This window comes from Oxyura jamaicensis, assembly GCF_011077185.1.
Source record: "Oxyura jamaicensis isolate SHBP4307 breed ruddy duck chromosome 3 unlocalized genomic scaffold, BPBGC_Ojam_1.0 oxy3_random_OJ106475, whole genome shotgun sequence".
Lineage (NCBI taxonomy): Eukaryota > Metazoa > Chordata > Aves > Anseriformes > Anatidae > Oxyura > Oxyura jamaicensis.
In genome coordinates this window covers 1-70705 of record NW_023303761.1, presented here as the reverse complement: position 1 = coordinate 70705, position 70705 = coordinate 1, and the positions used below count along the sequence as shown (strand labels likewise).

The following is a 70705-nucleotide window of genomic DNA, read 5'->3' as shown; positions in this document are numbered from 1 at the left end:
GGAGATGTCCTGGGAGAGCTTAAACAAATACCTGCCATGGAGAGGGCTGGAGGAGATGACCTCCTGAGGTCTTTTTTCTGTCAGGTTTTTCTAGTTGAACGGTTCACTAGTTAGCCTGTTCCCTGGCACAGTCAGTGCCAGGCTGTCCTGTCCTAGCTTTCTGTCCCAAAACGCACAGGAATGATTCAAAGGACAACATGGGCCAGAGGCTGTCCCCAGACAGCAGCCTAAGGTGCCTTGCTTTGCAGGGAAAGGGAGAGTTCAGGCATATGGAGATAAACCGTGTCCTGACATGATCGGGGAACAACTCCAGTCTCTCATGCTGTGCTGTTGCTGTTGCATGTGTTTCTCCTAATTCTAGCATGGCCTAAGGCAAAATGCGGATATTTTGGGATTAGGAATATTCAGCACCTCTGCCCTCAGTGGGAAGAGGCTGGTGCTTTGCCGTATCCCATGGTAAATCTACAGAAGCACCTGTTTCTCTTCACTGACCATACAGGCAATCTAAGTCAAAGCACCCTCAAAAGCATCTGCATTTACATTAGGGACAGAGGAACCCTCCATTAACTGCTGTCAGATGGATTAGGTCTACACCAGGTTTTGTAATGTAGTGCTGAAACTGTGCTGATGCCACTGTTGCAAGGTTCGCTGGAAATAAGACATTCAGGAAGAGAGCAGGAAGCTTTTGGGACGGATTTTTGTTAGTAGCACAAAACATCTTGAGTGTCCTTAGCTAAGGACCTGCAGTTACAAAGAGCAACTGGACTTTTTAAGCTGTGAGCTTGAAACAAGACAGTGAACGGAAGGAAGTATCCTCAGTCTTGTTTTACAGCTGGACAGACTTAAGGCATGCACAGGTTTATCCAGGATTTCAGCAGTTGGGTCAGGAAACCAAGATTTTAAAGACCCCATGTGAGAATTTCAAGACTTTCTTCCTCCAGAAGGAAGAGCAAAGCCATTTGGGGATCAGGGCCATGCTGTGAAAGCCTGTCATAAGGCACGTAGGGGTGGCTTTGGAATGAAGATGGTTTTTACACACTCAACCTGACGGTTGTCAAAGGCCAAGTTTGTGGTCACAGGAGTGAGCTGAAGCAGGAACTCTAGTACAGCTTTTCCCCTGTGCATGAACAATGAAGGGAAGCTCTGCCTTTTTTGAAGAATTTCTGAGAACAGTAAATTGCATACTAGATCACAGCCCTATTATGTTTTTGGGGAAGTCATTTGGAAATTAATGTTTCGCATTAAGATTTAAATGGGGAATCTATACAGCTCTGCTACTCACAGGCATCCTCAGACCCAGCCTGCCACAGCATTCTCTCCTGCTGACGTGGGTTTAAGCAGAGCCTGGGCTGACAGCAGCCAACAATGCAGACACTTGCTGTCCCTGTGCCAAACTAAGATGATCTGAGCTCTCCCTGCTTCATGGGGCATTTAGAGAGAAGCTGGGGTAGTAATAACCCATCAGTGCCTGGGCTATCAGCTCGATAAAGTGTAAGCTGTGGAAATACCTAGAAGGCAAATGAGGCCAGGAGGAAGGATTTCAATGCCAGGAGCAGTCAATTTTAGGTGACCTTTGAGTTCTTCCTAAAAAGAACGTGACTTTGTGTAAGTCAGCTGACTGAGATCACACAGAGGAGCAAATGGGTTGTTCCGGGCTGGTAAAAACCTTGCTTATTCAAAAGTGGTCCATTAGAGGGTCTCTGAAAGGTGAGTTAAATATGCTGCTGGGGGGGGGGGGGTTGATCCTGGCCTACAGCTCGCTTGCTCCCCACATGCTAATGGGATGGGGGAGAGAATAGAAAGATGAAAAGTGAGAAAACTAATGGGTTGAGAGACCAGTAAGTGATGTAAAGACAATCACTCACCACTTCCCACAAGCAGACTGATGCCCAGGCAGGCTCCAAGCAATGGCCACTTTGCAATATAACCCTGCCTGCTGCCCTCTGCTCACCACCACTGCCATTTTTTTTTATCACTTAATATGTCGTTATATGGTATGAAAGAGCCCTTTTGACAGTTTGGGGAAGCTTTCCCAGCCCTGTCCCCTCCCAGCCTGCAGCTGGGAAAAGTCTTGATATTATGCATCACTGTTGAGCAATAACAGTGCTCCACGCTGCTGCTGTGCACATAACAACACAAAAACACCGGTGTGCTATCAACACTGTTTTAGCAACAAATCCAAACTGCAGCACTTTAAGGTGATGAAAAAGGAAAGTTAACTCCTTCCCAGCCAGACTGTGTACACCCATCTTACTTGGTTTGCTCTGAAGTTTGGAGACAAGTTATGGGCTGGGTGCAGAAATAAGATATTAAGGTTACATAGCATGGTCATCAGCATGAAACCTGTCTTACAGGCCACCACCTTAAGTGGACATACTTCAGAATAGGCTGATGTAGAAAAAATGTAGTCAAAAATCCCTTAACAGTGTCCACCAATGTAGCACTGTAACATGCACGTAAAGTCCTGTAATTAGTGGACACCCTGTTGCTCTGCAGGAACTGCTCACCAAAAAGCAGAGAGGATCATTCCTCTCTCAGAGAGAAACAACCCATTGCAAATCATTTTTCTCAAGCTCTTCCACATGCTCCCTGCTCCCAAACGTCCACCTTGTGTCTTCCATCTAACCTACTTTCCTAATGCAACATCTCCAGCCCACTGTAGGACCGTGGCACTGTGCTCCCTGCTTTTCTCATCCCAGCCCTCCAGCTTCTGCCTTCACCCAGTGCTGGCTCAGCCCATGGGCAGGATGCTGCCGAGCACAGATAAGGGGACAAGCAGGTCTGATCCCACACACGGTAGGTGCTGGATCAGATTAGCTGATGGGTGGGAACTGCCCATAGGCAGACAAAGCAATGTGCAAGATCATTTGAGAAATAAACTCTACATAACCGTGTGGTTACTGTGGATCAGCTCATGAATGGCAATTGGACCCATCTTTGAGGTGACTGTCCTAAGAGACTGCCTCATGCAAAACTGCAGGTGGTTTTCTTCTGAAAGGAGTTTGGTTTTGCTGTAAAGTGATCCCAGTCAGCCTTAAAAAGCCACGATTCTCAAACAAGACTGAGATTTATTCCAGCAGCAAATCATTTCAGCTGTCATTCATATAGCCCCAAGGCTAATGATGCCCTCACCAATGATGCAATTCACATCCGTACTTTCTTACTGTAATCCCTCGTTCCTTCTTGCAAACCAGGAACCACTGCCATGCACAGCAGCATCACGGAGACCTTCTTGATCACCGTGAATGGGTTAAAAAAAGGAAATCTAGTAAAGGCTGTGCTGGCCTTTTGTGTTTTAACAATGAGAGGAAGCTCTGCCTAGTTTGAGGAATTTCCCACGTCTCCAATTCAGACTTGGAAAAGTGCTTTATTAAGCCTGTCTAAGAGGTGTTAAAAAAATAAAAATAATCAAGGAGATTAGGACAAAGATATCTTCCTAGAGCCTACGCATGTTCTCTGTTTGTTTGTTTTTTAAACCTGGATCACCGGAGGTAAACTCAGAGAAGTTCTAGGGAAGTCAAATAATGCCAAATGCTCACACCAGGCTCCTGCTAGGCTGGCCGAGCCATTACTGAATTCAGTCAAGTGTCATTGCTACTCAGATGGTAGAGATTTGTCCCCAAATGTCTTTGCATAGGATTTTGTTCCACAATTTTGCCAGACATTGCAAAGCAGGTTGAGTGAGAGAAGCAGATAAGGAATTTTCTGGATGTGAGTAAGATCTGTGGGCTGAGAAATTCAGCTTTCACCACTCAGCAGCAAGTGACCAAGCAGAAATGGAGCCTCAGGCTGTCAGATTCCCAGCATCCTTTCCCTTGCTATTCCCTTGCCTGCTACAATCTTAGTGCTTCCCATAAAACTGTCACTGGAAGTGAGTTACAGCATTCAAACCAGACCTTTCTCCCCCAGATCTGTGCTTCTTAAGCACATCGGTGAGCATCGCTTTCCCACTGATGGGGAGAGGGAGACAAGGTTGCAGAAGGTCACGCTGTGTCTGCCTTTTCACTGAATCCCAGTCACTTAAGAAACTGGTAGGTGCTGCTGCACCAGAAGGGTTCGGATGAAGGAGGACTGCTGGGGTTATAACATACTGATGAGGGTGAAAGCAGCAGAAAGTCCCCCTGCATCCCCCTGACTCTGAACACTGGGAACAGCACTTCAGCACCCCAGCATGACACCACAAAATTGGGTTTAGTTTTAACAGCTCAAAACACAGGTAGAAAAGAATAGAAACAAGATAAATGCAAGATTCATAGCACACAGCGGCGTCTTGCTCTGTGACCCTGGGTGCCCCAAATCCCTCCTGCCTGTCAGCAAACATCATCTAATATGAGACCAAAGGTTGCACTAAAAAGAAACAAATCCACCATTTCATACAGCTGACAAAAATACTGTGCATTGCAAATCCCATCTGCATTGCAAATCCCAGCCACAGCCCACTGCAAGCATAAAAAACCTCCCCAAAATCTGTTATTGCAGTCAATTTTTGTTGTTGTTGTTGGTTTGATTTTTTTGTTTGTTTGTTTTTCCTGAAAGCATGTAGCATGCCGTAGGACATAAGTGCAGACCAGATTAGCACAGTATAACCGTGCATATCCCTCTTTACCCTGAGTTTAGTCTAAATCAGTTGCAGTCACAATTTCCTTAGCCAGGCTGACAATAGCACTTTGTCAGAATCTCGAATGATTTAATTCTTACACCGAGAAGCCAAAAGCATCCTATGGGAACCTATCACCCAATCACCACAAAACAAGAAGTGCTCTGACCGCAGCTCCCCCGGCAGACACCTGCAGCAGGTTTACCGGGCATGCAAAGAATCTGGCCCTGAGCATCCCTCCAAGCCACCCTCACCAGCCCCAAGCTGCTGACGCACACAGGGAAACCCAGTGCATCACCGCGTACCTGCAGGATGAGGAGTGCTGGTCCTGTCCGAGTCCTTTCCACACTTGTCCTCTTCTGCTGGGCAGGAAGCTTCCCATCCAAGTGTCAGCTCCCGCCCCGGTCTCTGCCCTTTGTTTTCCCCAGAGCTCAAAACACACCTCGTGTGCGTGCTGTTGGTTGGAGGGTTGGTTTGGCTGTTTTCTTTTTTTCGTTTTTACTTTTCTTTTTGCAGCAAACCAGCCTGTGATAAATTCTCGGTGAGCTGGAGAGCGAAGCGTGTAGCTGGCGGTGACTTCACCCAGTGAACCCCACAACCTCCCTTTCCTGCGATCAGTGGGATCCGATCCCTTCTCCACTGGCGTGGGGTGGAGTTGCAGCTGAAAAACACGAGCCCGAAAGCACTAAATGGGCAGGGCAGATCTTCCTTCTCCGTTTGTTGTGTCAGAGAACATAGCGGTTCCTGCTGGCCCCAAGCACGGAGATGACCTCTGGCCAGGAAGGAACCTGGGAAATATTTTCTAAGTGATTTCCTGATGCGGGGGGGAAAGTGGATGGAAGGGACACTTGGGTGGGGGTACTCGCAGGAGAGTGTAATTTCAAGATGGGAAATCATTTTGGGAGCCAGTAGGGGGTTGGAAGTGAAATAAATTATGTTTTCTTATAGGGGAAACTGTTCTAGGAGCCTCAGTTGCTGCTATACAGAGTGATCTGGAGTCCAAGCCCTGTAGGTGTTTTCAGGCTTTCAGCTAAGGTGCCTTTCTTGCCTCCAAGGTGCTGAGATACTCTGTGAATCAGCATGGGAGAGCCTTGCCCCATGGAGCTGGTGTCCAGCTGGCTCCTGGGGGCTATTTTCATGCCCTAACGAGAGTGCTCCCCAGGAAGGTTTGGGATGGAACCTCAGGGCTCAGACCTGGAGCAGAGGATATGTTGATGAAATGAAGGATGCTGTGATGGCTGCTTTGCTTTTGGCTCTCCCAGCTTTGCACCATCTCTGATATTCTTGGAAGATAACACACCACAGCACCAGGGTCCCACATCAACCCATCGGGTGGCCTGGGGCACGTGCCACCCATCCGTACTGCTATCTGGAGATTTCAACTTCTCCCTCCTGACTGCAGAAGCAGCTGAGGACTGCTGCTCTCCTTATTTGTGTTCAGGGTCGGAGTGGGGTAGATCTGGACAGCCCCTTCTGAGGACGTCTTGAGATGGAAAAATGAATATAGGACTCCAGTCTCTACAGCTACCAGCACCCTTCTTTCATCACACAACAAGAATTTATTTCAGCATTTTGTGGTCTCCACTCCGGATTGCTTATTTATGACTATAAGAGCAAGCACGAACAATAGGACATTTCACTGCCAAATGCACTTTGCTCATGTGCTCAGTGACATCACTTTTTTTTTTTTTTTTGCATAAAAAGGGGAAAAAAGACATGGAGAGGGAGCCTGGGCTGTGCACCCAACCTTTAAGTGCTTTCCATTAACAAGTGTGTTCCAAATTTCCTTATATTAACAGTAACCTCTGTATGTGCATAAATGCAAGCTTCACCTGGGTTTGGATAATTTGCTTGAGAGACCAGGGAAGTCTTGCAGGACCTCAGGCGAGTCTTTTTATTTATTTATTTATTTATTTTCCTACCTCCAGTTCTCTTCCATTGCATGGCAAAGTTTAATCAGCTGGTACAGCACCAAGCCTTATGGAGCCCTGAAGATGGCTGGAGCATCTCATGGACAGCTCTAACCACCATAAATCACGAGCTGCCACGGCTCCCTAGCGTGACCCAGCAGGTATCCCACGTACCTGTCCTGTCCCCAAGGGGTGCCATGACCATGAAGTGAGCTGCAGTGCCCTGACATGCACGGGGACAGCAAAGGGCTATTTCAGTTGTGCTGGCGATTCTGGCAGAGAGCAAATATTTAACCTTTGCTCATGCTGGGGACAGCAAATCCCGACTCACTTTGCTCTAATCTGCTGTGAAGGAAGGAAGTAATGAAATGTCTTATTATATATCCGACTAGAGAAATATATTTAGAACTGAGAGTGGTGCTGAAGGTGGCAAGGTTTCATACCAACAGGAATGACGTGCTCTGGTCTGCCCTCCCATGCAGCCAGTGGTCAGCTGAAACTATTTATCTGGATGAATAAGGCCCCCAGGGAGTGCTTTTCTTCCAAAGGAAGAAAAACAGAAACTCATCACAGTGATGGAACAATTAATTTGGGTGTTTGGAGCACCTCAGATGTACGCTGCCATTGCTCAGCCCTGTGGGTTTCTTTCAGGTTTAAATGACGCGAGTTTGTCTTTAGGCTAATTAACCACACTTGTTTGAGACGCTTCATCACAGGAGAATGACAAGCACAGTAACGTGCAATGTAATCATCATGCTGAGAAGGCACAAAATGCTAAATGGCCGTTTAATCTCCTACAGAAAAGCACAGAAAGAGCAAATGTGGGAAAACGAAGCTGGACAGATTTAATTGAAAAGCAAAGCCTACGTTTGGGATAATCCCAGCAATCAACCATCCGTGCAAACTGCCATGGGAATCACTAATATTTGACACGTGTGCATCACAGCAGGCTGTCTTTCTGCGTGAGGTGCTTCATTTGTCTTCACTACTGGGCTCAGCACAGATACACACCTCTCTGGCGCAGTTAAAGCAGGATTTACTCTTGGAGCCTTCGGCCTTGCTGGAGCTCCTTAACTATTAAATTAGGGCTGTGGCTTTAACACCGTGTTTTGGCTAGGGTTATATAAAGCCTCATGCGCTAAAAGCAGTATTGACAATAGGCAAACAAGGGCCTTCGTCGCTGATAGGAAATCCCAGCGCAGAGACATGGGCCAAATAAGGAACTTCTGCAGGATGATGGAGAACTCATTGAGCACTTGTGAAAACCAATCGAGGAAGTAGAAAACGCCTGGAACTGGGAGCCTTTGTGTTCGTGCGATTGTTGGATTTCCCCCAGCAGAAAGCACACTGTAATTCCTTCAGGGATTTTTTGAGTCTCTATCCACAAAGCGCAACCCACCCATCTCTTTCTGAAACCTCAGGCGACTTCCTCTGGGTTAGCAGGACCCTGTTTGAAATGGACGGTTCCAGAAAATCGCCTATTTTCCCATCCTTTCCCCTGACAATGGACAATGAAGGAAATGTCTTTTAATGGTACAGTTTCAAACAGAAATGGTCACCTGAGGGTTATGGGTGTGCAGAGCTCTGCAAAGCTGTATCCTGCACATCATGGGACTCGAGGACTCCATACAATGCAGTCTACTGTGGAATGCTCAATTTTTATTGCAATTATCAGCAAATAAGAGTTGTTAATAGAAGTAATTGTGCCATAACACAGAGAAGCCCAGCAGTCAGGAGGATACCTTCACAGGGCTGATGTGCAGACCCAGAGCTTCTGCTCCAAAAAAGCAGGACAAGTAGTAGCTAAAGGTACACAGATGGGACAGGACAAGGACAAAAGTAATGTTAATATCTCACCTGCTGCGTCAAAAGGACAAGGTAGGACAACCCTTAGGCTAGACATAATACGTGCAAGAGCAAACACCATGTGCAAGAAGAAGGAGGAAGAAGAATGTTGTTGTCATCAAAGTGGTGCCATCAGCTAGAGCCCAGGTAGGAAAGAAGATGTCTCCTAGAGTTGGAAGCGAGCAGAACCTGCAGGATTTAGGCAGAGCCTGAACAGGAGCTCATGAAGAGTTAAAGAGCTCGTGGTGCACAGACTTTGGCATGGGGGTGACTGCATGCACAGGAAGAACCCAGCTGGGAGTGCTTCTAGGACCAAGTTTTTTCTTTTTAAGTCTGGCACGAAGTCCAACATGGTTGGACAGTTAATACATTAGGTTATGATCAAACAAATGGTGTTCTCCTGGGGCAAAGTGAGGGTGTAGAGAAAGAGCTTCTCTCCCTGTCTCATCCCCATGGCAGGCACAATAGTGGAGAGAGAGGTTATGTGTGTACTGCCTTTTCTTAGGTTCTCATGTCCCTTTCACTTACTATGCTATTTATCTAGTGCTTGATTTATTTACAAGAGAGAGGAAGCCTTACGTATGTAGGTGTTATGATAATAAACTTGTCTAGGAAGACACAGATTTAGAAACCTTGCTCTGACAGCAGATGTCTGGTGTGGTTTAGCCCAGCAGGCAGCTGAGCCCCACACAGCTGCTCGCTCGCTTTCCCCAGGTGGGATGGGGGAGAGGATCAAATAGGTAACAGTGCAGGAACTGTTGGGCTGAGATAAAGGCATTCACTAGGTAAAGCAAAGCAAAACCAGGAATTTATTCACTACTTCCCATTGTCAAGCCATTTCCAGGAAAGCAAGGCTCATTATGGTTACTTGGAAAGACAAACTCCATATTGCCAAACATCTCCCTTCCTCCTCCTTTCCCCCAGCTTTTATTGCAATTTATTCCCAGTCAGAAACAGGACAATGTCCCATATGACCCTAAGGCAGGACAGTTGGAGCAGGTCCTCCAAATTATTTCCCATGCTGAATGTCTTACAGAGGAGAAGAGGAAGGGAATAGAAATCTGCCATTTGTAAGAGGCTCCAAGGTGAAAGACTTTGGGTTGTACACACAGTACTGATGCACGTTTAACATGTACCAAAGTACACTTCAGTGGGTTACAACTAAATTTAGTTCATAGATTTGCATATCTCTTCCAGTGGAAAGAGACCTTTTGACCCTTCCTGAATATGCTTATGCATCGTGCTGTCAAAGATCATTCTGCTCGTACTGCTTCCCACTCACCTTTGTGCCCTAAATGTCAATCAGCTCACTGCAAAACCCACGTGGCCATGAGACAGCAAAGACCAGGTCCCTCCATGAGAACCACAGAGTCATCACACGGGTGATTAGAGGTAACTGAGCCCAAAGAAAGGCAAATACAAATTAATTCCAGCGGGCAGAGGGCATTCATTCAGAAAGCCATTTCCTCGTTTGCATTGAAAATGATAGGCAAAACAGAAAACCTCCATACAGAGAAACCTTTACATTCGGTACAGTGCCCTCTGCAAAACACTTTTTCTGTGTGAATTAGATCTCTTTCCTCCTTTACAGACATCAATGAGATGTCTTCACAATCACGTACCCCCTCTGACCCAATGGTCTAAGACCCAGACCTATTTGTTTTATTAAATAAAACTTATTTTTTATTAAATAAAACTTATTAAATAAAACTTATTTTTTATTAAATAAAACTTAATAAATAAAACTTATTTTTGTTTTCTAAGTTTTGTGGCTCTGGGACAAGGAGCACTCTTCCCACTGCTGCTGAAAAGAAGATGGTGTTGACTCAAAGGTTTCCTGTGGCACTTTTAAGGTCACCCAAAAGAAACTACACCATTTGGTGGAAGAGGCAAACTAATTTGAGGAAATTGTTTTTGTTGTTGTTTTTAGCCACACGACCTTTGTGTGTTGCAGCACTTGTAAATTCCTTCCCTAATACCTTTTAGACTGATCACACAGTTTCTCAGAAGGACAGAAATGCTTCCATTTCTCATCTTCCCAATGGTAATAAATACCTACACATATCCCAAATGTCAGAGGCTGAGCAGAGAAGACCCACGGACCATCCTTAAGAACAGGTATGTTTTCTTCAGCTGCTCAGTAGCTGGAAAAGATGTCCAGCTAGTCAAACACCAGGTACTTAAGGGTTTAAGGTGAAGCCTTTTGTCAAGCCAACAGCCAAGTTTGAGTTGGGCAACAGATACATGAGTTGGCTGATGGTATTAGAAAGCTCCTCTAGCTCCTGGCTCTTGTGGAGGAGGATTTAAGCAAGCTATTGCCAATGTTACTGGGAAGAGAGAGATGGTTTACTGGAACTACCTACACATGCTGTTTGCTATGGGTCTTTGAGCTATGACTGGAATTCCCATCTCCTAACAGAGGTTTCCTTGTTTGTTCATAGCTCTGTGAAATGGGGCATCCCTATCTGGTATCAGCACCAAGGAAGGGTGCGGTTCCTTTTCTTGGTAGAGTAGAAGGAATCTGGCACAACCTAGTTGCTTACTGGGGAAAGGCTGATAAGCACCACCACCCCTCTCGTCCACCACCCGACAGGAGCTCCCACTAGCATAGTCTTACGGTGGTTTGCTGACTTTGCTTTGGGCCTGATCTATGGTGCTGCTTTTGACGCAAGGTACACGGGGCCATAAGAAATGGAATACTCTTGAAAATTGGAGCCACCTGCTGGATATCCCAAATTGTGGATAAAATTCCACCCTGAAAGTTCTACCCTGCTCCTTCTTGCACCTCAGCTGTTTTCCCAGCAGCCTGATTCCAGGTAACACAGCAGAGATGACCTTGGACAGGGACAAACAAAACCCAAGGAATGGAGGAAATAGATCGCAGAGCCTGTTGGTGCTCTCAGGGCCATCACACCTGCTCTAGACATCTGAATATGTAGGGAGTGACTACTGGGAGTATTTAGGTGCATAGATATGCAGTTGTACTGCAGAACTCAGATGCCTGCAACCAACATGAAGAGGAAACACTTATGGTCATCAGCTCCTACCATAATACTCTGCCCTCAATTCAGTGTTTGGGCTTGCTGTCACATACAAAGAAAACTATTCACCTTGGGGCTCAGATCCAACAGAGTCAAGAGTGAAATGCAGGAGAACAGAGAGGCACTTGGGTAAAATATTTTGGGAAATTTTGGGGTGGAGGAGCAGGAAGGACTAACAGAGAAAGACATATCTAAGCAACCAAGAAAAAATTTAACATGGAAAACACTCACCTCAGTGTCTGAAGCCAAAAGGATAGATTCAAATGCTAAATCTGCAGTGGAGTTCCCTGATGCAAGACCACAGTTTGGCTTCTGTTGGACCCTGAGCTTTCTCATTTGCCAACACCAAAGACACCTCTGTGGTATGCAGTTATACTGGTCTGATCCTTTAGGCTAAGCTTGGCATCTCTGCCACCCAAGCATAAATGATGTAGGTGTTGCTGAGTAACAGTGAACTGAACCTGAAAAAGTTTGGGTGAGATAAGCATAGTGACACTTATTATTAACATTTCCTGGATGTGCTGAGACTACATACCACTAGTATTTCTGAAGCAAAACAGCTCTGCGTATGAAGCGCTGGGTTGAACAAAAAGTTTTTGCTGGAAAGTCTCCTGCTTTTCAAAGTATGCAAATCCCTAGCCAAAACTTATCACCCACAGGGATGTAAGTACTTAATTGCCTTTCAGGTGCCAAGTTTCCTGTCCATTATCCATTTCCTTGCTAAAAATGCTGAAAGCCCTGACCAGGCATTGCAGAAGCCTATAGGTACCTCTACCTCCTCATTACTTATTTGGGTAGGTCCCTGTTCACATTTGAAGGTTTCTGAGAGTTCCTTCCTAAGGAGCTTGGCCTGGGCCATGTCCAGACATCATCGATGTACGGAGGCATGGCTGAGGTTTTCAGGCTGTTCCTGGCCTAGCTGAATCTCTTGGGCTGAGTGTGCATGTTGTGATTTCACTCAACTTGTTTTCTCCCGCTAGACATTCAGATCTCTCCTCTAGAAATAACCAAAAAGGCTGTAGGATTGTGGCCCACTACAGAAATATCACTTGTAGGACAGATATGGAGAGAAATTCTTGCTACAGATCCCAAAAGTCTTCCAAGAGAAAAAGGAGAACATGGGACAAGGTAATACCAAACCATCAGGTTAACACAACCTGAAGGTGCCATTACGGATGAAATAGGGTTGTCTGTTTATTAACCACCATGCTTGGACCTTTTATTACTGCAGCACAAATGGGGCTTTTTCTTCAGGGCTAGAACAAAAATGGAGAAGAAATATCAACAGTGGACTGTGTACATGAAAATAATACCTGATCTTAGGTTAGGCGGAGCATTCAGTATGCTCAGCTGACATTGGGCATGGCTTTGACCTCCTCACTGAACAGAAAGGACGGTAAATGCTCACCTTGCCATTCCTCTCACACCACTTTTATGCCTACATGGTTTCATCAGCACCAGCCTAATCCTTTAGTTTACAAGATGGATGGAGAAGGGGACTGGACCTGTGGGCTGGCAGGGCAGTGTGCTGCGGTGGAGCCATCTCCTCTGGGACTCTTCTTCCCCAGGCCCCAGACCACTGAGCATGTTGATCCTTATAGGTGGGCTGATGCTCTTCCCCTGTCCAATATTTGGAATGTCCAATCTTTCTGAGGGTCTGGAGAATGGAGGCTGAAGCTAGTTGAGACTAGAGGTGGCTGACAGCTGTTTTTTCCCTCCAGCTGAAAATCATGACATGCTATAAAAATTATATCCTCCTCTGGGACCTCTAAGGCAAATCTGTAAAAGCATTTCTAATAGAAGGAAATATAGGAAAAAGATATTTTGAAATAAGCAAAATACATTGTTTTAATTATCTGATAAATGATACAGGGATTTAAACAGGGGGCTAGCTGTGCTTATTGGTGGTTTCTCCCACCTTAGCTAGCTGCCAGCCAAACCAGTTAAGACTTGGGTTTTTACAGAATTACAGAATTTACAGGTTTTTACAGATCATTGGAAACAAATTGCCCTGGGCTAAGGGTTTTCACAGGTGTTGCATGCCTTCCACTGAGCTTGGAAGTAGTTCTTTTTGCTTGCTGAGGATCGCTTGGACACCAGATCCCTGGTGTATGTGGATCACAGGGGTTTAAGATGCCTGGTATGAGATACCCTGGGACTCCCTGTGTGGGAGAGAGGACTCTGTTGGGCAGAGCCACCACCATAGGTGACCAGGGCTCAGGCAGGGAGAAATCCAGCTGACTTCCAGCACCCATAACAGTGTGGGTGTTCATGTGTAGTTTTGTGAAGTCAGACACCTCCATTGGACTTCCTTTTGTGACAAAACAGTGTTTCCCAGTTAAAAAAGAAAATAAGTCCATGTAGAAGATCCACAAGCTTTCATTGCTGTCTTTTCTTCTTGTTCCCATCTGCACACAAAGCTGATCCAGAGCAAACTTTCTACCTTTGCCTGGGTCAGTTGTACATTTCCTACAATTATTATTTGCTGGGTATACTTCCTGTTATGAAAGGGAAGTTGGCAAGATAAATTTCTTGTGACTAGTTTATACTTGAAAGCGGTGGCCCTGTCCTCACCCCAGAAAGGAATGTGGGGGGAGATGTGCTGTCACCCCACAGACCTCAGAGGGGTCTCCTGAGGGGTGACATGGTGCTGCTGGAAGTGGGGAAACAGGACGTGGTGCAGGTGGGCTGTGTTGTATGGAGGTGACATTTCCTATATTCTCTCCTTTCCCTAGATCCCCAGCATAGTACTTGGCTCAGCACGTTGCTGTCTCATCCAAATTCGCCATTCTTATGGCTCCAGCACGATGCAGCAGGAGCTATAGTGATGTGGCACTGCTGATGCATGTGGCAGAGGATGCTCCCACATGGACATCACCTTGGGAGGCAAGTACCTTTTAAGGAGGCTGGTCTGGTGTACTGCATGAGCAGCCAGCTTGCCACAGTCCTCCTGTGCTTCCCAGCAGTAAGGATGGGTTGCTCACAGCCCATCCCTGTCACCTGGGGTGGTTTCATCTGGTGACACCACATGATATGAGGAATGTGGTCCAGGAGCTCCATTTTTTTTGCCTGGTGTTATGAGACAACCTCACCAAGAAGCACTGGGACCATCTGCTGTCAGCCCTAGCCCCAGGCATTTCCTTTGCTCAGGCAAAGATGTGGTGTTTAAGCAGAGGGAGCAGTGCAGAATCACTGGTTATTCACATCCAACAGCAAAAAGATCTGTATGCACAGCCACAGTGTCCATTTCCATGGGAAAAAAAAAAAAAAGCTCAGATGGGACAGGCGCCATTCCCCATTGCTTTCTGGGAAGAAGAGCTTTTGCTTTCTCCTGCTTCAAAGCTTTAAAGTTGGCCAGATGCTCCCTGTGGAGCACAGCCCAGCTTTTGCATTGGTTCTGCTTAAAAACACACATTGATCTGGCTCAAAACACCAGCAAATCTGACAAGCCTGAGCCGTGCACTTGCAGGGCTGTAGGTTGCCGGTTGTCCGGTTCCGACTACAAAGGATGTTCGCTGGGTGTCTCTAAGAGGCCTCAGATGAGCAAACTCTGCTTGCCTTATCTTGGGTAAACAGGTGATAATTTCTGATAAACAGACATGATAGAAGCAGGAAGGAAAACCTGAGGTATGGTTGTCCACCAGCCTTGCTTAGCTGAGAAAGAAAATAAATCTTGGCTTATGATGTGGCTGAGAGAGCCAGGGAAGCCTTTCATCCAGCCTGCTCCTTTCAAAGGGAAATGGCTCCGGGAATGCAATATTTATTTAGCATTAAATGAAGTCTGTGCCAAGTATTGCAAAAGACAGGTCTAGCTTTTGCTGGGGCTTGTCTGTCAACTGGCATTTCAGAATTACTACAGTAACCCTGAAAGTTTTGTACCAGCCTCAAAGTTTGCCCAGGCAACTCCAACCAGCTTTTGGCTTCCTTTCTAATGGGGGAAAATGATGGATGGAGCTCTAAACTATCTGCAGCACTGAGTGTTTGGGGGACACAGCTCTTCTGAAGAGCGCGATCCCCACTCAGTGCTTCTCAGGCTCCCTCCCCGGTTATAAGAATAAATTTTAGCTGGCAAAATGCTCCAGCAGGACCACAGGGCATGCCCTAGCAGCTCACCCCATCCTTGGGCTGGCCCTGGCAGAAGCCCTGCAGGGCTGATTCAGCTCACTGAGCTAGCAGAAAACCTCATGGCTATCTGTGGGGCTGGTTTGCAGCCAGCACAGTGGGGTGAAGCAAAGTGGCACATGGAGGAACCGCCTGAGGACTTGAGGGGACATGGCTGAGAAAGGGAAAGTAAGAGACCATCAGTTCTGTTCAAGCACTCACATCAGGTACAGGAGGTGGAGAAAAGTGAGGCAAACCCAAATCCAAGGCATTTCCCTGCTTGAAAGCTTTCAGCAGAAAATGTGTATTCTCTCTACACGCCCACCCCCCTTCAAAAATATTTTATTTAGAGAGGATTTTTTGTGAGTCCTACCAATGAGTCCATGTTTTACACAAACAAGCAGGCACAAACAAAAGGCTTCCACAGACACTTTTAATGTGATCTCAGCCACAGCACCTGATTACCTTCTTAAGAAGTGGAAGATGAATCTATTTAAATCACTGAATTCCTCCCTTTTTGTTCTGTGCATTTCCATTTTTCTCCTTGAGCAAATGAGAAAATGCTCTGCCGCCGCTCCAAGGGACTGCTTCCTAGTGGAAATGAGTCTTCCTTCAGGAAGGAGCCCCTGACGCTGCTAACTCCCCATGTGCATGAGAAGAGTTCAGGGAGTAATAAACACCGTATTTGCTCTTGCTGGGTGGTGCAATGAAGCAGTGGCTCTGGCTGTGTCTCAGGGCCCTATCCTGCCCTATGGACGTAGCTCCTGGGGTCCTAGAAAAGCCCAGTGCAGCTCTTCTGCTCCCCATGTGAGCAAGAACTGGAGCTGTGCTGGTGCTGCAGGTCTGTGTGCACCCTCAGGCACAGAGGAACCCCAGGGACAGACAAGGTCCCCATGGGAGCTGTGCGAGCTGGCCTGTGTTTATGCAGCAGCACAGCTGTGCCTTGTGTTCAGGGAGCAGGTTTCTCGTTAATTTTCCTAGCAAGGCAGCTTTTTGCATGTCAGAGCTAAAATTCCCCTTGCACTCACAAGGGTGAGTTCTCCCAGGCTTTAGGGTAGCCCTCCTGCCGTCAGTTAATGGGATTTAATAGGTAGCCACAGGAGGTGGGCTCAAATGTGGGGATCACTAAGAAAACCACCCATCTAGAGTCCCCCTGGCCAGAAACCTTAGGGAAATAAAGCAAACTGGGCACTGCTCATCCAGCATGTTGGCAAAGGATGAATCGCTTTATTTAACAAACAACATTTTCTCAAAGGAAGAGGAGAAAATGATAACAGGAAGATAATAAGTAACACAGGATACCTAATCACTTCTGAAAGCTTGATCATAAATGGTGACTGTCCTTATCTGAGAGTCCCCAGGGAGGCAACTGTGAGATCAAAAGCTCCTGAAGTGAGAAGGTGCATTTCTAGTGTGAAGAACCATGCAGGTCTTGAAAGACTTGTGATATAGCAGCGTGTGGTGGCTGGGGCCATTAGGAAGCTGTGGAGGAAGGACAGATCCAGAGCAGCCAAAATCTGTAAGATCTTCTTGTTGTCTGTGGGGTTGTGTGAAGAAAACAACTCCTGGGAGCAGGTACGCAGCAGTGGGTGAGGGACGATTCTGCCTTCTCTGCTGCCCACCCCAGCTCCAAACTGGCAGTTGGAATTGGGCTTCGTCCAGCATGTTTGTTCCAGTGTGCTTAAAACAACCCTTGGTATTTATGGCAGATTCAGAGGTTAAAAAAAAAAAAAAAAAAAAAAAAAAAAAAAAAAAAAAGCCCAACACCTAGTCAGCTGGCTTTTCTCTGAGCTACACAAATCAAATCAGCCCCTAATTGAATTCCCCTCTGTTGCAACAAACTGGGGCTTGAGCACTGGGATTTCCTTTGATTGTTCCCACTGGTGAAGCTTTCATCCAGTTGCACTCATGTCTGGCACTTCTTAATGACTTCATATAGATCTGTATGTAAATCAGCTTAATGAACTGAGGATGCTCTCAGCTGGGTGAGGTGCACTCACTAGTGCAGCGTAGTGCAGCACAGGAGCACGTCCAGTCTCTGACACCAGTGCCTAAGGTAGCACCTCACCTAGTGCCAGCATCCACCAAAAATGTGAGATTTGATGGGTTCGACTGCTCTTTGTACTGTCCTACAGGGCAGAGCTTGCTTAGCCATTATTTCCAGAATAATCTCCATTTTCCGATGAATAATCTTCAGGGCAAGGAGCCACATTACCCATGAGAAGCAACTGTTTTACAGGAAGCTTCACAATCATTGTGGGTGCTGAGTTCTTCCAGAAAACGTTCATCAGTCGGTGGTGTGAGCCATGGATGCTGATAGATACCCCCAATAAGTTCCCCATAGGGCTGTGAAGCCGTGGAGCAATCCTGGGCAAGTCCACAGTAACTTAATGAGAATCAAATATTGACCCAAATTATGTGTGTGGTTGGCTTTGAAAAACCAGAAAGGTCATTTTTCTTATTTTTTATATTTTTTTTTCCAGACTGGAAAGTCCCTGTGTGGCTGGTATCAGCTACCCCTTTCTGGGACAACATCCAGGCATGGTTTATGGTCTAGCATGGCCCAAAGCCTGTTCATCCTGTGCAGCCCAGGTGGGTGGGAGGGTTTGCTCGAGAGCCAAAGCGCAGTTCCTGCCTGCTTTTATGTCCTAGGACAAGACGTAGCCCAAGCAGCCGGTAAACGACAGCAGCCTGTTGGCCCGGGGAGCTCTGGGTGCTGCCAACTAAAACAAAGGACATTGCAGCAGGGAGAGCAGCTCCCAGTGGCGCGGGACTGCCGGGAGTCTCCAGAGATAAAGCACGGCCAGAGGCCTTCACAGGCACTTCCCTGGCTCTTGCTTCTCTGCTATGAAAACCTCTGGTGTGGGCAGACTGCCTGAGGCCGAGACTCAGCCCTCAGCAGCAGAGCTGGGGCTCATAGGCCACAGCCTGTCCCACCACCCAGGCCATGGAGGAGGACAGGCCTGGGGATGGTGGCCAGGTTCAGCCAAGGGTCCAGGTCCTCAGGCAGGTTGAATGGATGTGGCAGGTCCATGGTTAAGGTGGGAAGTCAGCTTAGCAGGTCAGGGTCAGGCATGGTGAGGGTAACCAGATTCAGACGCAGTCCTGTGGCCACCAGATATGACAATGTGGTTGAGATAGGTCCAAGGCTGGGCTGGGAAGTAAACCCATGGGTTAAGTCCCAAATCAATAGGTCCATGGTCCAGGGGGGCAGCCCTCAGCTGTCCCTTCTCCAATCTGGCCCCAGTCCTGGTAGACAAACCAGGAGGGGATGTGCTCAGGGCCCTGCCAGTACCTAATTTCCAGGTAGGGGGGACACAGCCACAGCAGCATCCTACCATCACCACAACCAGACTGTGGGTGTCCCTTGGCCACCTACCATACTGGTAGGTTGTTTGGCCAAAAGCTCAGGCTCAGATAAAGCCTTTCAGAGCAACGAGCCCTCATTCACCATGGTACGTCTCTCCCCATTTCACTGCAAGCCCCACAGAAACCTTGTGTCCTTCATCTCCCCCTCTAAGTAGGGACAATGAGTAGTTTTTCCTTATACCATGACAAAAGATCTTATCTGGTCACTTCAGAGGACCTGGCAGTTCTCCACCTTGGGGGCAGCCTGCCACCTTGTGTTGAAAGCTGAGGATTATCTGGTGGTTTTGCTGAGGACATTCAAAATGCTTTACTTACAGCTTTGTATTTCAGACACCCAGAAGAAATGACGAAGACCTCTGTGTCCCCGGCCGCGGCTTTGGTGGGACATTTGATTTCAGGTGTCACTCTCTGCAAGCAAGGGTAAACTTTACCTGGGTCCCTAGCAGCTGTTAAGGACTTTCCCTTCTACAGTGAAGGTTTTTGGTCCATTCAAGTTGTGTCATTGCCCCCGAAACTGGATGTGACCTTGCTTACCCTTGAGACAGACCCACAGTTTTCAGCACCCACACCAAAAAGCTCATGGAAGCTCCATTGCTTTACTTCACTGAAAGCCCCAAGCACCACAGAGGTGCTCCTTGGTTTCAGAGACATAGGCATGGGTTCCAGGTGCAACATGTGGGACACCAACAGCCACTGACTGGTGGCTGGATGCCAGGCCAGATGCTCAGGTCATCTTGTACAGCCCTAAACACCAGGTCCTCACATGCCTTGGGGGTTTCATCTCAGGCTGAACCCTACTTGACTTCCACTTGGCTCCTTTTACTGCCTCCAATCTTAAAAAGCATAAAGTGTTCATTAGAAAGAATAGATGTTTATAGGGTGTAAGATTCTTTCCAGATTATTTTTTCATTTTCCTAAATGCTCCTAAGAGTGTGACAAATTCTTCTCATAAAAGCTATTAGTGGTTAATGAGCCCAGAGGGACATGTGCCACTGTCTTGCTGAGCTCTGCTGTAGTTTTCTACAGGGGTTTCCTTCTATTTCTCCTCTGTCATTCATAGTTCATAGACAACCTTTTTTTTTTTTTTTTTTTTTTTTTTTTAATTTTATTTTCTTTTTCACCATCAGACTTTCTTCCTTCCTTACACTGTTGTTCTCCTTTCCGTGTTCTTGCTGGAAGAGGTGTTACGTATCACACATCCCATGTTCACAGGACAGGCAAGCAATATGCACACACGATGTGCAGATGCTATGCAGGACATTAGGTAAGGGTAAAACCTTTACAAAAACCATCAGCACAGCTGTATTGACTCTTGTAGCTCCCAGCCAAGAGGGGATGGCAGCAGGGTTTGCCATGGTGCCCAGCAGAGGTGAAGGCAGCTGCCTTCACACCCTGGCAGCTTTCACAGTGGACAGGTAGGGACTCAGCTGGAAAATGGTGAAGATTCAGAACCAGCTTAGAAATGGGGAAAATTAGTTTCTTCTTCCTGGTTTTCACTTCTCCAACAAACCTGATTCCCCTTATCCTCACACAGGGGAAGAACTGCCCAGCTGAGAAAGACAGGGTTTTGATTTACTAACTCACAAGGAATGGTTGAATTCAGATTTACCTATATGCTTACCCAGCGGGTGATGACTTGACCAGCCCAACAAAGTGCTCAGGATGAGCATGTTTTCCTCCAAAAACCAAAAGCAGGTCTGGGGGACTAACCGTTGGATCCATGGCAAACCCGAATGATACCCATGTGGAACTACCAGTTGCTTTCTGAAATGTGTTGGACGTTGTGTGGCACTTCTGCATCGCTGGCATAACCCCTTCAGGTCACAGGAGATGGTGCAACTCAGCCTCGTGACAGATCATGGGCAGAGCAAGGCAAAGTAGGGCTGCTTCTTCTAAAACAACATCCCCTTCTTCCTGTTGTGTCTGGGCCAACTGCAAATTTGTCTGCAGGATTAGCTCGCCACTGTAGGCTGAGATGAACCAAAGCAGAGCTCAGCTGTGATGATTTCTTCTTATTAGCGGCTGGCTGCAGACACAGTCTGGCAGCGTGGCACCTATTGAATTCCACCCGGGTATTGAAGAGCCTCTTGGCAGCCCAGCTGGGGAGTGACTTATGGGCTTGTTTACTTGTTAGGGCTACGACTCATGTTCAGCACAGGCCAAGCTGAGTCAATTTTTCATGTTTTGCTACATGGTGTGTGCACATCAGACATGAGGAAACACGCTAGAGCTGCAGAGGCTCAGCCATGTGTTTGCACTCCTTTGTGTCCTTGTTCCTGCACATCAACACCGGTGGAGGCTGAAGGTAGGGCTACAGCAGACCCTATTGCCAGTTCAGTTCCTGGTTGCTGACCTGCTTATCCAAGTGCAAAATGATGCATAAGATTAAGTCATTTTCTAAAGGAGGTCTGAAATCCTTGCTTTTCCAGTAAACATGCAGGTAACTATTTACTGGCACACTGAGACCCTGCCAAGGGATTGGAACGAGTGCTAGCACCACAGAGAAATGAATCCACGTGTCCTCATAGCAGCAGGACTTTTAATAAGATGAGTAACAGGTACAAGGCGAGTTTCCAAATACATTAACATGCATAAAAAATTAGGTTGTGCCTGGTCATAGCTTTGCAATCTTTCAGTGGAATTGCTGTTAAGTACTGATTTGCTTTTGCATTTTTATTGCTTATTTAAAATGTGGCTCTACTTGGACTGGGTTCCCGTAACAGGGCACTTTGGGCTCCCACATCTATTGCCTCAGAAAACCTCACATTAAAACCTGGTCAGCTGTACAAATCCCAGCCCCATCCACACCTGACTGAAGTCAAAAATTGCCAGAGTTTTCCTGGCACTTGATAACACTTGATAACACTGACCCCAAATCTGCAGTAATGCTCTCATACCCTTTGCCTGTGGCCCCTGATGCTCTCTAATAAGCCTGAAAAAGGAGGTAAATCTCTTTTCCCAGCCCTCACCCTCAACTAGTGCCATGCAGGGAGCCGTCCTTCCAAAATCACCACCCCCAAAGCCCCAAATGGGAATAAGGGCAGAGCAACCTGCTCCCACCTCCAGATGGCCACCACACATGTGCCTTCCCACAGCCCTTTATATCAAGAATTGCTGGGAGCAAACCCAGCTAAGCAGCATGTTTTCCTCACACCAAATAGTTGCCCACGCACCAAAAGAGGTCCCTGGAGGAGCCACCTGCCACCACCATCTGGCTATGATTGCTGTGAGCTTCCCTAAAGTCTCATGCACACACGTGGTTCTCCAGTAGTGGAAATGGTCTGGATATTTATTATTATTATTGTTGTTATTGCCATTTTTAATTGGGATAGATGGAGCCACAAGGGAATTTTTTTTTTTTTTTTTTTTTTTTTCCTTTTGGTTAGCTTTTTTAAAGGCTCTTTCCTAAGTTCAGACCTATCCAAGTGTGGGAAGAGTCACTCTGAAGGTAAATGGAAAGAGGAGTGATGAGGAGGTAAAAAAAAAGGCCAAGTGTGTGATGCAAAAGCAAATGCCTGGGAGCTTTTTAGGAAGGGAAGTCAGAGTGATCCTGCTAGTTTTTGTCTCCTAGTGAGTTAAAGACACAAGAGAGGGTTCGTAATGACATTTAGATTGGAGTCGCAGAGCTCCTCAGATCCAGCTGCACTGTCACCATCCCACTGATGTTTAACAAAAAGGCAATACACCATCCAATACTACAAACCAGGATTGCTTGCCCTCTGGCTCAGGAGCTGCTCCTTGCTCAATTCTTTGTGCATTGGTGAGTGACTGCCCTAAAGGGAAGGGTCCTGTCCATCCCAAGGAGCCCAGCAGCCCAGCTGCTCCTTGTCCTACAGCAGCAGCCTGGCTCTGTGGCTCCAGATTTGCACCACAGGTCAAGACAAGCAATGGATGCATAAAGCCATGGAGAAGGAGAGAGGCCATTTTTGTGTCTGCTTAAGGAGGAAGAAGAATGTCATACTCAACAGGTAAGGTCCTCAACATCCATCCTGACAGCTCTAAGGGTCACCCTGCTCAGACACATTGGTCATCTGAGACTTGCTCAAAGGTGGCTGCATCTCCTCAGGTCCTGTGTGGTGGTTCAGGATGCTGAACTCACAGCTATGGGTTCAGGGGCCAAGAAACATCAAACCTTGTTGAGCTGAGTTCTTCACAGACTTTCTGGTGTTGGCACTGCAGAACCATGGTGGCTGGTGGTGGCCCTGGACAGCTGCTGAGCTATTGGCCTGGAGAAGTGGATAGCTGAGTGCAACCTGTGGGCCCTGCACTGGTAGCAGAGTGGGACCTCAATAAGCTCAGGGGTGGGAAGTCAAATCAGCCCTACAGAGAAGCTAAAGGCCAACCCAGCAGTAGACTGGAGGACTTGACAGATGTCACTGGGTAAAAAATAGGGCCAAGAACCAAGAGCATGGCCAAACGCATCTAGGTTTCCCTTATCATCTCTTTCCCATCAGAAATTTGATTCCAGAATCTCTGGTTTTCCCCTTGGCAAAGGTGTGTGCCTTTCCTTCGAGCAGTCCTGTGGGATGGAGCTGACCCCACACAGAAACACTGAATGCCTTGAGGTGGAGGTGGACATCTCATTGTGACCTGGAACGATGCTGGACAAGGGGAGTGGGGCAGTTGGCTGCTGCATGGTGTTACATATCTCCTTGTCCAACCCCAAGCGGTGGTGTAGACCACCAGATGGGGCAATACAGGAGTTTTTTGAGCTCTTGAAGTGTGCAGGTCACAGTTGGGCAGCTCCCTCTTACAGATGAGCAGGCAGGTGGGTGTAAAAAGCAGTGGGGGAGGTTTCGAGGATATGGAAATCTAATCATCCTTGGTGGCCTTCACATCTGTTATACGCTTTGGGTTCTGCAAACAAAGTTTGTTTCCCCAAAGGCATTTAGGCGCATCGTTTGTGTATAGACTTCTAGTTCTGTGTCAGCATTGTCATCCTGGCAGACATGCAGGGACCTGGCCTGGCTGGAAGAGAGCAAGCACAAAACCCGGGGAGTCCTGCGGGGGAGCGGCGGGCAGCAGCGGACGTTCTGCATCTCTGCCTCCAGCTCACTGAGTCACATCACCCACGCCTGGAAAACGGCCTTCATCGGGCATGTTCTTGGCATTGCGCCTCCAGGCACAGCACTTTTTGTGTTCTTGCTGAGGCTCGTGAGGCTGGGCTGGATGTCAGAGAGAAAGAGGATGTACTAGGAACTGGCAAGAAAATTCCAGAGTAATGGGAGGACCCAGTAGGCTCCTGGGGTCTCCAGGGAACTGGCACCGAGTCACAGCAGAAAGACACAGGGAAGTAAAATCAGAGGTGAACGGAGATGTTACTAGACCAAGCCCAGTGCACACCGAGCCTGATCCAATGTTTTCAGCATGGGGTCATAATTTTTCCTTCGGTATAGTCCATCAAGGAAAACAAACAAACAAACAAAAAAACCAACCTACTGATTTTTGACCCTGTTTCTATTTCCAAGCAAGTGAAAGGTGCTGCATCCGTTGAGGACAAACTATGTGGATTTCAAGTGATTTCCAAACTTTTCATTCTGAAAATTTATAAATGTCCATTTAAGACTTTGTGTATGCCTTTAGAATGCACAAGATAAGGCAAAGATGGAGGAGGAAAAAAAAGGGGGGGAGGAGGGAGGGGAATAAAATTATTGTGTAATGAACCAAATGAGAGGGTCTTGTCTGAAACTACCAAAGTGATTCAATTTTATGTGGATTTTTTTTTATTATTTTATTTTTTTGGTGTTTGCAGGAGCAATGGGAATGTTGAGGATGAGCACAGTGCTTTTTGCATCCCACCAAGGCTTTCTGCATCATGGGAGGGTTTTCCTTGCTCATTTTTTGGAGGAGCATTTTGAAGCCCACCAGCTCCTAGGCATTGGAATGGGCTGCCCAGGGAGGTGGTGGAGCCACCACCCCTGGGGGTGTTCAAGGAGAGGTTGGACGTGGTGCTTAGGGACATGGTTCAGTGGGTGACAGTGGTGGTAGGGGGATGGTTGGACCAGATGAGCTTGGAGGGCTTTTCCAACCTGAATGATTTTATGATTCGATGATTCTTTGCAGGCTTGTTCTCTTGGGGGCTGCATTTCTGCAAATGTGAAGTGTGAGCTGGTCAAAGGACGCAGCATCTGCCTCTGCCCCTCAGCTCCTGTTTTTTTCTCTTGTATCTGCTATCATAGTTTTAGCCTCCAGATGGCGAAAACCCTTCAAAAGACGCTGCAGAGAGCTCTAGGGAAGCTGGCGGTGATCTGCTTACAAAACCGCAGCAGAAAGACCCGCAATGAAGAATTCCCCTCAATCGTGCGTTTTCCAGCTCATTTCTGTGATGACGTCCGCGTCCCCCGGGCTTGGGCACCGCTTCGGAGCTGGGGGCAATGGGTCTGGGAAGAGAAGGGGAAAATATGCTCCTGAGTCAGGGTTTCCTGGAAAGCTGCTGGGATGATGAAATCGGCTGGTGCCTTACGTCAGGTGGAAGTTTTCCACCAGGCTGCCCCAGGAGCCGGTTTGCAAGGCAGAAACCTTGGGTGCGATGCTGGAAATTCCTAAATCCCACCTGTGTGGACTTTATACTCCTTTTTCAGTGTGATACATGAGCAGTTTCCTTGCAAAAAGTCTTGAGAAACCCCAATTCCTAGGAAAGGCTGAGTGTCTCCTCTGAAAAGCAGGTCCTTTGTGTAAGTCTGCAAATGAACCAAGAAAATGAGAGGTGATGGGAAGATCAGACCGTAGGCAGAAAGGGGATTTCTGGCTCCCAGATGGAAAAATATGGTTGAGTGATTCCGGTTTGAGTGATTGCCTGGATTCTGTCAAAATGATGCCAAGTGCCCCGTCCCAGGTGATGCCCCTGGCTGTAGCCTCAGAGGGGACGTTTGGTGGTGGCACTTTCTCCCGGTCGGGATGCGGGGCTGCCTCGCCTAGCATCACAGCTCACCATGGGCAGAACAATGCAAATAAATAAGGGCATGGAGTGAAGATGCCGAGCCCAGAATGAGCAAACAAGCTGGTGTTTGGTGCGAGGGCTGGTTCAGCTGCCAAACTGCTTGCTGGGGAAGGTTTGGGTGGCATGGGCTGGCTCTGCTCTCCCTGCAGGAGCCAGAGCAGGCATGGGAGGGAAACCCACGGAGGGTACCACCAGGCAGAAACCCTGGCAGGGTCAGGCAGTCCCCAGGACACTGAGGTTGGAGGCAGGGGGGTTTCAGAGGAGGCACTACCTTTTCTCATGCCTTTTTCCAGGGCATCTGCTCCTGCTGAGTGCCAAGCAGGGCAGCGGGTGGCAGGGACACGCAGGTGACCGCAGGCGTGGGTGGCTTGTGCCAGCGCAGGCGATGTCTTTATGCTGATTCAGTTGGAGAAACGCACGGAATTAGAGCCCTTGCGTCCATCCGTGTACCTCGTGCCAGGCTAAGGAGCCTTTCTTCTGCCTCAGCTGCCTCTGGCATCCGATAAATCCTGACCTGTTTTTTGCGCGGTCCAGCATTAACAGCACAGATGGAGCAACTTTACTGGAATATGCATGGCTTTCAGTCAAGGAATAAATTACATTGGTTCACAGATGCTTTCTCCTAGGGCTAGGATAGGCAGAAATATATCTTACAAAAAAGACCTCCTTCTATCCTGTCTTCTTTCCCATCCTGAATAACCACCCTGGCTTGGGCTTGCCAAAGGGTTTTTAAAAGCTCTGTCTTTCAATTTGTCTGCATCTGACATGGAAACAGATAAGCACGAGCACCACAAGAGTTTCTGTCTGTTTTTCACAGCCATTTTTCAGCTTATTTCTGTGCTTTGAAGTGGTTTGTACTGAAGAAAAATGAGTGACAAATATCAGAGAGAAGAAACAAGAGCCTTGTCAGAGCAAACTCACCTTCACAGCATTTCCCAAAAGCTTTGGCTTTTTTTTCATTTCATGTGAACATTCAACTTGCTCTTTTTTTTTTTTTTTTTTTTTTTTTTTCTCTCTCTCTTCTTTCATAGAAAAGTAAAGCAGACAAGGTTTGAAAGCAGAAAACACGATGAGTGCTTCAGAGAGTTTTGCTCGTGAGGCTTCATCTGGAGCTGCTTGGCTTGACAGCCTGCAAACTCAAATTTCCTTAACCAGAGCCCTGAAAACATGGTATTCTGCTTAAACTGCTCCAACCCTTTAAACTACTCTAACCCTTTAGAGCTGTGTAAGCTGCTTAAGGTTCAGCTACAGTTCGGATCAATCCAGATGCTAAAGCGTTGCAGAGTAGCCGAACACTGTGAACTCCCCCTGGCTTTGAAATGATCTCCAAATTGAAAATGTTTCAACTGGTAGCATTTAAATATTCATTGCTCTAAATCTAAGAAACTTGTTTCTAAATAGGATTGAATTATGAGTTTCAAAGAGATTTGCAGCATAAAGCCACATTTGCAGGGAGCCTGAGTAGCAGTTTTAAAGTTATTAACTTCTGCTGTTAGGAAATTCCTCCTTAAGTGGCATCTTTAACAAAAGCTTCACGAAATTGCCTGTACCGATCAAACAATACAGATGCAATTATTTTGTCTTGAACTTTAAAGCTCACTGACATCCACAAAACCAGATGTATTGTGTCTCCCTGACTCCCAGTACCCAAGTAACATATGATGAGTACTTCTTGATGTCTTGTGCTCGTTTGCTCAGGTTCATTAACCCCATGGTGATGGGGACATGCAATTACACATGTAGGCAGGCACAAACTCCCCGCAAAGCCAAGCCATGGCTGAGCCCAGATGCAAGGGGGGGCGGGGGGTGGGTTTAAGTCACAAGCACCACTTGGTCCTCCCTTTAAAACAGCCAGCAGCCTGGGCAGTTACGTGCATTAATATAGTATCACACAATCATTAAGGTTGGAAAAGCCCTCCAAGATCACCTGGTCCAACCATCCCCCTGCCACCAATGTCACCCACTGAACCATGTCCCCAAGCACCGTGTCCAACCTCTCCTTGAACACCCCCAGGGGTGGTGGCTCCACCACCTCCCTGGGCAACCCGTCCCAGTGCCTGACTGCTCTTTCTGAGAAGAAATGTCTCCTAATTTCTAACCTACGAAGCTATGCCAGCAGGTTAGTGCCAGTTTTTAGCCTGTCATTGTAGGGTTGAGAGGTGGCAACACCAGTCCAGGTGAGATGCCTGCAATGTACAACGTTTGTGGCCAAGTTCTTTCCACCTGAAAGAACAGGATGTGTTTTTCCGGGTTGAAATAGGGTGAGACCTTACTCGGTCACCTCTTCTACCTCTTCCTGGCAGTGGAAATGAGTTAAACATCAAACTCTTCACTGATTAACCAGCCCAAATACTGGGGTGGGAGCGGTGGGCAATGCACAGCTGTGGGGTGTGATGTGGAGTTGTGCCAGGCATCAGGCTCAGCAAAAATCTTGGGGGGCTGAGTCTGCAAGCCAGGGGATGGCTGGGAGCTCGCTGAGGGGATGGACAACCTCAATGACCAAGGAAAGCCTTGTGGGGCCTGAAGCTGTTCCCCTCATGCTGAAAACACACATCAGTCCCTGTGGGGGGGGGACTTGGGCACCTTCATCCAGTGAAGAGATGCTGAAAGTCCTGCTGAGCCCATCCAGGGTTATTTGGATGTTTAATTCAGTGACCATTTCATGGAAAAACATCACCTGGGAGGCTGCTGGGTTGGGGCATGGGGACCGGTCCTGACCTTTAATGGGGAATTTCCAGTGCTTTAATGGTGCTGGTCGTGGAGGGTGCCCAGAACTTGGAGCGTGAAGGTCTTTGAGACATTGCAGTGAGGATTCCGTTAAATAGGATTTTATTGTGGGAAGAGCTTGCCTAACACTCCAAAGGCACAGGAAAATCAATGGCAACTCTTGCCAGAATATTTCTTTTTATCTTCAGCAAAATTTATCCTCTGGAAGGAGATATTTGCATGTTTTGGTACAGGTGATAGTAAGACACCGGCAGCTCAGTGATGAAAATCACACCTGGTGTTCCTGTAATAGCTGCAAGCCTCAGGGTCACACTCAGGCAGTTTCCTTCCCTCCTGGTGGAGCTGCAGCTGTTGGGGACAATTCCATGTCAGCCAGTGGGAAGCTCCTTGCCTTCTTCCCAAAACCACGTGCTCCAAAACTACAGGCTGGACTCTGCACCCAAGCAGCAATCCCGAAGCACCAGGATGTAAATCCGAGCGGGATTGCATTCCCCTGCCATCACAGGGCAGGTCCAGGTGGGCATCTTCAGCCTGGAGGACATCTGGGACATCCCTGCGCATCCCTTAGACCTGTTTTAAGCTCCCCAGAGCACAGCAGCACACGCATCTGAGAGCCTTGCCTAAGAAATGCTAACAGTGCGGTGCTTCCTTGAGCCCCGGCTCTATAATTAGCAGTGCTGTGTCAGCGAGCGTTTCTGCCGCAGCGCTAATTGTGAAACTTGTTTTCCAGGAGTTGCTCGGAGGGGTTATTTTGGGTGACTCGGCCATCGTGCAGAGTCCCCTTTGCCGCTCGGATAAGGCTTCCTTGATGGCTGCGGGGGAGTGGGGCTGGGAGGACTTGGCATCTGGTGGGACACCAAGACCCCAAAACTCCTTCCTTGGCCCCACATCCATCCATCTGTGTGCTGGGATGAGGGTTTCCCCACCATATAATGGCAGTGATGGATTTGTTAGAGGGAACAACCAGTTAGTCTGACTGGGGAAGGCTCAGGGTGGCCTTGTAGGATGTGAACCACGGGGTCTGTGGTGGGAGGTGGGTGTCCCTGGGGAAGGGAGCAGGGACCTGGGGTGGCTGAGCCCCGGAGGTTCCTGGTTCCACTGCCTTTGGGGTGGAACCAGGAAAACACCCCACATCCTCACACAGGGGGGTTCTCTGGGGATGCAGCTATGGGACATGGCGCAGGGGAAAGCAGAGCGAAACGGTGGGGTGGTTTCACACCGAAGGGCAGCTCAGCTCCACCATGCTGCTCATTCATTCACCCTCCTCAGTGGAGCAGAGGGAGAAAATAAAATGAAGAAAAAAAAATCTCAAGGGTTGAGATAAGGACAGGGAGATCACTCAACCATTACCATCACGGCCAAAACAGACTCAGCACAGGGAGATTAATGTGATTTATTGCCCATTGCTAATAACAGAGTAGAGCAGTGAGAACTGAAAGCAAACTAAAACCCTCCACGTGGGGTCCCTCTCACGGGATGCCGTCCTTCCCGAACAGATCCAGGGGGGGGCTGCCCACAGGCAGCAGCTCTTCAAGAACTGCTCCCACACGGGTCCTTACTGCAGGCACATCACCCCCAGTTTATGTCACTGTAGGAGGGAGAAGGGCCAGGACGATTACGTGTTTATTAGATTAGTGGCCCTATTTCTAGCAGAGCGGTAAGACCAAGAGGTGTTTTGCAGAAGCCTGCATGCTTTATCCCAGGCAGCAAATCCTGACTCAGCCTGTTACATAAATTATTTATTGCAGTTGTCGAGAGCCAGAGGAGCTAAAGGCTGAATTAGCCCAGAGAAGGAGGGCCACGCAAGTGAAATAAAAGCGTAGGCAAGCATAGCTCAGCAATGGAGGATCCTGAAGGCACAAGGACAAACCTCACCAAGTGAGCTTCACCTGCCATCGCCTCTTCCCTGGGGGAATTTGGATGGGGCCTCCTGGTGCAAAAGGATGAGCATTAATATTTTGGATGGGGGGTCGCACCATACCCACTGGTCCCGGCTCTGTCGAGTGTATTATGCTCCAATTTTATCCGTAGCCACCAGAAATGAGTGAATTTTCTGGAGTGAACTGCTAGAGGAAGCCTGAAAGCTTTTCAAATCGAATGCGTTGAAAGGATCAGGAATCTGCCAACAGCTAACATCTTGCAGGGAAGGCGTTTTGGATCACACGAGATGGCTCACCAGCTCGAGGATTTTAGGAATAAACAGCACGTCTGCGAAGCGTTGAAGTAATTCTCCCTTGTCCACAATGGGAAGGGAAAGAGGAGCAGCCAGAAGTCAGCTTCATTGAAACAGAGAACAAAGAGCTACAAGGAGGAATATCTCCTCTTCTGGAGGGGAGAGCAGGTGCTTGGGGGTGGGGACCCCTAAATGGCCACAGCTCGTGAGTCAAAGCACTGGAAAAACTTGGATTCCTGAGCCCAGCAATAGAAAGAAAAATTGGAAGGAATGGGATGAAGGCCTTTAAACACCTGCAGGAGGATGCTGAGGGTCAGACAGGGAAGAATCAATGTCAGACAGGGAAAATATTTGATTTAGCTAAAGGACTATTCTGACACAAGAGCAAAACAGGGTTGTTACATGTTCGTGGATGCATTTAATTAGGGGAAACTTCCTGGCTATTGAAGCAGAAGCAAGCAAAAGGAGGAAAAAGTGGCAAAATCTCTTGTGATAACAAAGGTGTTGGGGGCCATGTGGCAGCAGCGGAGCTGGGTTTTCCTCCTGGGTGACGTGGGTGAGAGCATGGGGAAGGGTCCCACCAGGGATGCTCCTTGGGAGATAAGGTTATTGCCAGCTCCACACCTGGTTTAATGAGGAAATTAATTAAGGGAAAGCAAGATTTAGGTAGACCACTGGCCGGGCTCAGCAATTTAGACCCCAGATCTCACCCAGAGGCTGCTCCAGGGCAGCTGGGCAGTGGCTTACTGCTCTGATGGGCCAAGACTTTTCTCCAAATGTCACCCTGAGGTTCTCTGCTGCCCAGTTATCTGTTGTGGAGCATCCTCACCATGGTTTGGTTCCTCCAGCTGAGAAATGGCAACAGTGCTATGAGCCTCCTCTGTGCCATACAGGAGCCCCACTCGCCAGAATAAACCAGTAAGTATCGCATCATATTAATATTAGTAGTAAAAGAGAAGAATCGGTTGCTACAAAGAGCTCTCTTCATCCCATGCAGGTACCCTGGGAGACCAATGATTTAATCAATCTCCTCCTCGCGAAGCATTAACCCAGAGAGACCTGAGCTGCCAGAATGAAATGCGGGCAGATTAATGCCCTGACCACACGTTCCTGATTTGCTGTGGAGTCTGACACCTCCTGGCAAAAGCGCCTGTGCCCTGAGATTTATTTTGAGACAAGGAAGGATGCTTGTGGAATGACTCCTTCTCCTTCGAGCTGAGTTAAAGGCAGGTTGAGCTTGTGCAGAGAGGGCAGAGCTGAAGCTGATGTTCCACCAGGGGGGCCCTGCATGCTGGTGAACCAAGGGGTCCAAAGGAAACCCCAAATAGGGCCAGGATCCGTCCCCGACTTTGAAGCCGACTGGCATGGTCTGCCCATGTGTCGTTTGACCCTCTCAGTCACCCTGGATGGGGTGGCCACATCCAGGCTGCTGTCAGGAACGGTCTATGGCCAGAGCAATCTCTGGCACCGTGGCTGGGACAGCTTCAACACCGAGTTTCATGCAGGGGACCCTTTCCTGAGACCATTTAATGTGCTGTGATACATAATCTTTGTTCTCTCATAGTAAAAAATGGGAATATATAATACACTGCCTTTCCCGTGGATGGATGCCCAGGGCAGATGTGGGATCTCCATCCCTGGAGATAGTCAAAACTCAATCCAACACAGCCCTGAGCAGCCTGATCTGAGAGCAGATTTAATGCTGAAACAATTCTTGCATCAAAAAGGGGACTGGATCCAGTGATTTTGAGAGGTTTCGCCCAGTTAAGTTAATCTGTTGGTTCTGAATTATCCAACTATGCTAAAATAGAGGGAAATTTCTGGAAGTATCCTGAGATTCTACAGAGTTATTCTCCTGGTTATTTGTGCTGTTTCACCATACCTTGGCCTGAGAGATGGAGCCGATTTTTGGATTTAAACTGGCTTTAAACTGTCTTTATCCCTGCTGCGCATCCCCCCCCAGCCTCGTGGACTAGCCCAGGTTGTCCCAGGGGCCCCATCCAGCTTGTCCCACACCGTGGAGGTGAACTACACCACGGGGGTGGTGAGGTGCACCCAGGAGCAGGATGGTTTTACCACCCCATGCCATGTTGTGAAACTATTGCTTCAGAAAATGCCTTCCAGAAACACCTCTCAGACACAGCTGCTTATCTCTTCCTAAATCCCAAATTCCTAAATTTTACTGTTTTTATTTTACATGAGGTTTGTGCCCACACTCTGCCCAAGGTGCACAGCCCTTTTGCAGCCCAGAGGCCCCAGACAGTGCTGGGGAAATCCAAAAGGCTGCACCTTTTGCACTGTTGGGTTCCCAGAAAAATAAGTCCCAGATTTTTAGCAGAGCACTCTGGATGACAATGCATCGTACCGTGAAGCCCTTCCAAAGAAACACAAGCTCACTGCTCCTTTCCAAGCAGACAGGAGTCCACAGTAAGCTCTTCAAAGCAGGTGCAAATGCTTTCTGCTTCCTCGTGGTAACAGATAAGAGTTAAACAATCTTAAAATTAAAAAATAATAAAATAAAATAAAATAAAATAAAATAAAATAAAATAAAATAAAATAAAATAAAATAATAAAGCTTCACCATTTTGCATTGAAACTTACAGGACCAGAGATTGTAGGGACAGGAAAGTTCAGGGCTCAGTCAAGGTGGCTCAGATGAAGTCTTTATCTGGTCATGTCTTGAAATCTTCCAAGGATGGAGATGGCCCGATCTCTGGGCAACCTTCTCTGCTGTACTCAGGGTGGAAATTTTTCTCCTCATGCCCACCAGGGACATCTCTTGTTCCAGCTTATGGCCTCCATACAGTTGAATAAAGGCTTCAGAATCCCAAAGGACAACTTCGACACCTACAGTATTGAAAAGAAAAACAAACAAACAAAAACCAAGAGAACATGGCTGATTTTTAGAGCAATACAGAAGTCTGTCATCTTGGACGCAAGGTGTTTTGAGGTTAGGGATGAGGTGAGCTGAGGAATGATGATGTTTCCAACAATAAAAAGGGAATTTTCCCCTCCTGGCACTGCAGCCAGGTCTGCAGACTTGCAAGGGTGGAAGGTTTCCAGAGGAGAACCAGAAACAGGCTGGCTCCTGTCGAGTCATGCCCCTCGGGCTAAGGAGGACCTAAATGTACACCTCCCGCTTCCTCCAGCGTGGTCTAACAACCACTTCTCAGGCAAAAAATGGGCAGGAGCTCAGCTCATCCCCCACCAGGACCTGCTGCTGCCAATCGAGGAGCTCCTGCAGGGCAATTTATTCCCAGCGTTAGGAGAGAGATAAATGAAAAGAAAAATTAAAACTTGCAGGGTCACACAATTTTACTAACTTGGAGGTTGAGCTATAGCAGGGATAGCTTTATTCTTCACCCCAGCCCTATCTCCACCTCTACCACCACCGTTTTGCCTCTTCCTGGATGCATTTTGTTCCCTTTAAAACAAGACCCCATTAGGTATGCTTGGCTGCCTTGCGCTTTTCTATTTTGGAGAAGATTTGGGAAGAGGGCTGCTGAGAACGTTTTTAAACAGATTATGTGATAACAGTCCCAGCAAATCTGCTGCATGGAGGAGGATCCAAATTTAGTTGCATCAGTCACTGCAGAGGACATTTTTGCAGGGCGGACATGGGACGGGGTCAGCCCAGGTTGGCTTCACCTTCAGACGGCTCCTGAGACACGCTTGCCTGGCTCCTGCAGCTGCAATTCCCTCCAGTTACCCATTTTTTATGATGCTGATTGAGAAATTGGCCGAGAGGCAATGAAATTGCTCTGCAGGTTGCCAAAACCCACATCCAACTATTTGGTGAATATAGAGCTTGTCACTGGCTCAGTCTCAACCTTGTGCTCCAGGAGGCTGAAGCCCCACAAATAGCAAAGCAACATCAAAAACATGTCCCCGTGGACATATCCATCCCCATGGAGATATCCATCCCTGTGGCTGCTCCTCAGGCTGGAAGAAGCCAAGGCATGTTGGGGTGGTTCAGCTGCTCCTCCCTGGGTGGGGATTGATGAGCATCCAGGGCCCAAAAAAAGCTGCTGTGGGTTGGGATGAGCAGCTGGAGGAGGGGAAACCCACGAGCAGTGATATTGGAGGTATGGCATCCATAGCAGAGGATTTTAGCTTGGCATTCCCAAGCTGATGAGCCCTGGCTGGAGGCCACCAGGAAGTCACTGCCTGTCCAGCCAGCCTGTGCACTGAAACCTGGTGACCTTCTAAAAGCCTCCCAAAATACCAACACATACGAGCTGGGACGACAAAACAAGGTCAGACGCCAAGGACTGAGCCCTACAATGCCTCTTTCATCCATGAGAAACCCAAACCGAGGGGAATCCAGAGCCACCAGATGCAAAATCATCTGCTGAATGACCCATGGGTCTTAACTGAATGAAATTAATGAGAAGCTGATGTCCCCAAAAGCTCAAACAGTATTTGTGAACAAGGGCTGAATTTTGGAAAAATAAGACAGCAGCAGCTGTGGTGGGTTTTACACCAGGCTCTGGCTCCTCGTAGGACACTCGCAAATACCAGGTGAATATTTGCTGGCCCACGCTTGTGCTTTCACGGGTGCATCCTGAGGAGGTGGGGGCAGAGGAGTTTTAATGCAGGGAACACCAGGACAAGGCAAAGCAGAGAAAGGGGCAGATCCTGATGCTAACAGTGACGCTGTGCCCCCCCCAAAACCTCACAGCTCTTCTCCCCACCAAATACACTCAGGCATAGACCCGCTGCAGGCTCACATGTAGGGGCTTTGCTCCTGCAGTTTTGCTTGAAAATTGCCACTGCCCTTGGTGCGGGCTCTCGTGACCAGGAGGAAACCCGGTTTGGGGTGACTCAGCCCTGGCTGCATTGCCACAGACCTCTCAGCTCAGCGTTTCCCAAGCCCTGGGAAGCATCTTGGTTGGGCCTGGTGCAAAGCTGTTCCTTTGTAATTCCTTGGGCAAACACGTGCAACCTCAGCAGGGTGGTGAAAGGATTGAGCAAAGGGCTGATTTCTCTGGAACAAACCTTGCAGAGCAGCTTATTTAGAGCTGATTTAAAAAAAAAAAAAAAAAAAAAAAAAAAAGAGATAAAAAATATCTGTTGTCTTGCAGGGCACACAAACGTCTCCAGAACAAGTTTCCCGAGTTTATTTTTTTCCTGCTCACAGATAACCTTGCCCCCCACCACTCGTCCACACTGTGAATCAGTGAAGGAAATAGTGATAAAAACATATTTTTACCCCCTCAGCGTCACTGAAAGTGCTTGGGAAATCATTTCTGGTGGGGAGAACATCATGTGCTGTTCTTGTCGGGGCGCTGCCCCGTGCAGTGAGTGCCCCACAGGAAGGACTGGCTTCTCATTTGGAGTTAGATCCTTGCTAGGGGTTCATTATGTGGCAAAAGCAAATCCAAAAAGCATGGAGAGGAAGATTGCTGGCTTTGGTGCCAAAATACTCAAAGAATGTTTTTAGGCTCCTCCAGAGCCCTGCCACGGGTTGCCCAGAGTGGTGGTGGAGTCTCCTCCTTGGAGATTTTCAAATCCAACCTGGCTGCAACCTGCTGCAGGTGGCCCAGAGGTCCCTTCCCCACCCCAGATCTTCTGGGATTCAGTGAAAGGCAGGCAGCAAGAACCATGCCAGGCACCTAAAGCTGCAGAGAGCTTTGGGCAAGCCTGTTGGGAAACCCCACAAAGTCCCTGCCCCAACTGCTGGCCAGCATCTTCATCACTAGCTTAGCTGGAGGCTTCTGATTTCTTTTTTTTCTTTCTTCCTCCTGGATTTTATAGATTAAGGAAAGGCAGGAGGCCGGGCAGGCAAAATTGAATTACAGCAGTCAGAAGGAAACTGCAAACCTTAAATGATAGTGTGGTGAACGGGAAGCTTCATCCTAAAGGCTGGCCTGATAAAAGAGCCAGGATGTCGCCACCACCACCCACCCCGGATGAAAACACACACGGTGACTTATTTCTCCTTCATTTTCCCGTTTCCAGTTGCCCTGGAAACTTCCTCCTCGCGCTACTCAGGGGAGCAAAGCCCATCAGGAAAAAAACCCTGCGGCAAGGGCTCGGGGTGCCAGGGCTGCTCAGCAGCACCCGTCCCCGTGCCCCCTTGCCCCCTACCCACCCGTGGTGGCAGTGTCCTTGGGGTGGCATCGCCCACCTCAGCTGTGCACACAAAGGCTGCTCAGAGCCCTCCTCCTACACACAGGCTGTGCTGCAAGTCCCTGGCAATTAGCTGACGCAGAGGGAGCTGCGGGGCGGAATAACCTCGCGCCAGACCCCGGCTGCGCCAATTTGTCCGTGTCGCAATTAATTCCCCATCGGGCCGAGCTGGAGGTGGGCTGGGATAGGAGGAAACTGCACAGGGTGCCTTGATCTTCTGTGTGGACCTCCTGCGAGTCACAAAGAAAAAGGTAATTTAAAAAAAAAATCTCCAGACTTCACTTGCAATGGAGGCTTTGAGTACGGTGAGAAAAGCAGAGCCCTCCATTCCCAAGGATGCTGGAGGCACCTCCGGTGGGTTTTGATCCTTGTTTTCTGTTCCCTCTGGCCGTGACTGCCACCCCAGCACCCAAGTTTCTCCTCCTGGCTGTCCCCACGTTTAGGATGGCGTGCAGGGGCACAGACACTGCAACCACGACTGAGGTCCAAACCTTTCCAAACCTGCACCAACCCTGTCCAAACATCTCAAGCCTGCACCCCTCTCCTACTGGTGCAGTCTGGAGAGCGTGCTTTGAATGTATACTCTACCAAAAAAAAAGCAAAATGAGGTTTATTTTATATTATTTTATTTTATATTATTTTATATGTTTTTATAGTCATAGCTTCGCCTTACTAAACCCTTGCTCTCAAGAGCTTCACCTTTTCCAGTCACACTGCGTGCAGGTCTGAGCATTGCCCTTGGTGCTCCAAGCCATGCACAAGGATGTTATTTTTCTGGGTCACAAACCCACAAGGACGTTATTTCTCTGGGTCACAAGCCCACAAGAACAAAGACATTATTTCTCTGGGTCACAAGCCCAGCCATCCCACCCAGGGGATATTTTTTTAAGGCATGAGAGCCGGCGCAGAGGAAGGGTGCAGGCACCGGGCTCGCGGCTCCTCGCACCTCCCACGCCCGAAGCGCCAGGAAATACCGTGTGCACCAGGGCTCAGCTGCTCTCAGACATTTCCCCCACACACCCCCAGATATGTAAAGTATTTCTCATGCGTGTGTCTGCTTATATACTGCAGAAAAATGCTTACGCAGGCAGCAGAGGAAGTCACAGCTAGGAAATTGGAAGGGATGGAGCCAGGGACAGCATCAAGGGCCAGGCGCAAGCAAAGGAGGGAGCAATGCTGGAAATGTGCACAGATGGGGCCAGGGGTCACCCAAAGCCTGTTTTGTCCCACAGTGCCCTACGAGGCCAGGTTAGATGGGATGGTGGTGCTCCAGGAGGGAGGCACTGCTGATTCATCTACAACCTGTGGGACCATCAGAAAAGGACAAATCCCCACTTTCTCAGCTGGACCAAGCCCTCACTCCAGGAACCTTGTAAGGATTACCTACAGCAGGTGGTTTGTGCTTACATAAAGCTATCGATGGAGCACACTAGTGCACGCCTTTCCATATGCTTGGCTGCTCCTCCCTCATTGATTCTCGCCCAGGCAACCCAAAACCACTCCCAACACAGAGATAAATACCAAACAAACGTGCTTGCCAACAGGGTGGCACTCGGCTCCACCTCAAAATACCACTTTCCAGCATAGCCAGGCGCACAAACCACGCTCAGTATTTCTTTGCAATGCTCTGAGCACACACTGCAGCCACCGAGAGCTCAACGCCTCCTTCCCAGCAAGGGGGAATCCCATCCTAGTGCTCCCATTAAAGGCTCTTTCTATTTTGCACTGTATTTCTTTCCGTCGGAGGTATTTCATCCAGCTTTGCGGTCAAAGGTTCATCCTTTCACCCTTAGCAGGGATTTTCGATGCCAGGCAGAGGGAGCACAGAGCAGAAAACACCCTGTGTGGCTAAGTATACAAAATGACAGTATTATAAAACAGAAGCTTGCGTCCCACTAAGGTTTCCATTTGTAGAGCAGAGCGAGGGCTGTGTTATTTGGGGATGGGAAGGATGTTGCTAACACAACAGGGCAACAGAAACGCCGCAGCTACGGGACCTTCGCTTCGCAGGGCATCAGCTCAGCAGCTGCATCCCGGGAAACTGATACTTTGCACACCCCCAGCTGCCCTCCAGGCAGCGTTTGCAGTAGAAAGCCAACTGCATTTCGGCCTCAAAGCTTTGCACTGCCTGAAGAAGCGCCCCCCCCCGAACCCCCAAACCTCTCTCTTCACCCCCCATCACACCCTGCAGCCCCTGCTCCAAGCAAGGTGCCCCCGAGCAGGGTGTTAAGGAGGTTAACACAGAGGCAGGTCAAGTAACAAACACCTAGTATTTATTAATAAATTAGTACACTGGAAGGCAATTTTTTCAGTTCATTCCCCTCTTCCCCCACACCCACCCCGTCCCACAAGGCAGCACATGCCACCCTAGTATCATAATTTCTTCAAATTGAGCATATTACAGACTGTTCATTACGGGAGCATAATAGTTGCAAATATAATCAGACAGACTTTTTATAACGATGCAGCTTTTTTTTATTATTATTTTCCTCCCCCCCATCCCCTCCCCCCTTTTTCTTATTGATAAAAAGTGAAGTGTGATTTGAAGAGACTATTTTAAGGCCGGGTAGGATCTCGGGAGAACCTCCCCTTATCGGCCACGTCTGTATAAAAAACAAGAGACACGAGTGTAAAAGCGTAGCTCGGTAAGTCTTACACCACAAGGAGAGCAGAACCAGCAGCCTTCGCCTCCCCGGCTCCAGCACCGGCACCGCCGTGACCTGCTGTCCTCTTCAGCGGCCAGGCAGGATGCTCCTCGCTTGGGTTCCCTTCCACCACAGGCAAAGGACTGGTTTAGGACTGTTTTTTTTCTTAAATCAGTAAGGTCAGTGGAACCGAACCTTTCCATTCAACCGCTTCTGCTTTAGCTTATAGGAGCACAATGCATTATTGTCCAGGTGAAAACCATACAATAAATAACCGTGCTAGTAAAACCGCAGCGATGGGCGTGAGCTATACGATAGTACATGAAAACAGTCAGCCTTGGGGGGGGGGGAAGCTTAAGATGCATTAAGAGAAGGTAACCAGCAACAACCAGCTTTGTGTGTTTCACCGTTCACCACTCTGAGGCAGAAGGGAGGTAGCAGGAGACGTCGTTCAGAGGAACAGCTTTGAGAGAATTGAACCAGGCTACAGAGCAACCCCAAGGCTCAACGCCTAAGTGACACCGGCTTCGTGGTCTTTTAGTTCATTAACTGTGTTTTAAAGTGCATCGACTGATTTGATTGGAATGAGAACAAGAAAAAAAATACAGAGACAGACTCCGAAGGGGGCAGAGGGTGCAAAGACTTTAACTGAGCGACAGAGTTAAGGTGGAGAGGCACGATGCTGGCAAGTTGCCCCCCTCCAGAAACCAAGGACACCTCAAGGAAATACTGGCCATGTATTCTACAGCAAAACCCGCCTGCGCGTTGTCTGTCGTCTTAACAAGTGCCAAGCTAGTTCTAGCAGATATTCAGAGAGTGCATGGTGACCAGTGCCTACAGTAAATCGGGAAGGTGGCTATAGACGGAGTCCAGGAGGGTTTGGCTGGCTTCTTGGCTCTTGACGCCGGCGATCTCAAATAGCCTGTCCAGCTTGTCCTCTGCCTGCGGGATCTCCTCTATCACGTGGAGCTCCTCGGGGTTGAGGATGTGCAGCATGTCGTCGAAGATGGGCTGCAGGTCGCAAGGGTCCAAGCGCACCTGGCGCAAGACTGTGTCCTTCTTTTCTGCAGGAGGAAGGAGCAGGTGGTTAAGAAACGCCCCCAAGAAATCTCCACTCGGGTTTCTCCAAGGAGAAAAGATCCTTGCAGACCCGGCCCATCCCCTGCTGCCCTCTTGGGGGAAAAAAGGGTTGAAGAAGGTGGCATTATGCATGGATGAAGGGAGAAGACGGAGGAAATTCGAGCTGCAGAAACGCTGCAGAGGCACCTAATGCAGGATCCTGCTCGATCAAATACAGCAGTTATAAATACTGAATGGCCAGCACTGAGAAGCGAATGTGGAAGGGAGCCAGAAAAGCTGAATTCTGCTATTTTGAGTTGTTTTCACTGGGTCAGCTTCATTTCTGCACCCGAGTATAAATTTGTGAGTTTGCCTGAGCTCGGTGCTTCACCTTTGCGAGAAGTTAAAGACGACTAAATGCAGTAAATTAAATGCAGTAAATTAAACCCCCTCAAAAAGCAGTGGGTGACTAACGGTGATTTACATCTCAAGTCGCACGCCGCAGCAAGCGGGACCAAGGGTGAGAGAAGAACAGGAAAAAATATTTTTTTCATCTCATGCACTAACCCACCCCAAGGACCAAAAGCCTCAACAGACGCCCAAGGATGCTACACCTCTGACAGCACTACAAAGGGGTTAAAAACTTTTAAAGGAGTTTTCCTTCCCCGATCTTTGCTAACAGGATATACCTGGTCTTGAATTGGCATGTGATGAAGATATTCTGGAAATCCCGTTCTTTAGTGACAATGCATCCCCATGCTGATGGTGGGGAACATGCCGTGGTCACCCTTTGGGTATCACACATGGCACTTTGGTCCTCCTGCTACCCTCCCACATCCCCAGGAGGGCTTTGGTACCTTTGGTAATAAAGGAGCCCGTCCGGCTGAGCGCAGAGGAGCCGCTGGAGGTGGAGTCGCACCGCAGGAGGGGCTCCGACTCGTCGACGAAGAAGCATTTCTTCTCCGAAGGAGAGGGCTCCACGGTGAGGACAGCAGCCTCGGGGGGTTTCGGGCTGGGGCTGGGCGCAGGGCTGAGAGGGCTGGGGTTCACCGGCAGCGCCAGCTTGTCACCTTCCAGCTTCAAGGGAAAGGGAATGGGGAAAAAAAAAAAAAAAAAAAAAAATGAGCCATGAGGATGCTAGGTGATGAGCTTGTCCAAACAACCACAGCACCAGGGTGGCACACACAAAAAGCCTTCCCAGGAATTTACTTGCTTTAGCTTGCTTTTCCTTTGCACACTCAAGAAAAGGTGTGTGCAACGCCCAAAGTACAGCTCTTGGGGGATAAGTGCCATGATGCCCAAACAGGTAATCCAACCCCATCCCCCCCAAAAAAAAAACTATTCCACAGCTCTCATTTCCTAAGAACAAGGCATAGCACTTCCAACCAAGAGCTGCTACACCCCTCGTTGAGGTCCATGAACCATGTACGCTTGGCCAGGGTAGCAATGCTGAACTGCTTCTGGTGGCCTCAGATGCCAGTTCCTCACGTATCGCTGGGATTTCAGCTTCTGGGGACACAATGTTCCCGATTTACACCTGCCCTGCCTTCCAGTGGGGATGCTGAGCCACATTCCAAGTTAATTATTTGTATGCCCCGTCTGGCCCCTGCTCCCGTGAGCACCCCATTAACATGTTATGGAGAAATCCATCCCCACCTGACTTGGGGTCAGAAAGGACAAGCATGGCCTCGTGTTGACCACGCCATCACCTTAGCACCTTTACTTTTGCCCTGTGACCCTGAAGCAAGCCAGCAGCCTGTGTTTGGCTCTCTTTGACATGGAGAGCCCAAAGCGCCACGTGGACCTGCAGAGATGCAACCCTCCAACTCAGCCCATGCCTCGCATCCCTCTTCCCGTTCTTCAGCAGCCAACATTTGATGCCCTCAGCATCTCGACGTCCCCTTGGGGTGGGGAGCCTCAAGCAGAGCATTTTTGGTTTCCACTCCCACAGGATGGAGAGCTTCAGGGCTGTGTCCCCACATCCCTGCCCAGCAGCTCCGCCCCTGCTGCTCTGAGGACCACAGGTTATTTAACATCATCCCAGACCGTGTCCTTGCTCAACACACCAAAGAGCAGAATTCTCCTCCAGCAGAGGCCAGACCTGGCCATTCCTCCCTGTATCCCTTCACATGCTGCCCAGAGATTAAGAAAAAACACACAAAATTTGGAGGAAAGGCAGGGCGCTGCAGAGCCACCTCTGTGCTGGGGAGGGACAGATCCAGCAGCAAAGCGCCTGCACGTTCCTCATCTGTGTCGAGGAATTCACCACCCACAAATCACATGTCCACCGAGACGCCTGTTAGCTCACATCAAATTAACATTTCAGTCTGTTTGTGGAGGAATAAGAAGGGTTGTGTGTGTGGATGTTTTCTTTTTTTCTTTCTTTCCCCTTTTCCCCCCATTGAAAATAAACAGGGAGGAATTGTTCTGGCTCAGCGCGTTACGCAATAGGCGTGTTATAAATAAAAGTCAGCTTTAATTTTTAATTAAAAGAGACTGCATTCTGCTCTCAGACTCCCTCCCCGAAGCAGCGCGCTGACGAGCTGCAGCCCGCTGCCACCAGCGGGGGAGAAGCAGCGCCTGGCTGCCCTCCAAGTGCGGTGCGCTCCCGTTTCCCCTATAAATCCAAACAGGGTTCATTTCTCCCTTCTACAACCCCATCTAGCACCCAGCCCTGATTTCCAAACCATACCCGGCTGCCCAGGACCCCTGAAATGGAAGGCATGGAGAAACCACCCGCCCCAGCCCTGCCTTCCCAGCAGAGGGGAAAACACTTCCCAGAAGCGTGTGAGTTATTTGGAGTTTAATTAAACAGCTGCTAAAGCATGCTAGAAAAAAAAATCACCCGGGGTTATTTGACTGTAGGCGTTCTCGGATCCTGTACCCTTGCAAATAGCTGAGCGTTCGTCAGCTTATTAGGCAAAGCAAACAGGATGCTCGGATGAGCGTTAATATTTAAACCGCGGGAGGAAAGCAAGTGGGAATGAGGGCTTTGAAAGGGCAGGGAAAGTAAAAGGTTGCTCTGAGGTGAAGCCTGTGGAATAGGTGTAAAAACACCATTCATAGCCTGTGACTCATCTGCTTGAAACCAGCGCCGCAATTCCTATTTCAAGCGAAACCACAGCAGCCGTGCCCCTGCGGGGGCTGGAAAAAAAAAATTAAAAAACCCTCTGCAGTGCTTTTGCCCTTCCAGAGCAAATGTATTTCTCACCTTTCCATCATCGTTAGAGCAGTCCTGCATTTGCCACTGAGGCTGCATTTGCACCTGCACAGACAGACAGACAGAGCCGTTAGATGCATGGTCCCGCGAGGCGTGGTGAGAAGCTGATGGCTTTTAGCAAAAAACCAAGCCCGGCTTTGACGCATCAGCAACCTCCTGCAACCAAGCGCAGGTCCATCCTGCCGGGATGCTGAGCCATTTTTTTTTTTTGAGCACTGCAGCAAAAAGTTTGCAATGGCAAAAAAAAAAAAAAGTCCTGAAGGCTCCTGTATGCTCAGAGCTCTTTAGGATGCGGCTCAAACATGCTGCAGCATCCCCTTGGATCTTGAACTGGCTGGGAGGATGCTCTATGCAGGGGAGGATTTCTGCAGGCTGTTCCCAAATGCCTTTTGGGGAGGGAGGAGGAGGACAGAAGCAGAAGGAAGGTGTAAGCCTGGCCTTGCTTTCATTTTATGTAACATTTATGGAACTGCCCGGTGCTGGCACTGCGATCCTGCTATTCCTGGCGGCTCTGCTTGAACTGCTTGGTCCCATTTTTTGGCTATAAAATGTTTGCCTTCATTTTACTGTACCGCAATAAAAGATCAGCTACGACAAACAAACTGCAACCGCTGCTATTTTTATTTTAAAAATCAAATCAAAATCCCCCTGAGCTGGTACCTCCTAGCGAGGCAGCAACCAGCCAGTTATGAAAGCCCTGGGGACACAAAAAGCAGCCCAGACCCCAAACCACCCAGCCTGAGCACCGGCAGGTCTCAAGCTGGGACTGAATCAGCTCAAAACAACCCTTGCAAGCTGGTTATCAAGCTGCTGATCCGATCTTTAGAAGAAATGCTGAGGAGGAGGAATGCATTTGTGTTTGCTCACTCCAGGCAGCTCCTCCAGGGCTTGCCATTGCTGTCTCTGAGTGGCACTGGTCTCAGGAGCTCGGCAGCCTCAACTGTGGGAGGACCGAGCCTCAAACGCTGCCGGGAGCCGGGAAATGCTCCTTCTCGGCCAAACCCCAAGCCCCAAAAAGCCACGTTTGGGGTTGGGTCAGCCCGGCTCTGGGCACGCAGCCCACAGCAGCTGCCGCCTTTGTTGGGGTCAGGTCGGGTTTTTCCTGCCCGATGCAAACACGGATGAAACAGCCGCTGCTTTTAGAAAACAAGCATAACTCCCAAGGAGGGGAAACCTCCTCAGAGGGAGACGGTGGGGTGATCGGGTCAGGTGGCCACGTGTCATCCCGGAGGGGATAAATTTAGAGTTGAGGTCACGGCTTCCCGGCTTGCCAGCCGACAGACGACACCGGGCAGACACTAGGCCCGGGCCACAGGCCTCGCTGCGGCGCTTGTGGAGAAGACAGGAGGAGAAATACCAGTCTGCAGGAGCCCTTAAACCTAAACACTACAGGACACCCTCAGGAGACCACCATTTGGATTAAGAGCTGGATAAAGAGCTTCTAAACTCAACTATAGGCCAAAGAAGTCACTGTCTCCTTTGTGTTTTTCTGTGATCCCACCATCTTCCCGTTTCTCCTCACACTCCTGAGCCCAACACACTGCAAACCAACAGGAGATGGGGCTACAAAAGCCATGAAACCTCAAATACAGCTGCATCTACTATGAAGTTATATTTGTGCTTATCTCCAGTTCTCCAGCCTGGTTCAAACCCAGCCTCGGTTCACTGAGAACTGACCCATGCTTTACAGCAAACCAGCCAAAAACCGGCGATGCCCAGTCCTGCCACCACTGCGAACCCAACCAGCCCTACTCCTGGCTCCTGGCCACTTCATACTGCAGCTTCGTGCCAACACACAGTCAAATTACTGGCCCCTGCCCAGTTCTGCTTTGACAAAAGAGGAAACGAAGCAAATCCACAGGAGCCTGAAACCGCCTGAAGCTGGGGCTGGATGCAAACATTGTTGCGCCAGCCTTCTGACCCCAAGGTTTTGGCCTGCAAAAGAGGAAGAAAAGGCCCCCAAAAGTGCTGCCACTGCCTCACCCAAGGCTTTCACATCCTTCTTCTGCCCAGCAACCCCAAAAACTGCACGGCTTAACTTCGCACAGTGCCAGCACCAGGCTTTTCCTCTGCCATATGTGCTGATTCACAGGATTATCTGCAATGGACCTAAATCTCACTGAGCTCAGGGCTGCAGTCTTCCTCTCTGTTTTCAAGTCCCCCCCAGGTCTCCCCTATTAGCTTTTTTTTTTTTTTTTTTTTTTGCTGCTGAATGCCCCAAGCAAGGCTGCCTGCTTCCCTTCATCAGCTCCCCAAAAGATCTGGGGAGCCAGCAAAGCCACAAATGCAAAATGCAAAGAGCTTGGAGCCATGCTCATGGTAGCAAACACAGCATCACTTATGGTCACCACTCAGGATTCACCTGAAAATGCTCTTATTCCCCAAAATCCTGCTCAGCATCCGTGCCACATTGAACTTTTCCACTTCTAACCCCCAAACCGCAATCTGCAGGGGCCGCAGTGAATTCTCCCTCTTCCCTGCCCTTCGCCTTCTTTTTTCTGCTGCTGTCTGCATCACTAACCTGGGGTGTGCCTGGGCTCGCACGCTGCCCTCACAGCCACCCGTCTGCACCAGCAAGCATGCCTGGAAGGGTAGAGATTTTGCAAAGCCTTCCCTACGAGTTGGAAAAAGAAAGCAGTTGTCGCCAGCACTGAACGGGAGCCGTGCGAGCTCAACATGCCCCAAACACCTTCCCGCAGCCACCGTGCTCTTCCTTATTTTCTAGATCAGCGACTGCTGCAAAAACTTGTGAAGTGATTCAGGGGGCTAATCCAGTTTTAACCTAAATTCATGCAGCGTGGTGTAAAACCAGTATAATCTTTTGTTGCTAAAAAAGCTGTCAAGCGTTCAGTGGAGCTCTTCTTTACGCAAAGGAAAGTCTTGATGCCATATACCACAATGCTCCAGAGGCTAGCATTAATTCCCTTTTCCTACGTTATCAGCAGTTGTAAATATTTATATTTTGGAGCCCCAGAGGCTCTTGTGGGCATGGGGCACTATGAGAGAGCAGCTCTGCTTCTGTAGGTTGCATAGGCTGAAGATGGAAGCTGGATACAGGATCTGGAACAAGGATGCAATGGAGAATGGGATGGCGAAGGGAAGCTGGATTTAGGGTACTGATTTGCTCTCTGAGAGCTATGTCATTTTAAAAAAATCTCCCACTTTTTCTGTAGGGAAGGGGGATTTCCAAGCATTTCCCCATACCGGCACGTGCTTGCTGCTCACTCCTGTGTGCGCGCTGCTGGCACTGCATCGCCCCATTAGCTGCTGTGTGCATTTATTTGCGTTGCTTATGGGAGCCCTCGCTCCCTCCACAACATAGAAAGCTCTTTTTATTTTATTTTTATTTTTATTTTTTTTTGGCAAAACTGCTCCTGCATGGCTTGTTGCTGGAGGGATGTAACGCAGAACTGACTTCTGCCACAACTCCTTCGGATCAAACCAGTTGGGTGCAGAGAGAAACTGCCTCAACCCGGGCTGCGTTTGGACAGACAACTTGTCGAGAGCCAAACAGATTAGCGCTAATTAAAGGCTTTCATACCAGAGCAATTAAAAACAAACCCAAACAAAACCTCAGTGTCTGCTCCCAGTGTTTAGCAACAGGCTGCCCCAGCCAGGACTGCTGCAATGCAGCTCAGCTGTGGGCTTGAGGCTCTAGGCCTTGGGGCTCCCTTGCACAAGATGCTTCCCACAGCTTTCTGCCTCTCTCCCTGCGTCCCACGGGGATGGAACAGCCCCTGGGGCTTTCAGCATGCCCAACCTGCAGAATCTGACTCAAGGAAACAGGTTACAGCAGGTAATACCTTGCAGGATCCATGCCCTGGGGCACTGCTAGGCTTCAGCATCCCATGCCCTGCTGCAGCACAACCACCAGCCTTCTGGAACAGCCACAGGTATGGTTGATCACTACAGACTCATCCAAAAAAACCCAAAGGATAGATGGGGGAAGAGAAAGTGCCAGCTTGGGTGAATTTGTTAAAACAGGCAGGAAAAAAAAATAACCCCACTTTCTTTATAGGCTCTACAGGCAGAGTGGAGAACGTGTTTGTTTTCCTTTCAGCAAGAAGCTGAAGGTTTTGTTTCTACTGAGATTCTTTAAAAAAGGAAATCAAGCACTTAAAGTATCTCAAACACACTCAAATCCTAACAGAGAAAGCTATGAGCTGCTCACCAAAACACTCCCGAGAGGCCGTGCAGCATCTCCACGTGGTGAGCATCAATTCCCCAACACCTTCTACCTGCTCAGTCACTGCAGCAATTCTGTGGTGTTTCCTCCTCGGATGCTGATTATTTTTTCAGCCCAAGTTTCCAAGCACTTTGCCCAACAGGCACAAGATCCATGAAGCTTGCATGCAACTATCTACAAGATTGGGGTTTGCTTATTCTCTGAAACATCTGCTCACTAGATTTTCAGATGAACAGGCACACATCTAAGCAAGTTCCACAGTCATCAGAAGTCCAGGGTCTCAGTGGGTGACCCTATGAAGCCAGTTCCCAAAGTTACCACCCTCTTTCTTAATTTCTTTTTTGTTGTTTGAGAACAAGTACCTGATAATCCTGGCTGAAACAGAGCAATGTTCAAGAGCATTGAACGCTGCACAATCTAGGTCTGTTAATTAGATATTGTGCTGACAAACCAACCCCAGGTTTTATCTGATGTCCTAGCCCAGCACTTTACTGTAACACTCAAAACAGTAACCAGGAGAACAGAGTTTACTACCTGCTCGAGGAGACCAAAAGGACAACGTGTCCTCCTGGCACATTGCACAGGCTGGAAACTTTATCCACATGTACCACAGACTTGTAAGACAACAAGTTGTGTTGTGTTTTTTTTTTTCTTTTTTTTTTTTTTTCCCTCTGCCTGATTTCCTAACTATAATTTTGTCTCAAGCTTTCACTTTTATGTAAAAAACAAGCAAAAAAGCCCACCAAAAATCTTGGAGCACGGTAGGAAACGGAGAGTGCAACATACTGGAGTAAGAAGGAATAAAACAAGTTATGAAGCACTTTGCTGATGAACTCAACACAAGCCAAGGACTTCCACTAATGCATAGAAACTGGTATCACGCTGTGGTTCCGAGGCCAAGACATTCAGAACATAGCTGTGCTACACAAAGTCACATAGGGTACGGAAAGGAACTAGAGTCCTGCTCAGAGGGGGCACCTGGGGATGGCCCTGCCCTGGCAAGAGGATTTAGGAACCCCCTACCCCACAACCTTTGCTATGCACAACCATGCCTTGCCAGGTCCCCACAAGCTGCACGCAGAAGTTTGTAGGAGGCCACCTACTTCCCTTTGGGTAGAAATCACTCCCACGACCAGCGGGAGGTGTTCCATGAACTGGTTTGGGGGAAAGAGCCCTGAAGTGACCTCCCCACCTCCATCTATGTATCATCCCATGGGCTTCCACGTTCAGAAGCAGCCCAATCCACCACCTTCAGGAACTTCTCCAGAAGACCACTGAATTACAGCCAAAAAAAACCACCAAAAAACAACAGACACCAACAGCTAGGGCAGGAGGTAGCCAAAATAGCCTGGAAAGATCACCAATGTTGGTTTCTGATCTGCTCTCCCAAAAAGACAGACCCAGCCAAGACGCTGCTGCTACAGGATATTCTACATGCATTATTTATTCTCCAAAATTATGGGAAAGGCTGTTTTAATGCCAGAGCTGCTGCAGAAAGGCAACAGTTCTGGAAGAGAGCACATGTGGACCCTTCAACCTCTGCAGAGGATATGGCTGTCCCCATGACACCACTCACCACCACAGAGGAAGCAACCCTGTGCTCCACAGTGGCAACATTCAGAGCTTGAGGATGCTTAGCTCTTCCCATAAAGTCCTGAGGATTCAGTAATGGCCTTTATGAGTGAGTCTAAAGGGGGATGCTGCTTCCCCAGCACAAGGACTCAAGTACCAGGTCCTCCTGGTGACCTTCAAAGATACACCCAAACCACCTCCTGGTGACCTTCAAAGACACACACAAACCACAATGCATGCGACTCTAAAGCTGGCCAAAATTTAGAAAAAGCTTGCTCAAAAGCTTGACAAAGCTCTGCTGAAAAGCAGCACACAGCTTAAACATAAGCCCTTGAGGAGCTCCAAGGAGAAACAGAGGTCCAGCTACTTGGCTTTCAGCTAAGCTAGAGACCACAGCTGAGTCCCAAGCACCCACCATGGCAAATCAAGGCACGCAATGCATAGGAGAAGCCAGCGCAAAGCCCAGCCTGGCATTACCGACGTGGTGTCCTCCATCAAGCCTCTGATCTTCTCCACCACGTCGTTGCGGCGGTGCTGGCGGAGGGCGCTGATGAGCTGGGCCAGGCTGGCCTCGGGCCCGCGGATGGTCCAGTGCTGCAAGGCGGCGTAGGCGCGCTCGTGGTCGGCCGCGTAGCCGTTGGAGAAGGCGGCCACCTCGCGCTCGCTGGCGTTGCAAAGGAACTGGTAGATGTCCTTCCACTGGCTCCCCACCTGGGCTGCCACCAGCTTCAGGATGTCAATGCCTGTGGGGTACAAAAGCCACAGGTGAGACACGGGGGGCTGGGAGGCTCAGAGACTCACAACGTTGCACACCTAAGCTATAGAAAAGGTTTTCCCACCTCAATCCTAAACAGGCATACTTTTATTTTTGTTTAATAATAATTTAAAAAATCCTCGTTTAAAATAATAAATTATTATTTTTTAAAAAATAGTATTATTTTAAGACCTTGGCAAGAGGGAACAGCTTATGAGCCTGGGGTGCAAGGAGCTTTTCAGACAAGCAGTACCCATAACATGTTCAAACACACTTCATAGAATCACCAACTCATAGAATCATCAAATCACAGAATCAATAAGGTTGGAAAAGACCTCCAAGAGCACCTGGTCCAACCATACCACTACCACCAATGTCGCCCACCAAATCATGCCCCTGAGCACCACGTCCAACCTTTCCTTGAACACCCCCAGGGATGGTGACTCCACCACCTCCCTGGGCAGCCTGTTCTAAGGCCTGACCACCCTCTCCATGAAGAAATTCTTCCTGTACCTCCCCTGGTACAACCTGAGGCCATTTCCTCCCATCCTATCACTTGTCACCTGAGAAAGGAGACCAACACCTTCCTTGCTGCAGCCTCCTCAGGTAGCTGTAGAGAGCCATGAGGTCTCCTCTCAGCCTCTTCCCCAGACTAAACCCCAATACCCTCAGTCGCTCCTCGTAACTCTTGTTTTTCTACTCCCTTTGAAGAGTAAGAAGATTAGGATTTTCCCCAGAAAAGCTCTTGAGACGCATCAGTTCAAGAAGGGGAGAATTTCCTCCCTTTAGCTTCAGGAACAACACAAACGACACTCCTTGCCTCGGCGGTCAGGCAATACAGCTTCAAACAAAGCCCTTCCTCTGCCCTAAGAGCTCACACGGTCTGCTTTCATCCAGCTGAACACCACCTTGTTCAGAACAGCCCCGCAAAGGGGCAGCTTCGAAGATCTACAAGAAGAAACTCACTTTTTCCACAAAGTTACCACACCTCGGGAACCCCCGGAGCCAGCGCTCCTCCACGGCTACGCACACCACTTCCCCTTCCAGCTGCAGCCACAACGTCTCTGTCAGCAGCAACAGCTGCCTAGGGGAATACTAGAAGCTAGAGCTTCTAGGGGGAAGCTAGAACCAGGGTCTTTCCTGCTGGAGTAAAATTTAGCAATTTTTAAAGCACTTTAGCCCCAAATCTCCAAAGTGCACCCCAAGGTCTCAGCCCTGATATAGCTGAATATGTATTATATGGCTAAATATACATTATATAGCCTGATACAGATATTTTTGACCAACCCCCCCCTTCTCTCTGTTAAAGCAGGCTTATCAACACCTGCCATATCAAGACACCAGTTGTTACTTTCGAGCTAGATGAGCATGTGGAATTTTCCAGCAGCCACCACCCTGCTGCGCTCAGAGTATCCAAAACCAGCATTCGACCCCCTCTGCAGCAAAAACCCCAAAAGCCAGACTTTTACAAGTCTCTGCCCTCCTCCCACCACAATCCCGATCCCTTCCTTCCCCAGATTTAAGAGAGCGACCTGGTGATGGGCTGGGGGCTGCAGCCCTGACTCCGTTTCTCCTCTTCCCCCCCCCCCCCCGGCAGGGTTTGCCCCAGATTGCTGCTGGAAGGTGGTTTCCAAAAATACGCGTGCAATTTTTTCGTCGTAGCTGTGTGACTGCTGGGCTTTCTCCTCACACAAAACCTCAGCCCACCAGCCCAGCTGGGGTAGGTTTGGTGGAGAGGGAAGGAAAAAATAATAGAAAAAAATAGGGGGAAAGGGGAGAAAGCCTTCCTTGTTATTCAAAATAATCTCAAGACAAAAGCAATGTTCCCCAGCATTAAAGAACAAAAAAACGGCTGCCAACGCACTATTGTGCTTTATGATGGGGCTAATTATCCAAGGCACATAAAAAAATGTTATTACCCATAAAATCTCAGCATGTGGCCACCAGCAGCCGTAGCAGGCGTTTGGTCTGGTGTTGTTGCGTGAGCGGCTGCGGGAGGCAAGGAGCCGTCCGCCCTCTGTTCAAGTCAACACAGGTCACCTGCGTGCTTCCCAGAAAATCCCAAATTCCTCACCCTCGATGCCTGTGCATGCCTGCAAGCCTTCTGTATGGCACAATAGCCGCACGCACCCCCAGTGGTGCCAGCAACCAAGCCCTGTGCCTTCAGGCATTATGGAGCGGGGCTGGGAAGCAGCGCGAAAGCAAAGTGGGGTTTGGGGCTGAATCTTTTAAAGCAGCAAACCCAAGAGCTTCTGGGATAAAAGCAGCAAGGCAACTCAATTTCGCCAGTGAACCCAACGGAAAAAAGGAGTTTAGCTGGAACATGAGGGTAGGGAAAGGTCTGCAAAACCTGTGCACCAGGATAGAGGTGGCAATGCAAAAAGGGACGAGCAGGGCTGGTGCTGCTCATGTAGGGTCCCTGTGGCACACTGCCCGACGGTAGGCAGCATTAAAATGCAATTGCTGTTTTACAACCCGTGCAGTGCACCGAGACTTCCCAGGAAAGGAAAGAACCCCGTATCAACTGCTCCCACCTACGCACTCAGCGCTGATAAATCCCAGCCTTTACAGCCACTGCGGCGGGGAGGAAAGTTTTCAGCCAGCCGAAACTTGATTTGCACTGGTTTTACACGGCATCTTGTCCGGATGTTCCCCAACGAGATTTACAGCACCAAGCATAAACGCACCTCCTGACATTTTCCAGTTTGGTGTATTTAATCTCCCAGTTCAATAAAGTGGCCCCACAAACATGTTTGTATCTCCTGGCAGTGATATCCCAGGGCACCAGAACGCACTGCGCAGCGGAGAACCTAATGGCGTGTAATAATCTTTAGAGAACAAATGTTCCATTAAAAATGAATTTGGAAATTTCTACCTTAATACTATAAGAACCTTAAACTCATTTTCTTGCAACTATTAAATGAATTTAAGCCCCATATGCTCGCTACATCCACTACAATATTGTGCAAACAAAACCCCGAAGAGATATGGAAGAGACAGACTTCAGCACAGATTTGGCTCGAGTCAGTTAGAAAGCCATTTACTCCCTCTGTTATGAAAAATAAGATTACACCCAGTACATGACAAGTTGCTGCTGCATGCTGCCAACTATTACTGCTCCAGCCATTTACAGTAACTTAATTCAGTTGTTCAAAACTAAAATAAAATGTTAATGCTTCTAATAAGCTTACAGTCCTATTACTTCCATATTTCCAGGACCCTTATGGAGTCACTCCTTGGAGCACTAATAGGGCCAGAGCTTCCCAATGGGATAGGATGGGATGGTACCCACCTGGATGCAACATGTGTTTCTCATTTCACCTGCATGAAATCTGTGCTCTCCTGTCCTACCAGCAGCATGGCACAAGAAACCTCAGATCCTCCCCACCTGCCGACCACGTTCATCCACGTGCTGAAGCTGGAGGCAGTCATTGAAGCCCTTCAGAGCTGAGTAATCCCACGTAAAATGGTTGAGCTTAGAAGGAGCAGAGCTTTAACCCATCCATTTCATACTCCCCATGGTCACAACCACATGGACATGATATAGAGCTGTTCTGAGCTCGTGGATAATGGAGAACAGCCTGAGGAGCCCTCCCTCCTGCAGGAGGCCCTGTGGTCGCATCTCAGGAGGCTTGCGGCCAGGATATCGATGCACGTCCTGTTCACCCATCCAAACATCATGGTGAGCTTCTCCGTGGAAACACCCAGTATTTTAATGCCAAAACCACCCTGACTTGCTACCTGAGGCAAAGCTTTTCAAAGAAAGCCAACCTTACTAGTTATTTTTTAACATTAAGACAAAAGCAGATTTGCTGTAGACATTAATGAATTATGTTTAAACACAGTGTTTAATTCATCTGCCAGGAAACCGCATGGGTATTGCTCCCTAGAAGAGAGCTGCAGTGCAGAAGTAAAGGATCCTGGCAAAGGGATGGCTGATCTGAAGTGCCTTTGGGGTTGCCTCAAGTGTGCTGACACAGGATGGCACCTCTGTGAGCCCAAAGGAAATGTCGGGGTGCGGATAGAATGGTCGTGGCTTGACCATAGCCACCAGGCACCCAGCACGACAGCCTGGAGCAAGACCCAGAGACAGCTCAGACCTGCCCAGGGGCTCACTTGTTCGCTGCCAGGTCTATTTGTGCAGATCCAGCCTAGCAGGATATGGCCCACAGCCGAGCTCAGCAAGTGTACAGGTAAACACCATGCCCGAGGGTGTGCATACGCATGCAGGAACTGCTGTGGCAGCTCCGCATCCTGCCTCCAGCTCATCTCCACCCAATCTTTCACACAAATGAAAAAAATAAATATAAATAAGATATACCAAAAAACACACGTAAAACAAACAAATATATATATATACACATAAATATAAACAGGTTGCCCAGAGAAGCGGTGGATGCCCCATCCCTGGAGGTGTTCAAGGCCAGGTTGGATGGGGCACTGGGTGACCTGATCTAGTGGGTGGTGTCCCCATCCATGGCAGGGGGTTGGAACTGGATGGCCTTTAAGGTCCCTTCCAGCCCAAGCTATTCTATAATTCTGTGATAAATGCTGTTTCGCCCACGACCTGACTTTCAGTTGCTTATTTTGAATCAGATTCAGCGTTTTTCCCCCCTGCATTTCCATCTCCTCTGCACATCTCATGCCTCTCTGTGGTTCACAGTTCAGCTGCTGCCTTTCATAAAAGCCACCAAGATAGCCAAAAAAGCACACGGAACTTTCATATGCTTTCATAGCCCTCTTGAGCTTGTATCGGACAAATCTCCCTCATCTTCTGTAGCGCAGCTGTTTCCAGGTTGGCAACAAACCCAGTTCTTCCATGACTGTTCAATCTCAGACCATGCAAGAAGCCTTCAAGAGACCACTGTCCTGCCATCGCTGGCTGACATCTGCCAACAAATTCAATTGGAGTTGAAGGGGTACCCTGCCAGAAGGCCGCACCCATCTACCCAAGAGCACACGGAGAAGTCTAACCACAACCTAACCACAGTGAAACTTCGGTTCCTTCCCCCTCCCCACCCTCTCATGAGCAAAAAGCTGCCATCATTTTCATTTTCAGAGCTCAAGGCAAGTGTGATTTGGTATTCTTCAGGAGAGCTTTGGCTGGGAAACTGCTGCCTTTAAGGGAAAATCTCATGCTCAGGTCTACGGAGCCCTCCTAAGCCCTTCTGATGTCCCTCTAATAACGAAGGAGAAGGGGGTTAACGCATCAGCTGTGTTCGTTAAATGAATAGGGAGGGAAGCCGAGGAGATCCTCCACCACCTACAGCACGTGGTCTTACCTAGAGAGATGCCTGTGGTCCTCAGGCCAGCTTCATTTATTTGGATTTTGGGAGAGACTGAGCTCCATGAGCAGGGACCGAGCCAACCAGTGGGCAGTGCAGCTCTGATATTAATGGCCCTACCCACCCAACAAGCAGGCTAACAGCTTGATTATTAACAAAACCCAGCCCTCCTGTAAGGAAACCTTTGAAAAAAATCATCTCTTCTCTACCAGAAAGGTGACAGTGGCAAGAAAAAGAAAGCCCTGCATGGCAAGGGTTGCCCTTGTACCACCTTCTCCTTCTCCACTCGCCATTTTTTGAGCACATGGTGGCACATCGAGTGATGAATCCTGTGTCAGGCTGACAGATTTTGACATTTGCACATATCTCAAGGATGGAGGAGCATCACGGGCGGGCAGCAGAGCCAAAACGTGCGCGAGCCAGGCAGGAGAACGGCTCTGATGCAGCCCAATGCTTAGATAAAAGCTTTGCATCGCTGCTAGCCCAGCTCTGCTCCTGAGCTCATCCCACCTACCTCCTTCAAATATCTTCCTGACTCATGCGGAACACAGCCCCAGCAGCCTATTTTTACCTCCAAAAAGACGCCGAGAGCCTGCGAGTCAGCCAGGAGGCAGCACATCCAAATCCCAGCTGTCCACAGCTTGGGCTTGAAATCCCCAGACTCGGATTGATGCAAAGACCTTCCCCAAAATAAGGAATTTTCACCACCCTCCCCAAAACAGGGGGAGTTACTGGAAGATCAATCTTCTTACCACAAATCCCAATCCTAAATAAGTTTCGGAAAACTTGCATGTGAACAAGACATGCGGAAAGGACACTTTTATGAGGACTTCTGAGCAATGTGCTGGTTTTTCCCATGGTCGGTGTTGGTATCAGATCCTCTGAGGAGCCAGTGATTCACATCCTCAGCGAGCACCGTTTGGGCAGCAAACCACTAACCATATTCTATTTTTTTATTCTTTTTTATTTTTTTTTCCAAACCAAAAATCTTGCAGGGCAGGAAATGGACTCCTGACAAACACTTCCCACACCCTCTCTGGAAACTAGCTCCACCAAGACAGTCGAGGAAGGCTTGTGATCATCTGTGGGAGGTTACAGATGTGTTCAGACTGGGGAACTAGAGGGTCAACACTGGGCAGGAGCATTAAGGCTCTCCATCACACCTTTGGAACCAGCACCAGCCTTGGTCCTGACCCCCTGAGACCTGCACAACCTGCCCACCTCCGTGGCAAGGTCTCCCTGCACATCTCTTCTCGACCTCCATCTGCCTGGGATGCTGCAGAGAAATGCGGCCAGGCAGAGCTGCTCTTCCTTTGGTTAAAAAGGGAACGGTCAGTTAAAAAGGGAACGGTCAGTGTAAGCATTCCACATAATTATTACATTTTAAACAGCTTTTGCAGAGTTAATCTTCATTATAACTCCCTTGGACAGGCAGGTAACCCTGAGCAAGCACACTGCTGCAGCCAGAGTCATAAATACCCAGACACACAGATGCCAGCCTGAGGATTAAATTCCCCTGCTGATTTTTTATCCCTCCCTCCCCCCCGAGATGAAGCCCTGGCAAGCGGGGAAAGTCCGCCTCATTACTTGACAAGTTATGTGCTAGGGCCTTACAGAGGTGAGAAATCACAGCTCTCCCCACACAGAAGCTGGTACACGGTTTTCTGAAAAAAAAAAAGTCTCACGTGTGGTTTTTTTGCAAGAAAAGCTGAATTTCTGTGCCATTAACACTCAGCCGTGCCTTAATGGGCAGGCACAAATCCCCATTCTTCATACTCCTTATTAAAATATCCAGGATTTTGACCTTTTTTATTTTTGAAGTATTTTTTTGAGCAGATTTTGAAGCAAACGGACCATCTTCTGGGGCAGCCCTGCGCACAATGCAGACAGATGGCTGGTGTAGCAGCGTGCATTAGAAGTGATCAAGCACCCATCTCCTGGCCTGCTAATGCAATAAGACTCAGGAGCAAGACATAATAAACCCACCCCTGATTAGGTTTCCCTCTAAGCAGAACAGCGGTCGCTCTCCCTCATTTGTGTTTTCCACAGCTCCCTTTCACCACCAAGCTGTGGTCAGCCCCAAAAAGGTCAGTTTGGGGGCAAACCTGAGCCAAGTCGAAAAGCTGAGTGGTTTGAGGAACACTGATTCAAACTCATCAGGTATCACCCCAAGGCTCCCATGGCAGAGCTCTGTGTTGCTGGAGTTAAAGGGCTGCTTTATCCCACCCTGACACAGAGCATCCCACCTTCATGGGGGCAGGACATGCAGGGCTCTGTGCATCCCAGTGATGGAGCATCCCCACAGTGTTTTCATTTCATTTACTTCGGATTTCATAGAATCATTCAGGTTCAAAAAGCCCTCCAAGATCACCTGGTCCAACCATCCCCCTACCACCAATGTCACCCACTGAACCATGTCCCCAGGCACCACGTCCAACCTCTCCTTGAACACCCCCAGGGACGGTGACTCCACCACCTCCCTGGGCAGCCTGTTCCAACATTTTACAGCTCAGAGGTACCCACAGCACCCATATTCCTCTGGGTGCCTGGCTCATCCCTGCCCTATCCATTTCTCAAGCTCCCTTTCTCTGGGTCTCGTTTTGAAGAGGACAGGATGACATTCAAGGGCCAGACACCTGCAGATACCAGAGGAAGGACAGCTTTAAAAAACAGGAAACCCTTCTGCCTCTCCATTTTGGCAGGCAGAGGGACATTAATCCCTCAGCCCTGCCAGAGGCACGTTTGCACCCAGGCGCAGAGCGGCTCCTCGATCAATAAATTGTTGGCAGCAACAGGCACATCTGCCCCTGGGAAATGCTGCTGGCCATCTCAGCCCTCGCTGCGGTCCTTGAGGTCACAGTGTGAGACTGATTGAACTTCTACACCCCTCCCCAGGCTCTGCAGATGTGCAAAAGGAGAAGCAATGCAGTCCCTGGTCTGCTGGCAGCAGAACATCCCAAAAACCAAGACCCCACACCCCGATGCTCCTCACCTCCCCAGCATCACCTCTCTGCTCCCTGCTCTGCATTCAGACGGGACCAGGACCCAGAGCCGTTTCCAGCAAGGGCTCTTCTACCTGCAGCCAAGCCTCAGCCCCAGCCCTGCTGCAAACAGCTCTGCAGCTTATTTCTCTTGATTATTTAACCAGAGGCTTCCTGGCTTTGGTCTCGCCACCCACTGCAATAACGTGCAATTACCAGACTTGAAGGAAAAAAGAAAGAAAGGCAAGTGGCATCTCCTGCCAAGCCAGCACTGTCAAGATCTGCTCCTGTCTTTCAGCTCCCAAAATCACCAAATCTTCCCCTTGCCTCTCAGCACGGCTTTTCAGGCAGCTGCTTCTATACACAGGAGGTTTTACCCCAAAAGGCCACTTTTTATGCAGCTCATTTCACTCCCTGCCTTTCACCCACTGCTACTCAAGAGGTGGAAGTCAAAAAGGCAACGCTACCCTGAATTTCTGAAAGGTTACTTCAAACCCATCCTCATGTTCAGTGCAGACTGATGTAATTCTTGGAAACGCCAAAGATTGCAAGAGCCAGGCTTCAATTTCTTATTTTTTACTAAAAATTGAATTCTCTATTTTTACCAAAAGGGCTCCACTCATTCAGTTCCTCACCTTTGGAAACAGCTGAAGACATGGAAGGGGGATGTGCTAAAATAAAGGGACTGTCTAGAAGAAAACGTCTCCAGTAGGCAGGGCTGCTCTTGGTCTTCCAAAAGAAAGTCCCACGAGGTTACATCCACCTCCCTGTACCCACACTAATAATTAACCACCACCACTTTTCTTTGGAAATGTTGGGCAAAATGCCCTTCCCATTGCCACCTGCAGGGCAGAAGAAGTGAGCCAGGTGAAGCAGCCAGAGATCCAACCGCACCATCGGTACTGCTCCTCATTTAGATCCCATCAAATGAGACCTGGAGGCTCTGGGGGAAGCCAAAAAAGCCCCCGCAGTGGGGACAGATAAGGGGACATGCTAGCGGTGCTAGCTCAGGCCAGCAGGCACTGTGATCTCTTCCCAAACCTCCGAGCCATTTAACCCAGTGAGAATCGCTGGCATTTGCTGCCTTAGCTGGAAGGTGTCCATGCTGAGGGCACAGCTCGTTTTAACACCATCCTCCCAAGCCACCTCTAATTTTAGGCATATGCTGTTATTTAAGGCACATATTATGACCAGGGGAAGCTTGGGCAGCAGACACCTGCTCACAGGAGGATAAAGACAAGCAAAATGCCCCCAGTAACAGCCGCTGTCGAGGATTGCAAGCGCATCGCAAATACTTCAGCGATTTGGTACCGAGTGCCATCAGGAACGGGATTTGAGCCACTGCTCCCACTGAGGTCTGTCAAAGCAGCAACAACGTGGGTAGAAATAATTTAACGCTGCAGATCCTGCGTGCGGATGAGTTAATTGCAGTATTACTACAGAAAGACTCTTGCAAAAAATATTAATAAAGACAAATATCACACTCCCACCCCCAAATCCTTCTCTTTCAGGAAGGAGCCTGCCCAAGCAAGATGCTTATGCTCCATCACTGAGCACTGCTAGTGCTGCCCTGATTACTACACCCAGCTGAAAGGGATCAATATTAAAATCTTCAAAAAAATGAAAAAAAGAGGGGGCAAAACCCTTGAGGTTGGCCACCCTGATCCCTCCGGCACCACCGTGCTGCACCTCCCCAAACACAGCTCCTCCGTGCCAAGGTTGGGGCACCCACATCCAAGCACATCTTCCCTTTCAGAGCTTAAAGCTGTTTACTGAAAGGATTACGAGGGAGGAGCTGGAAAACTAGGAGGAAGCAGGGGGGAGACCATGCGCAACTCTTACGTAGGCAATAAATGCCCTGACACCCTGCTGGAGCAACCCTGCTGCTGTACAGGTGGGGAGGTCAAAGGGATTTCCTCTCTGCTACGGCCTTAAGCTCATTTTGGGCTATGTTGACCCTTGTCTGAAATTTTGCTTAAGGAGGCAGCCTGCAAAGCATGGTTTGGGTACAAGGACTGCTCGAGCAGCAGAAAGCTAAGCCGTGGTGCTTCAGCTCTGCAGTATACCTTGGCTGTATGGCCAGCTGTTTAAAAAAATAAAATAAAAAGGTCAATTCTGTTTTACTACGATTCCTCTCATTTCAAGTAAATAAAGTCTTAAAGAGCTAGATCTTTCAACACAAGAAAACAAAGAGCGATTTCTACACCGCCGTGGAGAAGAAAAAATTACATATCCGGCACAGTGGAGCACCACCAAAGAGGAACTAATGAGCAGGGCAGATCCAGCTAAACACAACATGATTTAGGCAACGTCCAAGCTGCCCTTAAAGCAAGACAAAGCATTAATTGGTTTGTGCTCATTCTGCCTTTGCAGCAAGAAGTTCAGCTGAGGACATTTGACGGCAGGAGCAAGCCACAAGGCCACCTGGACAAGCAGGCACCGGCGTGACCACTGGGAGGATTGTGCAAAACCCCACTGGAGCCCTGAGAAATTGGAAATTTCTCACCTCCAGATTGAAGGGGCTGATCAGATACCAGGCCAGATCATTAACCAAGGGCTACTTCTGCAGTTACCTCACCTTGTTTCCCAAGACGGAGAGTGAACTTAGCAAACACGTTATGAATTTGATGCACTAGCTGAATTCAGCTGTTAAAAGATGACAGAGGGAAGAGGAGATGTGTCCTGGGAAGCAAAGGATGAATTACTGGGAAGCAACCCATGAATTACTCCATCCCCCAAAAGGATGATAGGATTTGTGAAGGTGGGGTGTACTGGGTCTGGCTGGGATGTTAACTTTCCCTGCAGCAGCCCATACAGTGCTGCGCTCTGCACTTGGAGCTAGAACAGCAGTGGGATCACACCGGTGTTGTGTCTGCTGCTGAGAAGTGCTGGCACAGCATCAGGACTCTCTCTGACCCTCCTAGGGGGTGGGCAAAAAGTGAGAAAGAAACATCAGCAGGGCAGCTGACCTAACCCAACCAAAGGGATATTCCATACCATATGATGTCACACTCAGCAATAAAAGGTGGAAAAAGGAAGAAGAGGGGAGGGGTGGGCTCTCATTGCGAAAACGTCTGTCCTCCTCCCGAACACCGGCTACGTGCGTTGAGGCCCTGCTTCAAGGACGTGGTCAAGCATCGCTCATTTGTGGGAAGTAGAGAGTAATTTCTTTCCTCTGCACTTCCACATAGCCTTTACTTGTTTTGTTTAGTTATTCCCTTTCCCCCTCCCTCTTCCCCTTTCCCTTTTTTTCCCTTTAGTTGAATTGTTTAATTAATAATAATATTTCCTTAATTATATATATATATATTTTTTTTTTTTTCCCTCTTTAATTAAATCATCCTTATCTCAACCCGTGAGTTGTTCTTTCCTTTACTTCTTCCCCTCCTCATCTGAGGAGGGGGAGTGAGAGAGCGGTTGTGGTGTTCAACTGCCTAGCACGGTAAAACCACCACATGGGGTTACACCTGAATGGTCTCACACAGCCTCATTGCTCACCACGTATCACCTCATCTTATCTGCACGGCTTCTTTAACCTGACTCATCCTGGGTGAACAAAGAGCCCTGCCCAAAGGGAGCAGATGTAGTGCAGGCATTGCAGGAGGCTTCTGAACCACCAGGTCAGGAGCCACAGCTGGTTCTGCCCAAAGCAGCTGCTTTGCTTCTGCACTGGATCGCTCCCTGAGCTGTACAAACCCAGCCCCTGATCCAGGATGACAGCATTCACCGCCCTGAGAAAAGGCAAGAAAGAGTGAGAAATTCAACCAACCCAAACAAATTGGTAATTAAGGTCTTAGGAGGGAAAAAAAAAAAAAGGAAAGGAGAAAAACTGACTACAGGTTGGTAACAACCTGCCCCTTTTGGTCAATGAACCACAGCTGAGGTAATGGACCTTGGTATTCCCTGAAGCGTGCACAAATACAGATATTTAATAGGTTCTGCAACCCTGCTGCAGATCACTAACCATAGCCCAGGGTCCATGCTTTTGGTACCACTGATTTTAGGGACAAAGAAGTACAGGCCTTACTGGAAAAAAGATGTTGGAACTTGTTGTAAAGGGGAAAAAGAATCTCAAGAAATGGCACCACAGGTATTCAGAAGAGTTAAAAGGAAACTGATAAAAAAGCACAAACAGAAGAGAAGGCACAAAGCTAATTCCATCACGGCCTTATTGGTTCTGTAAATGCATTAATGAAAGCAAACAAAGTGTAGGTCTGTTAATCAGCAGGAAGGAGAGCAGAGTACATAACAAGACGCCCTGCTCAAAGCCTTCCCTGCTTTGTACTTAAGCACCCAGGGATGACTGTCATCAAGAATTGATCTCTCTTAAAACCCTCAAATCTTTTCTTCCCAATCCGTTCTTCGCTTGGGTCCCCTTGTTAAAAGTGCTTTTCTAAAGGTTAACTGGAAAGGGATCTTTAGTTATTCCTTAGTCCTGTCTTCAGGATAAGGGGGCCAATTCTGCCACAGTGGCTGTGCAGAGGTAGAACCTGCTGGGGAGACCACAGCCACTCATTGCTCACGTTTGTGCCACCATTCATTTATCATTGACTTTTATGAGCCCCCATTTAAAGCCGTAACAGTTCATCTTTAACTCTCATTGAGAAGCAGATAGCAAGTTTTTTGCCAAAAGGACAGAAAACACCAAGAAGCAGAACCCCAAGATCCTCCAGCACTGGGAGCTGTGCCCATCCGTGACACGGCCGCTAAGGATAACCTCCCTCGCTCCAGCAAAGGGCTGGAGAAGGAAGCCAGCAGTCAGGATTTCAGGCCAAGAACCTGAAATTGAGGTGCTGTCAACGGGTGGGGGATGACTCAGCCTTGCAGAAACAGAAGGGGTGAGGGAAAAGGACAGAACGAAAGATAATCAGACACATGCCTGAGTCACTGGGAAGATAAGGAGGGAGAGAAACAGGAAAGAGGTGGAAGGGCAGATATTTTTTTTAAAAAAAGTATTCTTTTTTTGAGATTTTCCTAGCAAGGGGTAGGTGGGAAGCAGAAAGAGAAGAGCTGGGGAGAGCAGGTGATGCTCCCTCCATCAATCAGTGCATCAGGAATGGGGAACATGCCAAGGGAACGGGGATGGGGAGAAGCCAAGGATCAGCTGAGAGATGGGATGTGTGCTTGCCCTTTTACCACCGGGCCCAACGTGCCAGAAAAGCAACCCAGCCATGGGGTGGCCCATCCAAAACAGCACAAGATCGGAAAGGGGAGAGGACACCACTCCCTGAAGTGGCTGCTCCAGCCCCCGGCTGGTACTGCTCACCGTGCCCGTTGCAGTAATAGATCCACTTCTCTCTGTTCTGCGTGGGGGTGGTGGACTTTTTCATAATAGCTTTCTCCACAATGGCACTGGGATCTTGCCTCGGCCCTTTCTTCAGAGTCCGTGAGCTCTTCCTGACACTGCAAACCACGATAACTACCAGGACCAGCAGCAGGAAGAGGACAATCATCCAGGGCAAGTGTTCATTGATATCGAAGTGCTGGTGGACGTTCTGTGGCCCTCTCCGGGGCGGCCTGTAGGGCATGCTGGACTTCTCGCCCCCCGCCATCTCCAAGGCCGGCTGCTTCTCCAGAGCTTGGCTGGCGTGCTTGTGCCGGTAGCTCTGTGCCTGGCCGGCAGTGCCGGTGCCCACCAGGCTCCCTCGGGCACCCCCGGTCTCGTTGGCCAAGGTCTGGTTGTAGTCACTCATCGGCCCCGTTGCACCATAGGCCGCGGGTGGAGGAGAGGGAGCCAGGTCGGGAACTGAAGAGTTCAGACCTGCAGGAGGAGAGGAGAGCTCAGTGTCACGGCACTGGGGAGGTGACATGGAGTCACAGCATGGCCTGAAACCCCTCCAAGCATCTGCGCGGCCTGCAGGCCTAAGCCCTGCACCAGGCAGCTAGAGAGGGAAAGCCAGACATTAATTTCACCTCTGTATCAGATTACTACCAAGTCAGGTTTGAGATAAAATCGACCTGGTTAACACCTAGTAGCAACTCCTTAACAAAAAGGAGCTATCAGAAGCACATTGGCAGTCTGTGTTTGACCCAAATTCAGCATTTCTTAGAAAACCTGCAACTTTGGGGCAGTTGGCTTTCTTTCCCTAGCTTTACACTGATATTATTTTTTTTTTATTATATTTTTAGCTTTACACTGATGATGGAAAACTTTTTCATATGTGATTCTAGCCCAAATACTACTAGCTTTACATCCATCAAGGAAAACTTGATATTTGGGCTAGAAACACACAAATCCAGAGGCTTAGTATCTCTCAACCAAGTCTTGTCAAAGGAGCACAAACATTTTATCAGTACTGCCATCAAGCGTGGACGCATCAACTCCAAACCAGGTTTCTGAAGTGACTGAGATAACCCAACTTCATCCTAAGAGCCACTTTCCACTTTTATTGAGTTTTCTTATCAACAAGCAGCTCCTGGTGAGAAGAGGAAGGGTGCTACAGCATGAATTAGAGCCTGCTCTGGAAACTTGGATGTGAAGATCGTGTCTCATCCCAGCTGAGCCAGAGCATGGGTGTAACCATCTGCAATGTGAGAAGCCAAACCGCTCTGACCAGGATACAAACATGGAAAACACTAACTTTTATCTGCTCGTCTACGGTCGATATCAAAGTTCAGGGAACACCCTCCCTTCCTCTCCCAGGGAGACACCAACGTCATATCAGGCTTCTCATTTGTTAGGTCCAAGTAGCCCTGCAGCCTACAACTGTCAGCACCTCCCTGCAACTGCATTTACTGGTTCAAGTGTAAAGGCCATAAGAAATTGCCTTTTGCTGTTAAAATACCCCATTTTGGACACTATTAGGGAGTGCTGTACAGCAGCTCACACAGAACCCCGTAACACCCAGCCATAGCTGAAGCATCTCTGCTAAACCCTGCCCATGGGTTCTCCACCTGGTCTCCTACCCCAGTACAGTCTCCCAACAAGGAGTGTGATACATCATTTACAATTAAGTGAGAGAATGGGGAATTCAAGCTAGTTTTCCCCAACAGTGATAATTAACGGAAGCCTTGGAGGTTAAAGAAAAAATTAGTAGCACAGCTTAGGTGCAGTTTTGGCAATGGACCCCATTCAAGCCAGAATGATACAATGGTACAATGCAGGGCAAAATGTAGCAGGGAAAGCATGGACATAGAGGCAGGAAACCTATCAGGACACCCATCAAACCCATCCAGAGATCCAACAAACACATCAGTGTGGTGGAGAGAAGCTCCCCTCTCCCCTCAGGGCTTTGCTGCCGGCCCCTGCTCAGGTTTGCCACAAACACACCAAGACTTGTGCCAGCACAACACGTGGATGGGGAGAGCAGCTGGGGAACACGATGTCCTCTTAATCCAAACACTAGGACAGCCAGAAGTCCAATCAGGAGAAAAGTCTCGGGGAAAACATTATTAAGTGTGGTTTATTAAGCATGGTTTAACACAAGCAATGGCAACCTGATGTACTCCAGAGCCGTGTCCTGGCCAAAAAAGCAAAAGCACCATCTGCACTCGAGACCAGGTTGCCCTCCAACAGCCTAAAAACAGTCGTGACCGAGGCAGGAATGAGAACTCATGGCCAAAAACACAGCTGTGCTTCAGTGGTGTGCATTACCTTTGGGAAGATGAGCAGTCGGTGGAGCCTTGTAGGTCTCTCCACCCGCTTCTGCGTCCGACGAAGCCAAAGACGTGCTCGGCAGAGACGCTGGAGAACCACAGACGTTGTCGCTTTCCTTTGTCCCTGGCTTGACCACCACCATGTTCTTCCCGAAGCAGTCCGTGTAGGTTTTGCACTTCATCACGCTAGAAGGCACATCAGAAAAAGTACCACGAGGGCATGGCTTGCACCTCACGTCTTCCGTCTCGGTTCCTTTCTTGCGGACGCCCCAGCCGACCGGGCACACCGTGTAAGGGACGCAGGTATCGTTCGTCTGAAACGTACCCGACAGGCAAGTGCACTCGCGGTCGGTCAAGGCAGTACAATGGGTTTTCTCAATCATTGGCAGTTCGCAGGGTTTTCTGCAAGGGTGGCATCGCTCTATGCCGTTCTCGTGCTTCGTAAAAGTCCCGTCCGGACATGGGCTGCACTCCCTTAAGGTGCTCTTTGTGCAGTGCTTGGACACGTAGGTTCCCGCGGGACACTTGTCACAGATCAGCTCCTGGTTGGTGGCACGGTCGAGGTGGCGGTACTTGCCGGCAGAGAGGCTGATGGCATTCTGTTCGGAGGTCAGCTGGGGCTGAGCGCCGGCGCTGCCGAGGAACACGAGCAACTGAAAGACAGAGGCAAAGCGTTAGCACACCCGGTGCCAAATTCCTTCTGGAGAGCCAGCCCGGGACAGGGCCACCGGGGACATCCCAGGGCAGCAGGACCACGGGGGAGGTTTTGCCCTCGCAAGGCTGAGAGGTCCCAGCAGTGCCCAGGCATTTGCCAAGGCGGCAAAAACCACGCAGGTGGTGGCTCTGACCTGCGGGACTTCCTTCCTCTGTGTTAACCTGTGGTTGCTCAGTTATTTGCCTTTTAAAATAAGGCAAAACAGGATGAAATCTGGGCTGGCGCGCGGTACCGGTTGTGTTCTCAGCCCCTCTCACACCTCTGTGCAAGGGTAAGGTTTGCTTCAGGGGCTCTGCTTCAAGCCTCCCACATCCGAATCCACTCGAAACCAGATTTATTTGCAACAGGAGAGGGAAAAACGACGCTAGTCCTAAGCTGTTTCAGGGGCTCCGCTGTAACTTAGTTCCTCATTGCATCAGACACAGGTAAAAGGTCTCACATTTTTACAAACTGAACGCACCCAGCTGGGTTTGGCTAGATGATGGCTACGGATCTGTTCACCTCCACCTATTTCTAGCTCCATGATTTTATTCCCTTCGGTCCTTTGCGTCAGTACCACGGGGCTGCTCCTTCCCCGGGAGAAGCCCTCTCTCTAGCAGGGCCTCCGCTTCCACCTGGGAGACCTCTGGACCACGGAGAAGCATCGGTTAGGCCAGCAGAAATAACGCACGGAGAACAAAAGGCCGCTCAAGAAGAGCTGCCACAAGCTCATCCAGCATGCAAAGCAGCTGGAAACGCATTTCCAAACAGCAGCAGGCTGAGTTCAGAGGGAAGAGGACTGAGCTACCGTTACAGCGGGTTTCCAAAGGTGATTTCTTACGCTGAGGTGGGAAGACCACCAACCCTAACGCTTTACAACCGAGCAGCAGGGGACATAAATCACCTTGCTAGGCTACGTGGGACCTTGCTGTTGCTCTGCTACATATCCTGGGCTATCAGCCAGCAAGAAGATATTTATAATTAAAAAAAAAGAAAAGCCTCCGACAACATGACTCTGCAGAACACACATCGCAGCAGAGCTGCAAGCTGCGCCGCGTCATTTTTGGTGCAGTCTCTTGCTTCCTGGAAAACACATGCTCTGGCAGTGCATTTCTGTTTCACCTGCTAAATAATTTATGGCCGAGGATTTGTACAAAACACTTCAAGTCTTTTTTTTTTTGCCCTCCCTCCTGAAGTGGCAATTACAGAGGCGGCAGCAGCAGACAAGCCTGCAGGAGTTGACAAGGATCCTGCGGTGGCCAGGCCAATTACAGCACGTCAAATTAAAACAACAACAACAAAAAAAGCGAGAGGCTGCTCTGGCAGGCTCTAACGGCTCACCCGATGCATGTCCCACCCCCCCCTACCGCAAGACACGATTTCACGAAGCGCTCGGCTCGCGCTACAGACACCTGCCACCCGTAATCTCCCTGACGCAACCGCGAATTAGCAAACCAGAAGCAACAGGATCCGGCCTCCCCGGGGCTCACCGGTGCCCTACGTGGGGGACACAAGCCCATACCAGACCCCGGGGGGGGTGAGGGGGCATCGGGAGGTGCTGGACCGAGGGGGCTCTGGTGCATGTGCAGTGGCAGGGGAAGGCTTTGCAGCCTCGAGCATCCATGCGGGTGTCGTGCTACTGGGATTGGTGCTACTGGTCCCTAAAAATAACCTGCTGCTGGGAGCGTGCGGCTGGCAGCGCTCGCGGCACCACGAGCACCAGCTGGGAGCAGGGGGATGTCTCCACCTGGGAGGATGGCTGCCACTCGGACCCACCACAAGCACCAGAAGAATGGAGCGGGGTCTCCTTAGCTGCTGGATTCCAGTTCATTACTCCAGCAGCAAAGTGTACAGGGCAAGGAAAAAAAAAAAAAAAAAAAAAACACACAAAAAAGCGTCGGTGCAAGATGACCCAGGTACAACCAGATTCCAACGCACCTGGGTTTGGTGCTGCTCCTCACGCCTGCAGAACATCCCCAGCCCAGTGCCCACATCCCTTCCCTGCTGCCCAAACCCCTTCCAGTGCATCGAGGACTTCAGCTGGGGAATGGGTTTAGATGAGGGAGCCCCTGAGCTTGGCTATGAGTCCCGAGCCCCAGAGCTGGCAGCTGGTGCAGCCATGACCCATCTTACTGCCAGCAGCCCGATGATGCAGCCGGCACCTACGCAGCACCGCCATCATCACCCTCTTCAAGCTGCAGCCATACGTCGGGTGGACCCGATGAGCAATTTGCACGGACAATAGTTTGTAGGGAGCTACCCGCCTCCCAACCACACGTACGTGGGATGCGGCAGGGAACAGGCCAGCCCGTGCAGGAGCAATATCTGCTCCTCGGCCCTGCGAGGCTGCCAGCAGAAAGACAGAAAGTTGGCGAGAAAACGAGCATTTGGGTCCGAAACGGAGCGGTCGCGGCCTGGGTTGTGCATGGTGCCGCCCGTTGCTGCCAGCACCGCTGGGGGGGGAGCAGGGCACCGGTAAGCTTCGCAGCCATGCAATGCATTCAGCAAAAAAATAAAAAGAATAAAGAAAAAGCAACTAAAGGCAGCTAAACACAGCATATGTGACACTGGTAGAGAGGAGCCGGAGCACAGGCACAGAGCTGTAGGTGAGCAGGGACTGGCAGTGCCGAGCTGATAACCTGGAAACTGTTTCCGAGTGAAAATAACAGAATTTCCTGAATTGCTCGAAATCGCAGCTGGCCCACACTCTCCATGGCAATGCCTCAGCCCAGGTCGGGCTGCACAGCTCCCCTTCCCCGAAGGTCAGCTACACTCTCTGCGGAGCACCTCCGGGAAGGCATTTGCAACACTGGAGGAGGAAAAACAAACAAACAACCCCCCCCCAAATGCCAGTAAACAGACCCAGAAGTTTGACGGCAACTTTACAGAGATGAGCAACCCGCCTCCTGCCCTGCGCTCCGTGGACACGATCATGTTACTGACTCCGAAAAAGCCACCTGGGGCGAGGGGCTTGGGGAAGAAGGAAGCAAGTTTTCATTTCTTTAAGGGCGCTGAGTTATTTCAGCTAGCTTGGGGTTTAATGAAACCAAGAGCCTAGGGCTTGGTCGACTCAGCAGCCCCCTTGCCACAGCAGGAGAGTGCAAAGGCGACAGGGGAAAATGCCAAAACAGCAGCACAGGCGCCTGGTCCCCGCAAAGGGGAACTCGGCAGCTCTTCCAGCAGCACACACCAGCCAAGAATCGCTGGCTGCAGCAAGCCCACTAAAGGCAAACGAAGCCCCCACAGCCCCCTGACCACTCGAGATGCACTTAGCAAACACCAATCCAGGCGGCAGCCACGGGAGCATCCCATCCACGACCTTGCCAGCAAACGGGAATTTTGTTCCACAGCTCATCTGGTCGCAGACCCGCACACGTCCAGGTTGAGGATGTGCATGCACGAGCAACGCTTCCCTGCATGTTTGGATCCTTACCTTCATTCTGGGGGCCCACTCCGCTTGTACTTACCCATGTAGTTGGACCCGTTTGATTTTTCCCCGGGGAAAAATCAGGTCCTGGGGGGACCCCGACACCGCCAAAGTTTTGCTTTGCGTTCCAAGGGGCGATGCCACTCCCCGTGCAAGTCTCACCCCGCTGCGGCTGCCCGGCGTTTCCCCGGTCCCCGCAGCAGCTCGCTAGGACCCACCTGGAGCCCAGCAGGAGCGGCCGCGGCGCTGCTTACACAACCGAGCCGCAGCATGGACCCGCCGCCCCAAAAATCCCTCTGTCTCTCTCTGTCCCCGAAATGACAGCGTTTCGCCCCAAAGCGCCGCTTTGCCTAGGTCCTACGTGGGATGGCAAAACGGGGCGGCTGGGGGAGCTCGGCCTCTCTGCCAAAGCAGGGGGGCAATAATAAATAAATAAATAAAGGATGATGGA

General features: G+C 49.1%; 1 protein-coding gene and 1 long non-coding RNA gene across 6 annotated transcripts; both read right to left on the bottom strand.

Annotated features, from left to right (window-relative positions):
* Positions 1-5020: 5020 nt before the first annotated feature.
* LOC118157149 lies at positions 5021-5337 on the bottom strand. Its single transcript, XR_004746553.1, has 2 exons — positions 5180-5337; positions 5021-5143 (listed from the first exon to the last, which is right to left on the bottom strand). It is a non-coding gene; the product is annotated as an uncharacterized LOC118157149 (long non-coding RNA).
* Positions 5338-39319: 33982 nt separating this feature from the next.
* LOC118157150 (tumor necrosis factor receptor superfamily member 21-like) lies at positions 39320-70541 on the bottom strand. 5 transcript variants are annotated; one of them, XM_035311400.1, is made up of 7 exons: positions 70473-70541; positions 66132-66786; positions 63804-64298; positions 49995-50260; positions 43751-43804; positions 41397-41616; positions 39320-40544 (listed from the first exon to the last, which is right to left on the bottom strand). In XM_035311400.1, the coding sequence occupies exons 1-7, from the start codon at positions 70524-70526 to the stop codon at positions 40315-40317; spliced, it is 1974 nt and encodes a 657-aa protein (XP_035167291.1). In that variant the 5' UTR covers positions 70527-70541; the 3' UTR covers positions 39320-40314. The 5 variants fall into 5 exon arrangements, with proteins under 5 accessions (XP_035167291.1, XP_035167294.1, XP_035167292.1 ...); XM_035311403.1 differs by lacking the exon at positions 70473-70541 and adding an exon at positions 70261-70281; XM_035311401.1 differs by lacking the exon at positions 70473-70541 and adding an exon at positions 68766-68804.
* Positions 70542-70705: the final 164 nt, after the last annotated feature.

Coding starts and splice junctions, on each gene's coding strand:
- LOC118157150 (XM_035311400.1), bottom strand. CDS start 70,526: ATGCTGCGGCTCGGTTGTGTAAGCAGCGCCGCGGCCGCTCCTGCTGGG. Junction 41,617..43,750: donor GCTCTAACGATGATGGAAAG/GTGAGAAATACA, acceptor TTTCCCTTGAAG/CTGGAAGGTGACAAGCTGGC. Junction 40,545..41,396: donor GGGCTCCTTTATTACCAAAG/GTACCAAAGCCC, acceptor TTCCTCCTGCAG/AAAAGAAGGACACAGTCTTG.